The sequence below is a fragment of the Uloborus diversus genome, chromosome 7, assembly GCF_026930045.1.
Source record: "Uloborus diversus isolate 005 chromosome 7, Udiv.v.3.1, whole genome shotgun sequence".
In the NCBI taxonomy this organism is placed as follows: domain Eukaryota; kingdom Metazoa; phylum Arthropoda; class Arachnida; order Araneae; family Uloboridae; genus Uloborus; species Uloborus diversus.
In genome coordinates this window covers 55,879,960-55,952,048 of record NC_072737.1, presented here as the reverse complement: position 1 = coordinate 55,952,048, position 72,089 = coordinate 55,879,960, and positions in this window count along the sequence as shown.

Genomic DNA, 72,089 nt, shown 5'->3' with positions numbered 1-72,089 from the left:
TGGGAAAAACACGATGGCAGTTCGATCAAACACTCTATAAACGGAAAAGAAATGGGGATTTAGGAAACATGTTTCTTTTTCTGGATGATCAAATGCGATTGCAAGCGAACTTTTCGGAAGAAAGAATATTAAAAGAAACACGAAATATATATATATATATATATATATATATATATATATATATATATAATATCATAGAATAAAAGCAGCATAAAATCGTAGGCTCCCAAATAAAAAATAGCACTGCGTAAAAAATAAAACTACGTTAAACAGTTTTCAGTTTAGATCAACACGTATAGTAAAAAAATGTAAATTATACATAACAGATCAAAACTTTCATAGATATGGTCAGACATTAATGATACCTAAAAACATAGCAGATGACAAACAATAATACATAAAGATCAAATTGCCCCCCCCCCTCCCACACTTGACATTTTTCACATTTTAAAAAACTCATAACTTAGTTTAACTACGCGCATATCAGTATTGAATCGGCAATTAAAAAAAAAAAAAAACTGAAAAGGCGTCTGAATGAATTTATATGTAAAACACGATATTTCATTTATTTATGTTTTTTAAATCTTAAGACGCAAAAATTTCGTCAACACCACTAGACGAGTGAAGTTCGTAACTAATGAATTCGCCTTTGAAAAATTACGTAATTAGAGCTGCAGCGAAGTCTCCATGACATAAACGCATTAATGTTCAACCCTTTTATTTAAGACCCCCACTGCAACCATATGATTTTCACTCTACAATTTTTCAAGGTATTAGTAATGAAATAAGATGTATTAATTTCCTCTTCTTGCAATTTTTCATGTTTAATGACAGTTTAAAAAACATTTTTTTTTTTTGCTGAACACAGTAATTTAGGGTACCCTTCAGCCATATTTTTTGCATTTTATACTACCCTGCTCATACTTTAATGGTAATTACGTATTTTTTTTGGTATAAAAGGAAAGAAACAGTACTAAACTATTGTATAGGTACTTGAAATCCTCATATATATATATATATATATATATATATATATATATATATATATATATATATATATATATATATATATATATATATATATAATAGCGAATGATCGAGTAACGCTCCTGACGTCATCAGCGATGACACTCGCTCCACGACATGATAATTTGATAATATTTTTTGGTATTTATTGTGAACTGGACAAGAAGGCTGAACTTGATCCGGTATCTTAACTGTTTTACTGGCAACACTGTCATGTTCGGAGAATGAAGAAACGAAAATATGATCAACAATGAACGCTATCTACTCGAGTTTAAGGTTTAGGGATAATCCACTGGAGTTAGGGTTAACATTTCAACTACCAAAATATTACCAAACAGGCAATTGCTTAAAATGTCGAAGGAATTTTCACCCGTTATATCTTGACGGGTGGTTTGCTAGTTAATAAATAAAAAGTACTAAATCCATTTTAAATAAAATATTAGCCTGGTTTATAAGTTTTCTTATTCCGCCCCCCCCCCCTTTAGAGTCACTTTGAGCCCCGTCAAAAATGGGATGCAAAATTAATTTCTTTACTAATAATACAGCTGAAAGTCTCTCTGTCTGGATCTCTGTGACGCGCATAGCGCCTAGACCGTTCGGCCGATTTTCATGAAATTTGGCACAAAGTTAGTTTGTAGCATGGGGGTGTGCACCTCGAAGCGATTTTTCGAAAATTCGATTTTGCTCTTTTTTTATTCCAGTTTTAAGAAATTTTTCCCGAGCAAAATTATTATAAAATGAACGAGTAAATTACCGAGTTATTAAGACGTGGAACCGTAACCTGGGCAAGCCAATTGGTGAGAAATTCACCATGCATTACTTGTAAATATACAGGCGAACCAAAAGATCTTTTAATTTTCTACTACGAGCAAAGCCGTGCGGGTAACACTAGTACTTTAATAAAAGTAGTGCAACGATAAAAGATGAAAGGATCTAAATGTTGAAAATCCACCTCCCTCTAAAACAGCACAACATCACAAGATTTCAATCACTTTACTTATAATATTGTATAGAATATTTGAAAATGAAAATTGAGTCAAAACTGAATGAAGTTTCGTTGAAAATGAAAATGGAGCGAAAAATATCTTGAGTGCGAAAGGTTAATTTCCGCTGAGTCATTTTATTCCTCTTATTTTAGGACATTTTTCGATTATCCTAAGCAGTGGCGGATACAAGGGGAGAGTCATAGGGGTCGTGACCCCCTCCTAAACCGTCTACAATAATACCCGTCCCCACTATGTTCAAAACTTTTTGAATAAAATTTAAACTATTTCAGTACTCTTTCAATCCGTTAATTATTTTTGAAAACAAGTATTTGAAATACTGCTTCTTTTCATTGCCTGTGAAATTAATTTGTATCGTTTATAAACGTTAATAAGGAGCTATAAAGCAAAAATGTCTTATTCTTAGCCGATTTGATGCTTTTTATAAATATCTAAGCAATTTCAGAAGTTTCCCATGCTCAAAACTATACGTTCGTTCATGGGGGGTTATGGGGGGTATTCGTCAGCATGACCCCCCGTAAAATAGTATTCTGTATCTGTCCCTGATCCTAAGACGTTGTAGGTTTATTTTCTTCTGAAAGCAGAGAGAGATTATTCAGCAACTAATCATATTCTAAGAGTAAAATCTATTAGAAAAAAAGTACATGCAGGAAAAACAAAGAGGCTTTTAAATTAGCCTGGAAAACCTGTATAGCTTTTAAAGTTTGTTAAGTTTTTCAAAAGCCCATTGGAACAGTTCTATGCTTGCTTAAGATCAGCTAAGAAACTAGTCTGTTAGCTTCAATAACAATGCACTGTATATTTGCTATTATTCAATTTCCGATATTGATTAAATGGCGTTGATTAAACAGCTTGTCTCAGAAACCAAATAAACCATAGAGTAAAGAAACTTAAAAGAGAGGTCAAGTCTACGGTAAAAAGGAGATGAAATTGAAGCTGGATTTATGGGACACATCGGTGTGAAAATGGGCTAGGGGGGGGGGGGGGGCTGACGAATTGGTTTCCGTTCTAATTAAATTTTATAAACGAGCATCATAAACTCAGAATAATACCTAAGTTTAAATTAACTACTGAATGAGATTCAATAATTCAATGTTTTAAATCAAAATGTATCTCAAGATCTTTAGCTAGAAGCTAAGGATCTTGGGATACATCGGTGCAACTTCCGGCTTCGATTTCCTAGTATAGCGCGTCCTTTCTATCTAACTCTATGAAATCAACTGGCCAAGACATCGCACGAAAAATGCGTACGAAAAATATTGTAATAAAAGCATTAAAATAAAAACTAGCAATTCAAAATGAGAAAGAAAAAGTTAGCGTTTTAGCAAGTAAAATATTTTAAAAACTTTTGACAAAATATGATAACACTAAACAGAGAAAGCTTTTACGAATCAATTCTATACCGCATTATTAACATTTATGACAAAGTTCTCTCGATGACATGGCAAGACAGCGAGAGGACAGCAATAAATAAATACTTGACCGATCCAATAACGCATTGGTAAAAATTCCCCCGATCGAAGATCACCCCCATCATCGACAATGCATTCTCGATTCAGTCGCGAAATATAATACATATATATCATTGTTGATCCAAGGAATGTTGACTCGCCCTCAGCACTCCTAATATATAAGGAAAAGTAACCCGGTTCTTTCCAAAGATGAACAGGGAAATACGGGCGGCAAACATATATTCTGCGAACAAATATCGCCAAAATGGCAAAGATGGAACATATGTTCGTTCATGCAGGAAGAGACCTAAAGCGATCGAGAGTGGATTGGATTTGTGATCAAACAAAGCCGGAAGCTATTCTAGGTGAAGAGGACACCACAGAATCAATAAGACTTAACATAGGGCTTTTAATCACTTAGGACAGGATGAGTGTGCAGGTTAAAGTCTCGTTAGGAGAATTTTGGGTCCTTTTTACAAAATGCATTATTTTGTGAAACATGTAGCTTTAATAACAAAATTTAGGGTAATTCCGTTACGAAGTTTTCAAAATAATAATTAGTGTGAAAAAACAGAAAATATAACGAAACATGTGTCCAGGAAAGAAAAGTGCTGAATTATCACTGTCTCAGTATTGTAATCATATCATAAGATATTAACTAGTTAACATTATCGGTTTTTACAGAAGAACAATTTCAATTGCTTACATGAAATTCCCTGGATATGTTAAATATTAATGCTTTAGTATACTGCCGTGGGTAGGTAAATGACAGTATTTGCAGAAATGAGTTTTCAAAATATTTGAAGAAAAGCGTTTTGGATTCAATACTAACAATAGGGGAATGTTGGAATTAGACGTATTTTTGTGGGTTTTTTTTTCAGCGTAAATCAAATAAACAAGCTTGTACAATAAAGCTAACGTACAATAAATAAAAAAAAAATGCAGTTATTACTCTTTACCTTCCCATGCCATTATACAGTCAAAACGTTGAAGTTTAATCAAGCTTAGTTGACTCTTAAAAGTAAATCAAATCGCTTAAGATTTGGCACCATTATTTTCTAAAATTTACTCACATATTTATCTATTTTCTTTTTAAACAATAGATTTTTTGTTGCCTCAAAATTCACAAAGTTTAGAAATTCTGAAAAAATTACATGACTACATAACAAATAATTTCCTTACGAAATTAAATAGGCACAATTCTGAAAACTTTTATAATTCCACTTCGAAGGCAAATGCAAATACTCTTCTATGTGCATTATGTGTACAAAAATACAGGGTGTTCCCATTTAACCTGCAAGACCAGAATCGCAACCATTAGTCCTAGATGCATACTTCCAATTGCAAAAATGTTCAAAATCAGATGCAGGGTTAAGGTATTGAAAGTTTGAAGCAAAAATAAAAATGAGTCAAAAAACACAAAATTTAACATTTTATACTCGCCATAGGGTCCCCAAACTTATATTCAGGGAAATAATATCCATTGAAAAATTATTCCAACACAAGAAGTTTGACATTAATACGACCAATATTCACCGAGATACGAAACGAAGCGTTTTGTGACTTACACCACTTTACACTCGCCGTCAATAGCACCTTTTGTGGGAAAATATAGCAATTAACAAGAGTTTATAAAATTATATGTGTGCATAGAGTGTGGTTTCACATATTGTTCGAGGTTTTGTAGTGTTTTTTTTCTTTTTTGTGCTTATCATGGCATAACATTTGCATTTATTTTTGAATAGCAATGAAAAATATGAATACTTTGTTTTTTTACTTCGACAAACTGTCATTCTTCTGAAAGGGCGATATGTTCCAATTTCATTTGTTGTATGCTCCCTTAAAACTTTGAACTCGAATATCTTTTAGAGTTTTGGTCGCACAAATGTGAAGTTTTTTGTGTTAGTAATATTTTTCAATTAGGATTATTTCCATAAACATTAGTTGGGGGACCTAGAGCCGTATAAAACATTTAGTGCAAATATCACACCAAACCAAAATTTAAGAAAAAATCTATTTAATAGGCCTACTTAAAATGTAATAAACATTTTATTTAAATTAAACACAAATTATTTATTGCTTCTCTTGATAACCATGATATTTTCAAATTTAATAATTTTGTTTTATTCCGTTCTAAAATATTTATTTAGGAAATTAATTATTGTTAAAAACATTTGTGGGCAAATTTTATGTTTTATGCAATAATTCTTACTTTTTTTTACATTCTTTTCGTACAGAATAATTTCAAACCCAAGGGAATTTTGTAATAACTATTTATTTCTAACTTCATTTTACACATCAGATTCAGAAAGCAAACATATTTCTTACATATTGTTATTTGGAAGTTTTTGCCTGTTTTTACCACTTTTCTCAGCGTGATGGGAAAAGCAAGTTTTGAACGGAAAAAGCCAACCCTGCTTATATTCCTTTACACCTTGCCAAATATCATATGTGCATTGTGCAGGTCATTTTCAAATCCCCATTTTAATAAAGCTTGCTGTTGTAATTTGCTTTTATATTTTTTCAAAGGAAATTCAAACCTCTTCGTTTGACGCGCTGATTCATGTTTATTCTTGCGATGTTACAGTGATAACGTGTATCAGTGGAAGTAAACAATTGAAAAAGGAGATTGATGATGGCCAAATGGCCTCTAGTGACAATGGCCTCTCTAAACAAGAAAATCAAAGTTTTTGCACATTTATTGAACCAAATGGAAAGAAAAATACATAAACTTGATGTTTCCCATTTGAGAATATTACGATAAGTGAAGCTCGTTCAATTTCTTTGTATACAACGTACTCCATGAAGACATGAAAAATACACTTTGGTAAGATTTATTTCAATAAAACGGAACTTTTTTCGAAAAAAAAAAATCGATAAAGGATATTTTTTTAAACATACTACTTTCAAATAAAACAAATGTAACTAAATTGTCTGCAATTTAATATACCGGGATAGGAAAACAAGATTTTCCTTCTATTGCAAAAAAAAAAAAAAAAAAGAAAGAAAGAAAAAGAAAGAAGAAGAAGAAGAAAGAAAGAAAACGGCACAATGGTTTTCAAAGACCCCATAGTTTGTGTAAGTCATAATAATAAAAAAAAAATAAATAAATGAAATTCAACAGCGTTGTAATTCGATATAAGACCAAAAAGTATTTTTTAGTGATGCATCGAATTTTTGTTTGTTTATTTATTTTTTCATTTTATTTTATATCATTTCCATTTCCGAATATGGTATACATAAAAATTAATTCTTTATTAGAAAACAGTTCGTAACACTTTGTGAAAAACATGCCATTACATGCCAATGAAAAATTTCCAACTAAACTTACCACCATGCATCTTCAAAATAACAAAAGGTTTGATTTACCTGCAAAAAGGAAAGAAAACTTAGTAAAGTTAACATATGTATAATGCTGTAAAACTTATTAAAAAAACATATTACACGCAAATGTATCAAATTTATAAAAGTAGATTTATGTTTTTTTTTTTTTTTTTTTAAAGGCCTTATTCAAGTCAGCAATCACATATTTCGTAAATTCCGCAATGTATGTTACCATAAAAGTTCAAAATATGGAAAAAGTCGACACTCTCCGGTGAATATCAACATTCACATACCAAGAACATCGGAGAAAGACAGAATATTTTCGGTGTGTCATCGGCGGAAGTAAACATTCAAGTTCGGTCTTTAACGGTAAAAAATACACATAGGAAGCCTATAACTTTTGTGGCAAAAGTAAAGACAGGATTTAAAAAAGTTGAATTGTGGTCTCGTAAAAAAGCAATGCTTGATAAAATGTTTTGTTTGAATGAATGTCTGGGTCAAACCAATAGGGTAAAACAGACCTATTGACCTACAGACAGTTTTTCCAATCTCATAACCCTAATTTCCTACTCTTGATTTTTCAATACTCATTAAACTAAATTTTTAAGGCACATTAAGCCTTCTACTTCCTTTAAGCTTTTTCTTTTCTTTTTTTTCTCCTTTACTTTTGCAAAAAACAAATTAAAAAAAAAAATTGACTTAAATTTTTATGGTTTGAAACAAATGTGAAGTTATTTAAAAGCTAAAACACGACTTCAGGGTTGTTAGTGCCGACAGATTATTAAAATTAATCCAAGACTTCAAATTCCTTTTGACGAAAGACAAAGAACAAAGGCAGTTTCTATTACAAGTTGAATTCTGAGTGTAGGCATTTTCTGAATTCGTAAAGCTACGATATCTAAGCTATTACCACCTTAATTTGAAATTTTAAAGATCAATAATGTATAATTTGGTAGAAAAACAAAATGCATTCGAACTTTTATTCGTCTTTTAACACTTAACTTCTTCCTTTCAATTCCTTATTCCTTTCAGTTTGAATCAGAAAATTGTAGCATTAACTTAAAAAAAAAAAAAAAAAAAAAAAAAAAAAATCCTTAGATCTAAGATAAGCTAAAATCTTTTTAATGTATAAAATGATAAAGACAAGGAAAAGCAAATGTAATTGAATATTATAATGCTTTTCGGCTTTTGAGTGATAACTCATTTTCGAAGATATCCACTACAACCAGACTCAAGCAATATCATATAACACAGTAAATTTTAGTAGAAAAAAAAATCCTATGAAATGAGACCAGAAAAGTTTTTAGGATAAATAGTTTTGGTGTAAAAGAAAGAGATTACGATTTTTCGTTAAAAATCGCCGTTTTACCCTCATTGAAGCAAGGGTTAATATCACCCAGTTGAGCTAAAAACTTCATAAAGCACATTTTATACCTTATTGGAGAATTTTAGGGGGGGGGGGGAGGCGGTTGAAACTCGTAAATTGGTGACCACCCCAAGTACCAGTCATCACTGAAAATGGTATTCTCACTCAAACTTTAAATAGGTACAGAAAAAACTAGCACTGATAACAAAGCAATAAATTCGTGACGTTTTCTTAACAAAAGACTTAAATATTTCTTAAACTAAAAAAACAAATAAAATGGGTGAGCAGAAGATAAGAGTATTTTCCATGGGAAAAATGCCTTCTTTCCCATTTTGGTTCGAATACAAAGCATTGCGATGAAAAATATCAGGCTTTCAAAAGCCATATTTACTCAGTTTATAAACTTCTACATCTATTGCTCTCAACTGTCAATTTGAAATACGGAAATTGAAAAATGTTTTTGCTCAAGTAAACAGGGCAAAGACGATGTAAAGTCCTAGGAGACTATAAACCACATTATACATTGATTGCTTTTGTTTTTGGTGAATCTACAAATAACACAGAATTTATTTTTCAATGCTAGACGACTATTTATGTTTTCACTATAAACAAGAAATAAAAAGTAAAATGATAAAATTTCGAAAAGGGGTTGTACGTTATAAGCATAAAACTGTAAATAGCAATTAATATAACCGAATAAATAAATTAAATGTATTAGTCTTCTTTCAGGCTGAAAATTACATTCAAGTTGTATTTTTCTTTTGAATTCTTTAACTTTTGCTAAAAAAGTTGTGGTTTTATGCAAAAGAACAACAATTGATTTTTTGATAAACTAATATCAAATGTACGTGTGCGTGCGCAACAGCAGCAAATAGGCTTCGGAAAATTTATAAAACAAATAAAAAAAATAAAGCTCTCGTTTGTTTTATTCATACATTTATTTTACAATTAATGATTTGCTACATTTGGATCAATTCAACCCCATGTGCATTTAAAAGATCAACCACAAATTGAAGAAGTTTTGATTGATAATCAGGCGTCGTAAAATTTCAGAAAATATAGTTCACACTGTGTACGATTTTCCCACGCATTTTTATTTTCTACGCAAAATAACAGAGGAAAATGAAAGCTTTTTTTTTTCCAGCTAGCGTAAACATTACCAATACTTTACGATGATTGAGTTACATTTATATACGTATACTTTGAATATATTATATAAATGGATAGTTAGATACCTTCAATTTTGAAAATGCTCAATAGAAACAATCGCAAGATGTCACTAATCACATATGTGCAATAGCCCATCGATTAGTGCAAATAATTTCCACCTAAATGTTATGATTTTGGTTGGCAACTTCAATTAATTTCTTCTTAAATTTAACGTGTAACACAGTTTTAATTTTTTTTTTTTTTTTTTGAATATCTTAAGCGGCCTCCGAGGCTCTGTGGTAGAAACTTCGTCTTCTAAGACGGATGTCGTGGTTTCAATTCTCACTGGTGCCGTATTGTGATTTCCTCTCTTTAGCCGCGTTCACAACACACATTTCAGCCCGGTAAATTCCCGCTCTGGCTCCTCAAAAAACCGATTGAAAAATTCCCCGTTTCCATGTAAAAAGAGGTTTCCCATTGTGCCACAGAAAGCGGTTTTTACCCAGAATCTTTAGCGGCTTGTAGACAAACTTGTTTCGCGTAATGCATTCTGGGTAAAATTCCGCTTTGCTCTTAGAAGCAAGCAGGAGGAGAAAAAATCCACATATACCCTGCAAATAACCGGAATGCGGCGAAAAGCAGGTTTTTTCCGGGGTCGAAAGTGTCCATGGAAACGGCTTTTTTGTGTCATGAATCTTTCTTGTGTTTTCTTATATAAATGTCAATAAACTTCGAAAAACTTGTTGCATTATTACTGCCAGGATATAGCCCCTATGCGAGGTTAGACACAAATCATCAGTCGGCATTTAATACCCCAATTTAAATGGATATTTAGTTCTTAAATGTGTTTTTAAAAGCACTTTGAAATGGTTTCCTTGGCTTTAAACTTCCGCTTAAATCACAAGAAAAATACTTTAAAATATCATGATTTAATATAAGTATGATTTATGATTAAACAACCACTTGGCAACATTGGGCTTTAACTGGAAAAAATAATTTAACATCAAGTGTTCAAAAACATTGATAAAAAGTGTAAAAATGCTTTACTACTGTCCAACCACGGATTGCATGGAATTTTCAAACGTCCAGCTAAGACGAATCTATGTGAATAAGGGAGAAAAGTAAAAATTTGATACCCGTATTCCGCTCATTTGAAAGAGACCCTGCTTCTGCAAAAGCTGACATCGGTAAAAAATAATAGATTCGTCCATTTCCGGCTGTAAAACGGATGTGTGTCTTTCCATACAATCCGTGGTCAGACAGTATCTAAGTAGTAGTAAACTTTAATCGTCATAGAATTAAAAAAAAAAAAAAAGTAGACACTTTCAACCGCACTAAACTTAAAAAGAAGCCCATAATTCGCGAATGCTGAAAAATAAATTATCCTCCCCCCCCCCCCTCCTACTACTTTACTGATTTTAGGATTTACTATAGTTTTTAGAACTTTCTAGCTTAAAATTGATTTAATAGCATCTTCAGTGAGTATTTTCTTGGTTATTGGCAACTACAGAGTTTTTACTTGTCCTTATAGTATTTTAGGAGACTAAATTGGATGTGATGTCAGATAGCAACACGATACATTTAGGGTTAAAGCTTTTTTAAAGCAGCAAGGTAATTTTCATTTTGGTGATTTCTTGGCTGTTACGATGGAATTGTCCTTTACATAAACTGCAGTCACAACTTGACAAAAATAACTTCAGGATGATCCGAAGATTTTTTTTTTCATAAAAAATTCAAATTTAACCTAATGACATTTTACAATGTCATACTTTAACTGAATCCATTAAAATGCGCCATTTCTCTTCTACAAACTATCGTTTCATTTGTCGCCAGTCTTATCAGTAACGATGAAGACAGAAAATTTTCCACCCTGGTTATTTTCGTTTTCGTTTGTGCAGAACGACTCCTTTTACCGATCGACTCACAAGAGTCATTCATCAAGCCTGGCGATGACATTTTGGCGATTTTCTTCCATCCATCGACCCTTTTACGTCGTTAGTCTTTTCCGTAGCGTTGTTTTTTCCTTCTACTACGGACTTCATTAACTGCAAGTCGATTCTTTGATTTGATTTTTTTTCCAGAAAAAACGCGGCGTTCTTAGGAGCGGAAAAACTGAATTACTTTCAATAGATTTTTTTTTGATTTCTAAGGCGTAATTTTTGAACCCTCGGGATCCAACGTTGTTATTCGCCAAGATTTTTTTTTTTAACTTTTAGTAAACGATAGATGCAAAGAAAGTGTTTTATAAAAAGCAATGGATTTTTTCCTTGTTATTTTAGGGATTTATCAATAATGAGGTCCCGCTTACTGTAAGAAAGTAATATTTTTAAAATGTTTTTTTTTTTATCATTCTAACAAGAATATGGGACCTTATTTTCGCGCAAAAGGTGAAGATAAAATTAATATTCTATTGGTATTTTCTCATGAATGATTTATAACTTCATAACCTGGATAATAAATTTTAGCAAGCATACGTTGAAATGTTGCTCCGTTGGTCAGTTTGCTACATGAAATTTTCAGAAGCAACACTAGTAATAGTACCCATTACTTTGAGAAATAACGATTATTAAAATAATGAATCTAACATTAGAATTATCATTTTAATACGAATATAGGGTCTTTTGTGCAAATGTTGAAGGTAAAATAAATATTTTACACAAATTCTATTCTTTCAAGAATGATTTATTTCATAACCTCATAACCTGGCTCTATTGTTTTGACAAACAAAATGTTGAAACGCTGTTTCGGTGATCAGGTTGCTACAGTGACTTACAATTTTTAAGCAGCAACACGCTAAACAGCGATGGAAACAATTAATTTAAGAGCTGATGATTGTTAAAATGATGAATGAAACATTAAATTTATCATTTTAATTGGAGCACGAAAATATATAGAACTTTGTTGTCTGCTATTCTCATGAAAAAAATATAGAGAAAATTGATAATTTATACTGATATTTTTTCATTAATGATTTATGACCTTTTAATTGATTCAAAGTTTTGATATAAATATGCTGAAACGTTGCTCGGTTGGTCAGATTGCTACTTAAAATTTTCAAGAAGCAACACTAGTAATGGAACCACTTATTTTAAGAAATGACGATTAGTAAAGTAATGGATGGAACTTTTCGTCTAGAAGGGATATAAAACAATGAATGAATGAACAACACACAGACCGTATATCCCACGGCAGTAATGATTTTTTGAAATCTACTAAAACACTCTAAGAAAGTTTGCTAAAGTGTATAAATGTAACATCATCTTAAGCCAATCTCAACTACTAATTACCATCCGATTGGTAGGATACAAACGGTATGCAGCTTTAATCTTCAAATCAGTAACATTATGGTTCCAACAATCCACATTCAAATTGCATGTCTCGTTCAAAGACAATAAAAAGTTTGAATAAGCACTACTAAATTTTATGTTATTCACTTATTCATTGTTTTCTTTCTTTCGTTCATTATTTTTTATTTTATTTATTTTTTTATTTGACTCCCTATTGAACGTTTTTCAACAATAGTTTTATAAACTACTTATTGAGAATTATTAACACAAAAAATTTTAACCACAAAATGAAATATAGTATATTCTAATAAACAAGAAAAAATATTGGAAGGCAATGCAAAATTTTCCCATGCAGAATAAATGTCTGATTGGAATATTTCTCACATAGGATATTTCCTGTCTGCAGCGAAGTAACCCAAAATAGGTATTTCATCCGACAAACTTCTGTGAGATGCAGGAAAGTCCAACTAAAATAGTCTTAATTTATTAATGCTCTTCCACGTATTTTCTGACATAAAAAAGGATCATTAATTAAAACCGTTTAAACTTTCAGAAAATAAAATCAATTTTGAAGTAATTTAACCAATCTTCTTTTCAAACGGATTTTTCTACTATCACAAATAGTTTATCTCAAAAATGCTCTACAATATCATTATCATTAGCAGCAACGTGTTTCCCGATAAAGACAAATGATCGGAAAAACTCATCAATTACTACTAATCTAAACACTCATTTATTTCCAAGCCAATTTTTTAATTTCTTTATCACAAAAGAGGATGGATCATTAGGAAGCTGAGAAAAAAGGTTAAAAAGAATTTGATTAATCACGCTCTTAACCCCCGATCGAAATCCGTTTCTTTGAAGAGCAGCAACTTTAAACAGCAAAAGTTACCAAAGTAGGAGAAAAAATTTCAAGCGACAAGATTTCACTTGTTCAACTTTAGCATTCTGCTTTTGTGACATCTTGGTGACAAATGAAGACACGTCTTTGGAACGACGTTCCAACGTTGCAAAGAGCTAATTTGTCTAAACTTCAAAATCGATCTAGACACATGAGCGTTGGATTCTATTCTGGAATTGCTGCCTGGGCGGGTTAACACTTTGACTGGTCTTCCTACGTAAATGGAGTGACATTTTTTTCTTGAATCCGCCAATCTCAGTGGAATGATCAGTAAAAAGGAGTATTCAAATAAATAATAATAAAAAAAAACTACGCCAAGGCACATTTATCATAGAAACTATATGAAATACGATATAAGTTTTAAACAATTTGAAAGACTTTTAAAACATAAACAAAATGATCTGAAGTAATAGTTTTTCGGAATCAGGCTACTGTAGTTCTGAAAGCACACAACTAATTTCTCCTGGATCAAAATAATAATATTCGGCGTTTTAAGTGTTGTATCGATACCCGGATAGAAGAAAAGTACCAAGTATGATATCCAAATATTGAACTAAAATAAGTATACTAATTTTAATAACGTGAAAAGTCTGTGGCGTACATTCAAAGAGCACAAAACCACACTTTGCCCCCGAGTCTTAAAGTTCTTTTGGCTCAGAGGTAAAGTACTGGGTTACTATAACTAAGGTCCGTGGCTCAAACCCAGCCACGGACACCTCGTTCACCCTGTCGTCCACATACGTACGCCATAAAGTCCATTGAGGCACTTTGTACAAGACTATGTTGTAGTGTAAAAGCATCAAATGTTACTTTTTGTTTTTGTAACTTACAACTAACATGATTAAGGAGGAAAAATACTATTACTGAACCTAGAATGAAATTCAGGATTCTGGAACTACGATCATTTCAGTTTAAAAGCTTAAACCAAAAATTTTAGCTATGATTTTTTTTTTTTTTTTTCAAATATATTGGGAACAGTTGAAATTGGGATGCCTCTTATTATGGGGTAATACAATAAAAAAATAAATAAGTAAATAAATAAATAAATTTAAAAAAAAATTAGAAAACAACTGGTTACATTCATATCGGCATCTCTTGCTAATTATAAAAATTTAAAAACACGGATTCAATATTTTAAAGTGTTCTATCGATGTGCAAAGTCTTATTCCAATCGATGATTTACACTTAGGTAGGGTTACTTGTAAGTTATTCAGTGTAACTTTGCGCTACTTTAAATTCTTCAGTATATTTGTCTTAAAAAAAATACTATAAGGCTCAGGGCTGCACTAATATTAAAAACATATTATTTCGAATTTGATGAACTAAGAGTGAATTTGTTTTCACTTAGGTACTAAAATGTCCGACAATTTACTAAAATGATTCGAATCAAATTTTAGAACTATTAAAAATTGATTTCCGAATTTTATTTTTTCTAAATGTTCAATAAATAACAAGACTATATAGTATTACTACAGGTATTGAAGTATTAATTTTTTAGAGATAAATGATTGAAAATTGAAAAATTTTAACTGCAATTATAATATTAAATAAATTCTTTCTTGATGCAATAAATGCAGTACCGTAGCAAGGTATTCTGTTCAAAATTTCTTCAATTGAAAAGTTTTGACAATGAATGCAATAAATGTAGACAGGACAAATTTATTCTGAGAAATAATAAAGATTATAGGGCTTTTGTAAAAAAAAAATGTTTACATTCAGAACTGAATCAAAATAAATCAGAAGAGACAAATACACGAACTTAGTATTTTGTCAATTAAGATTTTCCGAAAGAAACAAAAAAGAGCAATCTCAAGCAGAGATACAACTTAAAAAGTTCAAGATACTTTGATGCATTACTTTCTTTCTATGGAATTTTCAAAGTAATCTTACTTTATAATTATTGATTCTTAATTCATTTTGTTACTTTTATCATTAAAATATCCAGTTTTCAAAAGTAGCTCATGTTAAGTAAAAAATCGATTAATTGAATGTGACTCTGAGTTAGCTACATAAATAATAAGTGCATGAAATGAATATGAAGTCAGCCCTTCAAATAAATTTAAATATAAAATGAAACAATTTTTACAAACACGGTGAAGGAAAAAAGTTTCATTTTTACTTTAGCGATGAAACATGTTTCTGACATTTAATATTTTCATTTATAAGCATAATTTTTTCTTTTAACTTGAACGAAGTACAAAAAGTTTAAATTAAAAAAATAAATACATAACACATTTGCACGCCGTAAGAGTACACGATTGTACAAATATTTTTGACTGATTAAAATATTACAAGTTTTGGGGAATTACTTATAACATGAACATTCAAGCGCAAGACTGGAGCATTACTTAGAAAGCTACAAAAATCACTTTACAGAAATCACAACCACTGAAACTGAGCCATCACAGAAATTACTTAACTATTTTATTGCTTAGCTTCTTTATAATAGCAAATTTATGATCATTTATAAAAATTCAGGGAAACATAAATTTCCAAATGCAAAATAAATCAAAATGTCAAAAGGGGTTAGTGTTTTACGGATCTCGGGAAAGGTTGCGTGTTTTTGGGACCTTCACACATGCATTACAGAAAGAGCCTTGTGAAATGGAGACTAACCTCCCCCCCCCCCAATGACGTATTGGTCCACGCTTCACTTGATTTCTTTGGTATTATTTAATATTTGGTTTTACCCCGTACCATATTTTGATTTGTTTTTCATTTGGCATTTTTTTTTTTCATTTTTCAGTTTTTTGATAATTTGTGTTTTACTGAATATTTTTGAACTGTTTTTGTTGCTAGTAGCTTAGCGCTGACACTACACTACACGTCTAGCTGTTTTTACATAATTTGTTTCTTTTACTTTTGGGGAAATTTTTGAAATGTTTATATATATATATATATATAAAATATATATAAATAGAATATATATACAAATAGATTTTTTTTTTATATTTAAACATAAGAAATATTTTATATACATTTTCGACTTATTTGGTGTGGTTTCCGTATTCTTGCTTTTTGCAATTCTCATTTCATACTGCTTGTTTTTTCTTGGAATATATATATATATATATATATATATATATATATATATATACCAAAAAAAAATTTAAAAAAATGACGAAATTGCAGCGCAGGCAAAAAGTGCAGAAGAGATCCCAGAGTGCTAAAGCTTAAAAAATGTAATTTAAGCAAGACTTTAAAAAATTTCAGCGTCATTAGTTTTAGGAAGTAACTTTCCTCAGTTAAAAACTATCATCATCATTAGCACCATCTACATCCCGATTAAGACAAACTATCCCAAAAGATCATTAATTACTACTAATCTAAACAATACCATTTATTCCTAAGCAAAATTTTTCATTTCCTTATCAGAAGAGACGATTGATCATTAAGAAAGCCGAGAAAAAAAAAGAAGCAAAAACAATTTGATTAATCGCGATCTTCAGCTTCGATTGAAGCAATTTTCCTCCAAGAACAGAAAAGACAATGGGAGCTGCGGAATGGACGAGAAAAATCTGTGCGACATTCCTTTTTCTTATTACTTCTTGGAGTTCTTTGGTGATATCCAATGGCAAATGAGGTTGATTGATTTCATTGAGAATACATTCATTAAGGAGCTAATTGGTGCGTTTCAAAACTTGTGAGTCGTACAAAGAAATAAATCACCCTTATTAAGCAAAATGAAAGCATAATTATAAGTAAAATATTAGAAAACTTTTTTGATTTCATTAGGTGGAGTGTCTCTATAAGAAAAGAAAAAAAGAAGTTACTGGAAAGGGGGGGGGGAGATTACAAAGAAAAAGTAAGGAAAATCGATTTTAAAACTAGAAATTTTATATTTTTCCAATAATGAGATTTTAACAGCACCTCTACTACAAATGAAGTACTGGATTGTTTGCACAGCAGAGGCAAATCTTGTGAGCTTCAATGAATATCTGCACATGTAAACATTGAAGGTAACTTAAGTGCAGATGCTCTGGCTAATGCACTGGTAAATGAAGTACTGGATTGTTTGCGAAGCAGAGGCAAATCTTGTGAGCTTCAATGAATATCTGCACATGTAAACATTGAAGGTAACTTAAGTGCAGATGCTCTGGCTAATGCACTGGCAAATGAAGTACTGGATTGTTTGCACAGCAGAGGCGAATCTTGTGAGCTTCAATGAATATCTGCACATGTAAACATTGAAAGTAACATAAGTGCTGATGCTCTGGTCAAAGAAGCCCGAAGCTGTCGAAACCTGGACCAATCTTTCACTTTCAGATTCAAATGCAATTTCCAGGTGTAGACTCATGAACCCAACCCTACGAGAATCCCTTAATCATTGATTTGGACTGTACCAGAAATGTAGCAAATAAGCTGGCTAGATTAAGATCAGATCATGAGGTATGACTATTCTTCCTAACATATAGTCGAACTCCGATATAGTGAACCCGGGATATAGGGTGTTCCCTATACTTCTCGCCCACACGAAATTTCCTTCCTTCCTGTTTTTCAGATTCAACCTTTGATGTTGTTAAGGGAGGGGGGGGGGGAGATGATATTGTTGGCGAAAGGAAGAGTAAACCGGATCAAGTTAACGCTCTGTTGTAGTGAACTTTTTATTGGTTCTGACCAAATTCCCATTTGAGTAGTACAGTTTTATATGCTTATAGTGGACAGCGAAGAAATTGTAGTTCGTTTATAATGAACTCAAATTTCATTTCCATAGATTTTCTTTTCAGTCATCCAACATTAAACGCCACTGTAAGGGGCAAAAACGATGGAGCAGAAATATCAATACCTCTGACTGCAAAAACAAGGTCGTGTGAACAATTTTCCACGAGACGTTACTGAGCACTTCCAATCTCTCAATGATGAATTGAGCTCGTCAGGTACTTCTACGGATGAAGAGAATATATATCTGAAGTTGATCAAAAAACGACGCTGAAGAGAAAGACTTCGAGATGATATTACAAAAGAATATAATATCTTTAATATTTTTAATACAGAAAATATTGGAATTGACTACGAACTGTTGATTAGAAAATAGATGACCTCTAATTAAAATCGAACGGCATTCAATCGAAGATTACTCATTTTTCTACAGAATGCAAAAACAAATCAAATTTTAGTAAATAGCTATTTTGATTTTCTAATCGCTTTTCTATTTCATTAGTTAATAATTCACAAGAAATTAATTTGCTATCATGATCAATATTGCCACATGTGGAGGAAATAGTTTTTCAAAACAGTTGTATATAGTGAACCATCGGTTATAGTAAACTTATTGCTGGGTATGCAGACAGTTCCCTATAGCGTGGTTCGACTGTACACTAGAGATGAGTTCGGGCTCATTCTTGAGAGCCCGGGCCCGCCCGAGCCCGAAAATTTGTAACCGAGCCCGCCCCGAGCCCGAAGGAAACTTTCTTGTATCAAAAACCGAGCCTTCCACAGTCTGACATGATCTCTCTGTTAATGAAAAATGTAACATCAAATGTTCTTCATTAACAGAGAGAACTTTCTAAATTTTCTGAAAATGCTCCACTTCAAATGCATTACTGTATGACATATTGCAATAGTAATTGCAAAAAACACTATACATAAGCGTTAATTAATTAATTAATTTTTTTTGGGAGGGGGGGTAAATTTGACATTGATTGAACTGATTTAAATGTTCCTTTCATTTTCTCACAGTAGGAAAATGTTTATTTGTTTTGAATTTGTATGGAGATTGGTGATTGAATATCTGTGTTTGAGCCCGAGTCCGCCCGACTCTGAAACCTATTTTCGGTTCTAAAGCCCGAGTCCGCTTCGGGCTCGGGCTGTCGGGCCCGGGCTGAGCCCGTCTCATCTCTACTGTACACTACGAAAAGTGCCCTGGAGTTCAGCTTACTCCAAGACGTATCTTCAAATGTCCATGAAACATTTTAAGACTTTATGGCCGCTTATTTTTACAGCAATAAAGCACCAAGCTGACGGCTGTAGTTATCCGCTCCTAAGATTGCGTTTGCTATGTTTCTCTCTGTACTTGCATAGCCCATTGACAAAACAACAACAACGAGCTTTAAGGGATGTCTATGTTTTCTAAACATTAACTCATGCACAAGCCAAATATTTATAACAAGAAAAATATTACATTATAATATTTTTAAAAACTAACTTACCCAATTTATCCTTTCAAGGACTTGCCATTATACAGAAACAATAAATGAGAAAACTAACATTTTGATGTCCCAACTTATAAAACTGTAGCATACACGTATTTCGGGTTACAAGTTAAAAAAAAAAAAGAGAGACTCCTGATGTAAAGCAGCAGTCCTCCAAATGAAACGTTACGAAACGGAATCAGAGCTACTTATGAAAAATCAAAAAGTTTAGATGACCGAGAAAGGTAGACGAGAGAGCAGAACAGATTGACAAAGAAAAATGATTAGAGGCGAAGAAAAATCCTGTCATAAACTCTGAGTCAAGGACAATAGAAAAGGATGAAAAAAAAAATATTCGAATTACCAAAATGAAAACATTATTTATCATTTTTTCTAACATAGACTCAATTCGGTTACACCGAAAATGTTATGAGCAATGTCAAAATTGCACAAATAACAAAGCATGCTATAGACATGGACGTAGTTCAACTCAAGATTTTATGGATGAAAAGACCCCCCCCCCCATCCGAACAACATCAATTTAATTTGGATACTGAATATCTTGTGAAGCGTACAATTAAAACCTCGAAACATCGGCAAAAAACAGTCCTTTTTTTCCTGAGATGGCGATTGAGTAATCGTTTTGACATGAAAAGCCTTTCAAGAAGTTCGCCAAAAGAATAATTATTTTACATCACCCATGAAAACGTTCTACATCCAGGGTCAAAGAAACCGGAAGGAGGAAAAAGTAATTTATACAGACAACAGACTGGCATGTTAAAAGGATTTTCAGGAAAATTTAATCAATGTCATTTGCCTGAAAACTGGGTCCTATAATAAGAGAAAACAAAGTGAAAAAGGTTCGCATGTCAAGACACTTTGGAGCCTTAGGAAAAGCGGTTGACGTTTTATTGAATTAAACCGTACATTAGCCTGGATCGAAACCGCTGTGTTTCTCTTAGCTAAAATTCAACGCTCCGAGTTTCTTCCGCATAAAAAACAGCAAGGACGCCCTAAAATATAATCAATCCTCCTATAACAGGTTTAAATTCGTTGACCGGAAGCTACGCCAAGTTGAATTCACATAAACAATCTATTGGTCGCAGCATAAAAATTGCAGCGAGAATGAAGCTTTGATGCTCCAGCAATGGGATACATTTTCTATCAGTCAACCCTTATTATATTCAGAGTTTAAAATTATTTTTGGAGTCAAATTTTAAAGATATTAAAAGACTAAGGATGCAAATAAATAGTGAGATAAACAAAATAAATATAAAATAAATAAATAAATAATAATGATGAAGGTCCATTTTAGATAAATTTTCGAAATTAATTGTATGGAGCAAAATAGTTTTTCCTTCATTTTTTTTCAATTTTTTTTTAAAATTACATCATAGTATGCTAGTATGCACTTAATTTTGCTTAATAGTACGTAATTTTGCTCTTCAATTTAAGATATTTATGTAGTACTAGCTGCGACGCCCGACGTAACACGGTCTACCTCGAAAATAAAAGTTTTGTCAAGTAACGCAAGTTCAACAATCAGGCTTAAAATAAAATTTAAAAAAAAAGTGTACATTTTCCCCTCAACATGTAGAATAGAGAATTTTTATGACTTAAAATTGAAATTGAGACCTCTTTGGATTTTTTTTATTAAATTCCAAAAACTCACCATGTGAATTCCTGTTTTCAACGGATCTTTTTCGCCAAATTTTACAAAGATCCGTCGTAAACTATTTATTAGTATAAGAAACATGCGAACACACCCACATACATTCATTTTTATATATTATATAGATACTTTATTCATAAAATGTTTATACCAGAACAATCCGGTTAATATTATTCCACCCGTGACTAAATTTATAACTATGGTTTCAAAAATACTCTCTAATATTTTTTAATTATGTGAACTATATGAAAATACTAAAAACTACAATAGTGATCAATTGCGAAGAAAAAAATAAATAAATCCTTTCAAAGTATAAAATAGAAAATGGCAAGGAAAACGATTAAAAAAAATATTTCTAACATTTAGAATGTGTAACATCTTAAATTAAAAAAAAAATAAAATAATAATAATATAAATTTTACAAAAATCGAATGCAATATTTTTAACACTCCAACTGCTTACCCCACCCCCTTTCTTCACGATGTTGATTTTTTTCTTCAAAATACAAAGCGTAAAAATACGCTTGACTTAAGTGTTGAGTCGTATTACCGATTTTCAATGCATGAAATACGCTTGTTCCAAATATTCCTCAACTTGAAACACATATTTTATTCATGTAATTTAGAAATAGCAACTATTTTATGGAATTTAGTTCAAACAATCATATAATTTAAACAGAACTCTCCTTTCCATGTAACAATTCAATTTTAATGCTCAATATTTTCATATTTTCAGGTCTTTTTTTTTTATCCAACATGTATTATTTTCATATAGAAACTAAAAAACGAGCCTCCTAATACTATGTTTATTATACATTCTGTTTGAAAACAATTCTCAGCACTTAAATCCCGATGGATTTATTTTGTCTTATCATCGAGTGATTATAGTCCGCTTCGCTACTGATGTTTTTTTTTTTTTTTTTAAATATGCACAAACCTATTGCAGCAATACATAATTTTCTCTCCATATGTATATATTATAACAAGTAGCTTTATAAAAAAGATAATAAGTTTATTTACAAGTACATATTTAAGTATCAGAAAATCTTCCTTTTCAACAGCCTTTGAAAATGACGCTCTGATTATAAAGACAATAATGTCATTAGTATATGCGGTTGAAAATGTTGCTAGTATTTCATTTCATGGCACGATGACGCAAATGCATTGAAATTTCCCGGATCTGCAACGTAAAATTTGTTTCTTTTATGGAAGAAAACTCGACTAAAACTTCAACCAAGATCAAAGGTGGTAATAAAGCGCTCCTACAGAATGTACCTACGTTGTACGCATCAAGCTGTTACAAGAACTAAAGTTGCATGGCAAAAAATACATGTAGTTAATTATGTGCTCAATTATATCAGCAAAAATTTCCCAAAATATTTTGTGTGAGGGCAAAAAAAAAAAACCCACACACAAGGGAAAAATAATTATAGTAACCGTAAGTAAATAATCTACCTACTTCAAAGTTATATTGCCGCTTAGGGTTGAGAGATCTTTACCTATATGCTCCAGGTATATCTAGCCTAGTATAGGTAAAGGTTTTCTGCACACGCAACTTTGAATTCGCATCAGCTGTCCAGCAACGTCAAAATTAAAGAAAACGAGGTGAGAATTTAGGGGTACCTTATTAACGGTTTTACCTTAGAAGTTCTCTCTAATAGCTAAATGCTCGACAAGTAATGTTAGACAAGTAATGTGCTACTGTAAAAAATTCTGATACTGGTAGAGAACGTTTTGCAAATTTGGGAAGATATCTTTGCAGTTAATCTTCCAAACATAAACATACACAAAAACATTAGTGATCTCGGTGAAATGTTTTCCTAAAATTTTTAGGACTACGATTACAACCTTTATCTTATCTGCTTTCAGGATGTGTTAAATGTTCTTAAGTCTTAACGGGACAAATCACAAAGATAGGACATCCTGCATAGAGTGTAGTTGTGGTGTAAAGTCCTCTTTACACCACAATTACCCTATGTAGGATAATAAATGACAAGAACAACAGTTACGAGTATAGCTTAAAATAACATTATCCTGCAATGCATCTGTGACAGTACCCACTTATATTTTGAGCAATCACATTGCTTATTGTTCTCATTTGACTGTTTTGATGTGCTATGATTTTATTCCCCCCCCCCCCCGTCACCCTCTGCAGCATCACCGTCGACCGGCTCTTCATCATACTGCTCCTCTGGCGAAAACCGTCTCCAGGTTGCATCCATATGCTACACACACGCGTATACATACACAACTACATACACACACACACATACACACACTACCACATACACACACACGCATTACATACAGACACCTACACATTCACACACAACTACCCACACACTCATGCCTGCACACAGACACAAACACATATGCCTACACACACATACACATTCCCCCCCTACCACAAACACTCATACACACAACTACCCACACACTCATACCTGCATACAGGCACAAACACACTTGTGATTGCGAAAAACATAATTTGAATTCCAAATGTCAAAATTCAAATTAATTTTTAATCGACTTCAAAAAGGAGGCGGTTATCAGTTTATAACGTATGTATGTTTTTTTTTTGTTTGTCCACTCACAGCGTCTCACCTAGTGAACCGATTTTGATGATTATTTTTTTAATGGATAGAGGATGGCTCAACTTAGGTCCCATTACTTTGTTTGACCATATTTGTTCTTTAGAAAAAAGGTTATGCGCAAAAAACAGTAAATTTCCCTATTAAATGATTAAAATGATATTGTAGCGAAGTTCGCACTTTTCATCCGTGGATAACGGTGGCTCAGTGGTAGAATTCTCGTTTCCCACACGAGCGACCCGGGTTCAAATCCCGAGTAGGACAAAGTGAATTTTACTAAAATTTCGTTTCTACTGTTTCCCGTATTTTCTCGAATGTTCTATTAATTTCTGTATCTTTTCAAGTCTGGAAAGTTCCAGCACTTTTTCAAGTTGTATATAAGGAGATGTAACGTTCATTCGTCGTTCTGAATAAAGATCTCGAGTTGAGACTAACGAGTATTCGCTTCATTTGGCTTTCACATTGTCTTCGCTATCTTCTTCTACGCGACAATATGAAACTCATTGTTATAAAAGTTTGGTGCCATATAACTGTAACATTAATAGTAATTGTAATGATAATTTTGAATAAAGGCTTTTCTAAAGCAATACAGTGATATAGAGCCGCATTTCTTACTAGGTAACTTCTTACTTTTACTGCAATATCTACATTTACACTAAAAAGAATGAAATAAAAAAAATTTTGAAAAAAAAAATAGAACCGACTTCAAAATTGCTCTAAAAAGTGAAAACAAATTTCATTCTTTAAACACCATCGATAATACTTTTAAACATGATTTTTGAAGTTGGCGCAAAAACAAAAAGTAAAATCCATTGTAACCATGCTTCGTTCATATTTTTATCAAAAAATCATCCAAACTTAGGAACGAAACATTTATATCGTTACTCAAATATGTTGTCATCAATGCGTAATGCATGTGGTAGTGAAGAAACTGGACGTGGTTAAATTTATACTTGTAGTTGAGTTATGGCTGTGAATGATTTTATCGATCGTTTTTGCGCCAACTTCAAAAAATATGTTTAAAAGTATTATCGATGGTGTTTAAAGAATAAAATTATTTTTCACTTTTTAGAGCAATTTTGAAGTCGGTTCTATTTTTTTTTCAAAAATTTTTTTTTAAATTTATTTTATGTCATTATGTATTAATTGATAGATGCTTTTACGTAAATTTTCAGGTGTAAATATGATTTTCGTAACCTATTTAGCTGGTATTGTTTTTTAAGGATTCTAATAAAATGTGTTCTAGTCACTGAATATTCTAACAGATCTTTCAACATTTGTCCGAAATCCATCTAAGAGTCAGCCAGCTGTAAGAAATATCTCGTAAAGCTTCGATGCTCTAAAATCGCACCATTGCACCTATTTCAATGCAAATGACTTTTCTACAGCGTGGAATTTGGAATTCTTCATCCTGCAGCAAATTTGAATATTTCATACCAAAAACATGATGATGATCTCAGCGGTAGACTTTACTTCAGTTTTGCTCTTAGACGGCACTGTTAAAGACGCAAAAAACGAGAGAAGAATCTCTATATTTCCGTCCTTTTTATTTTCTCTTCGGGCAGAAAAACGACGTTTATAACCTCTCCCCCACCTTTCTCGCGCCACCTTTCCTGCTTTACTTCTATTCTCTTTATTCGGTGTATCTTTTTCGGTTATTTTTACTTTTTTTTTCATCAGCGTCTTTCTCTTTTTTTCAGGAGCAGATTTTTCGGAACAAAGCTTCTCTTCAGGCATCGAATTTTTTTTTTTCAAAGAAACTCTGCGCTCAAGGAATACTCTTATACCTTCTTTTTTTCGATTCGAATTTTTTATTCTTTTAAAGCTCTCTTTTGAAACTAGTATCTTTAAGAAGGTAAATACAACTGACATGGTTTGTTGGGTTTTTTTCGGAGAAAATTTTCAAGTCATTTGTTCAGGAACGAAAGTTTTGACCATTGTTAAAAAAAAGTTCTTTTTTTAAAGGGGAAAATTGTCCTTCAGCTAAAGCTTGTTATCGCAGCCGACAAACACATCAAGTTTTGGCAATTGGAAAAACTTTCTAGTCAAGATCTTTTACTACAACAAAGTCACGCATGCTGCACGTAGTAAATTTCTGTGTCTCCGCTCACTTTTATAGCCTACTTTCTATTATTCAAAAGAAGGAAAAAAAAATCACTTTTCGCATAACGTAACAGTTGTTTTTGTTTTTAATAAATTAAGAATTTCTTTCTCTCATGCTGTAAAGTTTTAGATGACTTTCAGAAAAGTTTTGCGTAAGATATTGTTTTGTGTTGACTTTCTTAGCGTAGATGCTATAGCTAAAAGTATCACGCTATGCAATACTCAAGCATTGATATCCGCTTAGCTTTAATAACAAAAGTGATACTTAGAGATTTTTATTTATGTTTCTTTTTGCAGAAATGTATACAAACTATTATATCTTAACGAGTATATGAAATCACCGCGTTTTTTTTTCTCCCGTTACGAAATAAAGTAAAGTACAAAATAGGCCCACTGCTCTAAGTTGCAACCTAAGCAGTGTGCTTAATTATGTATTTCAAAATTGCGTTTATTAGCGCCCTTTCAAAGAAAACCTTTACCTATCTACTAGGCTAGATATACCACTAGATATATAGGCAAAGTTAACTCAACGAAGTTTTCCTAAGCGGCAAGATAACTTTGAAGTAGGTTAACTATATACTTAAGTTTATTATAATAAAAATCCCCCCCCTTTTTTTTTGCTCTCACACTTTGTTACACTACTTTGGGAGATATTTGCTGATATAATGCAATTAGATACAGGCAAATTCGACTGTACCCATTGTAGCTGAATGCTTGAAGCGTACCATTTCAGGGATATGAAACATACAATGCAAGCACAATAATCCTCATATATGTAGAAGCTAATTCACTGATCGAGTAACGCTCCTGACGTCACCAACAACGAAACTCGCGCCATAGCATGATAATTTGATAACATTTTTTTTGGCAATGTTTGCTATGCACGGAAATGCTTTATGTTGACAAAGCTGAACTGGATCCTCACTTAACTGTTTTACTGGAAAGACTATCAGTTAGGAGAATGAAGAAACGAAAAAGTGGTCACCAATGAACGCTATGTACCGGAGTTTAGGGTTCATCCAATGAAATTTGGGTTAACATTTCAACTTATCAAAATATCACCAAACAAGCAATGGCTTCGTTCACGTTAGATGCGATTTTCACCAGTCATACCTTGAAAAGCGATTTTCTAGTTTACTAATAATTGGCTTGCTATGTCCGAGTCTTTTGATTTCAATGTCATTATTTTGTCTGACGGTAAAACAATTTTAATGGCAATCATATAAAAATAAAAAGATACAGAGAAATAAGTATTTTTTAGCATATCTTTTATGAGCTTATTAGCATATCTATATATGAGCTTATGTTTTAACTCTATGGGAGTTGTTTAATCTTTTGTATCTTACGTGTTTTTATTTGAGGATCCGCAATACAGGGTGAGGACAAATGATGGACCCCAATTCAAAAAATCATATTTTCGAAACTACTGGACATATTACTATAAATGACACATGAATTTATCGAGAAACATACCAAGATATTTTAGTAATGCTGTACAAATGCCTTAAGTTTTTGTAGTGTTTCCTCGCATAAGGGGTGGATAAACAGTGTCATCATAAAAAGAAATCACGCGTTTTATGGCACGAGCCGCATTACAGACTAGACGTTTGTCGTGTAACAAAAGGCTCACCCGGCGAACATCTGTAACTGAAAAAAAAAAACTTGGTATATTTCTGTTTAAAGTCATGTAATCATTTATTGTAACAAGCGCAGCAAGAGCGAAAATATGATTTTTTAAAATCGAGTCCACCATTTATGAACAAGGGTTTGAATTAAATTATACAAAAAACACATCAAAATTTAATCAAAGATACTAAAAGCAACTGAGGTCTAATCACTCTCAGAAGTTAGTACTACAAAATTTAAAATACATTTCACCACCATTTCTCTGCAACATATTACTTTTCCCAGCTGATACACAAGAGATAAGATTCTAAACCTGAACGAATAACAAGAACGCAGAGAAAGAATAGAACAAGGATCAAAAGAACGAATCGGTGCTCTAAAGAAACAAAATCCTGTAAAAAAGGGAAGAGAAAAAAAGGAAAAAGATCCAAGAATCTTTTTAAAGAGTGGTAAACATCTGATTGGCGGAGCAAACGGCTTGTTTTTCAGCCAATTACGAAGGCACTCGAAACACACAGACCTGCTACGCATGCTAATAGCTGGGAAACACAGACTTGGCGAATAAAATAGAGAGACTTTAACGATTTTTATCAACGATTGTGTTCTTTGCAATTTCGTCTCTTCCCATACGGTAAATTTCTGTTTGTTTAAAAAGAAAATTAAATCAAACGAAAAAAAAAAGAAGTAGTTGATAAAAGAATGAATTCTTTGAAAACACGTAGTCGGTCTGCGACTGACGAGTAGGGCTGTTTTTTGGGTTAAAATACAGATCTTTTGCATAGAGAAATCAAAGTGAGTAGGTTCAAGAAGTGATTAGAAAACACAGAAGCCTTTCTGTTATAAAAAGGAACCCTTCACAAAATTTAGTATTTTAAAAACAAATAAAAAATGACCACAATTACGAACCATAGAAATTTTCAGCACACGAGAACTTCATTCAGAATTCTACATAGCAACAGATTGAAAACTCAAAAAAAAAAAAAAAAATCCCCCAATTAACTCTAATTTGAATTTTGAAACTTTGAATTCAAATTATGTTTTTCGCAATCACAAGTTGCGACAAGACCCTACTAATTAGAGTTATTGTTTCTAGAAATGGCTCCTCCCCCCCTCCAAGCATGTCCCTTCTCCTGGGTGGTTACGTGTGTATAGTTGTGTGTGTGTGTGTAGGCTAACGTGTGTGCACGTAGGCATATGTATGTGTGTAAAGGCGTGCGCGCGTAGGCGAGTGTGAGCATGCGTGTGTAGGACATGGACGCCACCGCCAAGCAAAAGTGGATTCCGGGTTGCAGTGCTCAGGACCAGCCGCGCCGGAGGACGGTGGTGCTGCAGCCCTGGTCCAAGCTGAAAAAGGAACCACAACGTCAAGGACTGTCAAGTGAGAACAATAAGCAATCGTGATTGCTCAAAAAAAAAAAAAAAAAACTTCCAGAAAAAGTTTTTTTTCTAAATTGAGCGGCATAGATGGGACCGGACAAGGAAAAACTGGTGCCGTCGAAAGCTATGTTCCGAAAATGCAATTCATGCTACATTGCTACATTTAAGAAAACAAACTCGTTAAGGACTTTTTTTCTTTAATTCGACAGATTAGTAATCACTTATTTCAAATGTTTAAAAAAGATTCAAAACAATAATAATAATAATATTAAATGTCAAGAGCTCAATGACAGACAGTCACAAAAATATTTCTTTCTCAAACAGGAATTATTTCAGAGAAGAAAAAAAAATAAGTCAAAAAAACAAAGGTAAACTTTTTGGCAAAAATTCTTGCAGATACATTGACTGACGTTTTGAAAAAAAAAAAAAAAAAACAATATAATCAAACTTTATGTACATGCTAAAATATTCCGCGGAAACAAACTTACGACAAACGTAAATTAATTTCGCAGTTCAATGAGCTAAAATCTTTTACGGCAAAAAATTTATTATTCTGTCATTTAATTATTTCAGACCACAAGAAACTTACACGCCGAAGCACTCGTTCTTAGCACACATTTGTATCAAGAGATAAAAAATCCGGTAAGAAATCAAACAAACGGAATCTTGTTTTTGTGCATTTCGTCAAACAATACATAGAAAGAAAATTCAATGCAGATTAAAAAAAAAAGTTAAACATGTCATTCATTAAGAAAGAGGAAGAAAAAGACTCTTTAACCCAAGATATCAACATATTCTAAAAGGAGATCCAGAAAATTCATCTTTTTCCTGAATGTCGATAAGGGGGGAAAAAGGAAAAACTATCTGCACTCATTAAAAAAGGTGTTTCTTTTCCACGCAGTTATACCAAAAAAAAAAAAAAACTTCTTCACGAAAAAGTAGAAAACAAATTTTTATTATATATCACTTTTCTTTAAATTTATTTGCTTACTCGTTTCACCAATAGCTCATACACAAAGCTTACACAAACCCTATTTAAAATTTAAATTTGAATAAAATCTTAATTGTTCAGTTGAGTACTTCAATGACAGTAATGAGGCAAAATAATTGTAATTGCTACTTTACCAAGCAAAGTACATTTCCATGGAAAAAAACATGAATTTTTATATTTGAGCCTTAAATATTATGCTGAAAAATTAAAATTATATCAAAGCACATAATTTATGTAGTAAGCCTTTTTCACTGCATCGCACATCTCTACGAAATTTACAACCATTAGCAATCACAGTAAAATCTTCATTTCAGAAATATCTACTACGAACATTAAACTTATCTTTCATCTCTTAATCTACAGATTTTCCGAAATATAATCAAAACGGAATTTCTGTTTGAGCAATTTTTACAACAAAGTAATTATTTAATGCATATGCTTACCAAGCGTGTTATTTATCAAATTACACTTTTTCCCCCTTATCAATCCAACGTCATTGTTTTACTTTAAAAAATCCCTCATTTTAATAACTAGATTTTCATTTAATCTCTACCGTCTCTTGGGAGGAAGAGGAACGAAGAAGTATCTGAAGAATTTTCTCTCAGTATTCTTTTTTATGTACGGCGTTCTGATATAATTTAATTTCTTTCTCATAATCTTTTCCAATATTGATTTAGGTGGCGGAATAAATGAAAAAATAAATGATTAAAAATACAATATCGGGCGAACCGCATTCTCAAAGGTGAGGCGTGACAGCGCCATTTCTCAATGCGTCAAGTTTTCCATTAGAACGCCATCATTTCGAGACTGCGATTTTGACAATGCTTTCATTTCCTCATCTTCTATTCATGGAAAGACATTTTTCATACGAGAATTATTATTTCGAGATCGACGTATTTACTGTACATGAATACAGGGGAAAAATCATTTGTTTTTCTGAGCAAAAATATAAATAACACATATTACATGATTCATACACTAACTATTGTTAACATTCACAAATATTTTAACTTGCAACTCTTACAGCCACCCCTCTCCTCGGATTATGCATTCCCTGATATGATCCCCTCCACCCGATTTCTATTCATAGAAAGAATTTTTTCATACGAGAATTATAATTTCAAGATCAGTGTATTTATTGTACATGGATACAGGCAAAATATCACAATTTGTGTTTCGGAGGAAAAAGATAAATATCACATGATTCACAGACAAAATATTTTCAACATTCAAACATTTCTAAACTTGCAACTCTACAACCCCTCCCCTCCTATGATAATGGATCCTCTATTACGCCCTTCCCCATTTCTATCCATGGAAAGACATTTTTCATACGAGAATTATTGTTTCGCGATCGACGTATTTATTGTACATAAATACAGGCAAAATATCATTTGTATTCCTGAGGAAAAAGATAGATATCACATGATTCATACATTAACAATCGTTAACGTTCACAAGTTTCTTAACTTGCAATTCTTACAGTCCCCCCCCCCCCCCAGATTATGCATTCCATGAATGTGGTCTCCCTCTCCCCCCTGATTTCTATTCATAGAACTAATTTTTTCATGCGAGAATTAGTTTCCAGATCGAAGTTTATTGTACATGAAAACAGGCAAAATTTCAATTTTTGAGGAAAAAGATAAATATCACATGATTCATGCACAAACTATTGCTAAAGTTCAGAATTTTCTTCACTTGCCCCTCTTACAGTCCCCCCCCCCCCGATTATGTCCCATCCCATTTCTTTTTATCAATGGAAAGACATTTTTCATACGAGAGTCATTGTTCTGAGATTGGAGTATTTATTGTACACGAATACAGGCAAAATATCATCGTTTGTATTTCTGAGGAAAAGATAAGTACGACATGATTCTCACACAAACAATTGTTAATATTCAAAACTTTTTTAATTTGCAACTGTTACCCCTCCTCCCTTTTGAATATTCATTCCCTGATTATGTCCCTCCACCCCCTCGCTAATCTCTATTCATGGAAAGACATTTTTTATACGAGAATTATTGTTAGAGGTTGGCGTATTTATTGTACACGAATACAGGCAAACTATCACTAAATTGTATTTCTTTCCGAAGAAAAAGTTAAAAGTGATTTAATTCCATCTCTTTTTAGACAAAGAATTTCTTTGATTTCTGTCATCTTAAGTGTTAGGTTAGGTTAAGTTTAACTTTTTACAATTGAGCAACAAATTTTCTATTGAGCTAGTTTAGTGCTCTTTTACATTTGTTCATTATTGTCAGATTTTCAAATAAGTAAGTTACAATTTTATAATGAAACCCTTGAAGCTTACAACATCATCTTCCATCTGTGGTTTAAAATAATCCAACTTGGACTCGATCCAAATGACATATATCTTGAGAAAGATTGTTAGTTTGTTACATAACTCTTAATTATGGAGTAAAGCAATGTACTTCATTTTATAAAAACTGTCCTGAATCCTTTAATCACCCAACTTCAGTATTTTCGACCATTCTCAAAGATAACATAATTTGTTTCTTGTATATTTGTTCTGTCTGCATACCATTTTTACTGACCTACAATGCATTATTTTATTAATGAACTAGACAGTACTTAAATAAAAGAAATAATTATAACTTTGTTTGCAAATGAAAAATTAGTACAGTAGTAAACAATTTTATTTAATGAACAAGACAAATATTATTTTATAAACGAATTCTGTCATTAAAAAACAGCAGACTGAATTCAAGGGTGAAGAGCAAATAGCTGCGCATGTACATTTGCTTTTACTGCAAATGAACTACAAGCAAGGAGAAAACAGAATTACAAAAAGAAGCGGATCGATGTTTGAGAATTCAAGGAATTCAAGTTCGTATGGAAAAAATTTGCAATTTGTTCTTTAAAGATAGTGTCGCATCCAGGTATATTGGTAAATACTCGGTACTCAGCCTACTAGGCCTATACCGAGTAGTTGTAAAATTTGAATATCGTTTAAGACAACGGAAGTATTTATTAATAAGAAATGTGCAAGTGCAATTGCTTTAGTCAAAAAATACGACTGTATTCTACGTATATAAGGTTTTTTTTCTTTTAGAAAAGAAAACTTGTATACGTATACATACCACTAAACTCCACCAACAGAATCAATATAGAGTAAAATTTAGCTGTGGTCTGCGTCATTTTTTACCATGCCAAAAGCCATGAATGTGTATTTGTGTGTAACTGCCATTTCCATATCACCCCGACCAATTGAAAACTTAGATCGCGAATTTTTAAAACCATGGTGTTGCCGATTCAAATTTCTGGCATTCAGGCTACATTACATAGAAGAAAACGATTGTGACTTTGTGTAAAGAAATACTTAGGGAAAAAATGCTATGAAAATATTTTTATGATCAAAGTCATTGTATTTTAAATTCTGGGGCAAAAACACTAATAGCTAGACATTTTCTGAGGACAGATTGCTTCTTCGATTGCTATACATGTCCTGCGTTAGAAAAAATTCTTTCGCTACACCGATTGACGGTGCATAAAAGAAACTTTTAAGCTAAGTTTCACAACATGGGAAATTTTTTGGTGTTTTCTCTGCCATTCAACAGGGGTTTTTATTTTATTTAACAATGCTCCTGCATAGAAACCCTTCACCTCTTGTGTATTCTTAAATGGATTTTTGTTACAAAACAAACATTATTATAAATGGCAGACTAGAACTGTGATTGATTGATATAATTGGTTTCAATTTCCTCTCAATTAATCATACTTTTTATGTATTTATTTATTTTTTCCATTTAAAAAAAAAAGAGTTTTTCGTAAAATTTTTGACTAAAACAAAATCTTTTAAATGATCCATAATTTTATTTCAGCTGCAATGTACTATTGAATGACCAATAATTACAAATTCAACATAATACGGAGTAGATATGTCATTACGAAGTATATTTATTGCAATGTGAATAATATATTTTACTTTAAAAAGTAAATAATACCGTGCATACACTTGACATAAATTTTATATGAATAAATGAAATGTAATTTAAAAATAAAATAAAAAGGCATATGTTTTGATTGCTTATGGCATTGTCGAAAACTCTTTAATGTCCATACGTTGTCACTTGGCAACTGGAAGATTCTTTAGGCATTTTTAAAACTACGGCAAATCGCTTATTGTTCCGCACTTTGCAATAAAGCAATAAATATCCATGAAAATTTAGGCGAAAGAAATGCTTCGTGTGTTAATAATGGCTCTCATCAAACTACTAAAAGTGCAGCAGCTTAGTATATATAAAAAATTGTGAAAAATATCGTCTGCGACAGAACAAAACAAATGGAATAGAATCGTTCTGTTGTTACACGTTTATTTATCGTCTGCCAAGCATTACTTGTGTTTACTCGTATGTTATCTTCAATAACTCTACATTAGCAAAAAATAATTTTGTTTTATTGTGTTTAGAACACGGATATGAAGAATCAAAGATTTTTTTAAAAATGTTTGAATACTGTGAAATTACAAATCGTTTTCTTCGACTTTATTTGAAATAAAGTATGATTATTTTCCCCCAAGTATCTCCCCCTTTTAAGTATCTCTTTCGCTCAAGGACGAGAGACGGTAATTCCCAAATTTTGCCGAAAGATAAAATACGACCTGGCACGCATACCTACATCTAATGAGAAGCGACTAGGAATCATTTTAAAAAATGCAATATTTTCCCTAAACTTGCCAAATCAAGGAAATTTTTGAGAGGTCACACAATGACCTCCCATCGGGGCGTTACTGCTTGCCCTTAGTTGAGCTAAAAAGAAATCGCAAAAACCGTTTATGCGTCTTGGTTCAAGTTTTGGCGGCGATTCATTTATGTTCCATTCTCCAGACAATGGTTATGGGCAGGTATAGAGCAGTAAGTACATACTGCTGATTACCTGCATAATGTAGCGATAATATCAGTTACTGCTAATCACCACTGATAAAAAAAAATGCTTTTATTTAGCGCTAACCAAATAAACATGTTTGCACCATAAAACTAAAGAAGCATAGATTTGAAAAATTCCAAAAAAAAAAAAGGAAAGAAAATGGAAAAAATTGCAGTTACTGTCATTTACCCTCCCACGGCAGAACGATCATGGGCAAAAAATTTCATGAAAATCAAAAAATTTGCAGTTACTGCCGTTTGCCTGCCCACGGGAGAAAGTTTTCGTTCTTCCGTGGGCAGGTAAAGAGCAGTATGCACATACTGCCGACTTCCCGCAAAATGTTGCTAAAAAAGCAGTTACTGCTAATTACCACTAATTAAAAAAAAATGCTTTTTTTTCTGCGGCAGCCAAATAAAAATGTTTGTACCATAAAACTATAGTAATAAAGATTTCAAAAATGCAAAAAAATGAAAATCGAAAAATCTGCAGTTACTGCCGTTTACCTGCACACGGCAGAATAGTTATCTGAAACTAATATTTTTATAGCTTAGTTATAGAATTCAATTATCTATTAAAAAACCCCTTTTAAACCCAAATTCTTAATGTATTTTATCACATTATTTTTTTCTAAGTTATGATTTTGCAAATACACTTGTATCAAGGTGAATGGATAAATTTCAGCGGAAAGGGATTTGCACTCCATTTTAAACCAAGACTATATACGAATATTATATCTTTCAGACCACTAAAACGATTTTAAGAAAGAAGTAGAATTTCTGAAGTTTTGTTAATTAAGGAAATATATGGTGGGATAATACGCTGAATTTGCACACGAATATTTAAAACTGACAAACTTTTGTCATTAAAACTTTTTTGCTGGTATTTTTCGAAAAGAAAGAAATACTCCCAAGCATAGCATTAAAATTAGAAGCTGGATGGAAAAGCACAACATTTTACACAAACTTTCGTTTAATACAACCATTTCTTCATCTTAAATAATAGAAAAACAAAGAAATGTTTAAATGGTTTGATTTTCCTGAAAATTTTTTAAACAACACTAATTTCAAAGATTTTAAATCCATCAATTTAACTTTCATTTACAATCCTTAATAATAGAATTTGCAGATAGAAATGCTCCTCTACTGGTCTATCTTTTGCTTTACCAAAAACAAAAAGTAACAAAGGATAAAAGATTGATAAATTGATGTGTGCAATGATTGAATCATACATTAAGCCTCAAATACTTCTTTATGCACAGAACGGCAAATTCTTTTCAACAATTCCAAAAAAGAGTTCAATCTTCCAATTGCTGTCAATAATTCCCAAAAGCTAACTTTTAAAATAGGAGCGAGCGAAGAAAAAAAAATTACTCCCCTCCACATCCCCTCGGTCGAGATCAGAGCTTAAAGTACTCGTGACGCGAGTATCGATATAAAAACGGCAAAACAAAACAAGAGTAAAAGGAAAAGAATAAAAGAACATCAAACTACGTTCGAATCTCCAACTTGCGAGAAAGAACGCAACGAAGCGTGGTCCTCAGATATCGGAGAAGGAAAAGAGACGGCAAAGGAAAATGCTGCCACGACGAATAATAATAACGGAAAAAGGAACAGAGAAAAAAGGAGGGGGGGGGGGGTTGAGGCGAATCCAATACTCGAGGTTGCAATCAAAGCTGGAACGTGCGTTCATTCACGTGCGAAACTAACACCGAACAACAGTTGGATGAGAATTATAAGGAGAAAGGTACCAAGTTTGTTCAGAACCGAGAATAAGTAGAATCGAAAGAGTTTGAACAAGAAACTCTGAAATTTTTTAAGAGATACGAAGTTTATTCAGAACCTACAGCAAGTATGAGCGGAAGAATTTAAACAAGAAAATATGAAAAGTTTGAAAGGAACCAAGTTTGTTCAGAACGAGAAGAGCAAGAAGAAACAAAAATAAATACATAAATAAATATATAAACAAAAAATGAACAAATAAATAAAGATAAAAAATAAACAAAATATAAAATTAACAAAAGACATTAAAAATAAACAAGAAAATATTTAAATTTTGAAAAGGTACCAAGTTTACAAGTTTATTCAGAGCCCAGAGTATATGTGGAAACAAAATAGCAAAAAAAAAAAAAAAATCGGAACAGTTTGATAAGGTACCAAGTTTGTTCAGAACAAAAAAATCAAAAAAGGTAAGAAGAAACACGCACACCGACACACACAAAAGGGGGGGGGGGGAACAAGAAAATATTTAAATTTGAAAAAGGTACCAAGTTTATTCCGAGTCAAAAGAAAGCAATAACAAAAGAGATTAAACAAAACAAAAAAAAAAAAAAAAAAAAAGGAAAAACTGAACATTCTGAAAGGGTACTAAGTTTGTTCTGAACCAAGAACAGTAAGTAGATTCGAAAAACTTTAAACAACAAAATCTGAAAATTTAATCAAATTACCAACTTAATTCAGAACAAAGATGAAACGAAAGACTTGGAACGTAAAAAATGGAAGAGTTCGAAAAAAAAAAAAAAAGTTTGTTCTGTTTGTTTTAGGGGTAAGTGAAATTGAAGTACAGTATCACCTCGATTTAACGATTGTCATGGGACTGCAAAAAAATATCGTTAAATCAAGGATGTCGTTAAATCGAGGAGCGTAGACATTCAATGAAGTCAGGTCCAGACCAGTGAAATGTATCATTAAATTGAGGAAATCGTTAAATTGGGTATTGGTAAATTGAAAGTATACTGTAGATAAGAAAATCAGAAGAAAATTTCGCACAAACGATAGATGCTTATTATATTAACAAAAACTTAGGCATTCCCAGTAAGTTTAAGCAGTAAAATATATCTATACGTTGCGCTACGATTCTACCATAAAATTTGTAGTTGTTACTTCAATATCGGTGATAAAAGTTAAAAAGCTTTTATGTAAGAGAATTTAATGCACAATTAAGAAGATGCCTATACTTAAAACCCGATGCCTTAAAAACAACATAAATGCCGTTTCATTGTCTTTACAAACACATCAATAAGACCATCGAGAAAAGAAAGAAAGAAAAAAAAATATTAAAGCGTTAGTAATTTAAGGCATAAATTTGTCGACCTCAGGTTCCGATACGTCAGTACACAGTTTCTATACTGTTGAAAATTCATGAAACTTTTATGGTAAATATTACTGTAAAATAAAGTGTTTACAGAACAGAAAAACATTACAGTAAGTTGTACCGAAAAAAATAAACGATTGCAGCGCAAATTGATACACCACGTGACTTTCACTGCGAAGCAGAGAAAACTACTTCCCCTCACTCGCTGTGTCTCAACTAGTTACTAGTATAATGGTCAGCATGGCCGGCTTTCAAAACGAAGGTCCCGAGTTCGAACCAGGTGCTCGAATTTTTCGTTTTTTAATTCTCGTTTATTCTACCGTAAAGTTTTACAGAAAATAGGATTTTAAAGTAAAAGTTACTAGCAACATAGATGGCAGTAACTTTTACCTTAAAATTTCAGATTTTTTATTAACAGTGTAGGAATCAAATAGTTGAAATTTACTGTTTTAAATACTAATAGCCCACAACGCTACAGTTCTTACATTTAAAACGTGACGAATTAAGTTTTATAACAAATGAAAATTACTCTTCGATCCTACTCGTAAGCCGCTATGGAAAATTGGATAATTCAAACATTTCATAAATAATTTCAACACGAGATAGCCAAATTTGTTAGGCTCAGGGTTCTAACATTTTGTACTATGTCTGTTGAGAACTTTTCGAACATGTTTTAATCAACGCGTTTGTTTTGAAGCTAATACAACAATTACAACACAGGTGAAGCTTTCTTTAAAAAAAAAAAAAAAAAAAAAAAAAAAATTTGAAACAAGTTGAAAAATAAAGCCTCTATAAGAGGAGAACTTAAAGAAAAAAGTCTGGAAAGTATAAAATCAAAGATGTACCAAGTTTGTTCAGCAAAAAGTATAAGAGGAACAATGTAAGGTAAGTTAGCAAACTTTATGAGTCACTATAAACTTGCATACTCAGGAGATTGCAAAACTAAACATAAATCCACAAAGCAGCATTTATTTCCTGCTTGCAGCAGCCGCAGAAAATTTAATCTGAAAAAACATCACAAAACTTTCGGACACAAGAAACTAACGCAAAACGGACAATTGAAAGAAAGGCAGAAAGTTGGAAATTTGTTCCACGAAACAGTGAAAGAAATGTCAGACTTTTTAGGCATTAGTACTACAATAAAAATTGTGATAGCTTGAAACTTCCATATTGCTAATAAAAGTTAAGCAATATTACAAGTCGTATTAATTTCGTCCCAAATTATTAGCTACAGTTGAATATTTTTTATAATGATGATTTTTCAGGTTGCTATGCAGATTACAACAATTACGTAACAAGCATTCCCTCCTTAATTTAGTACCAAATTAGTTTTAACAAGCCAGAGTAGGTCACGCCCCATTCTGTAAGGACTCTACCACCAGTATACTGCCCCGGACAGGTAAACAGCAGTGTATCAGCAAATTTTCTGGTTTTTTTTTTGGATTTTTTGTCATTTGCTTTTCTTATAGAGTAAGAGCCAATGAGTGCCAGACCTACGTCATAGTATAAAGATCGAAAATTTTTCTGCCTAAGGACATCATAGCAGAAAAAAAAGGTTCGCTATTATTTAAGCTAAGTCACACTGGTTTTGGCAGGAAACAGGCAGCAAAGTTGCGTCAAAAACTGAGTCATTCCACGTCAAGTCCTCTCATCGTCTCTACCCGACCATCTTCGATTTGAACGAAATTTTATAGAGATGTTGGTGCACAGACATACCTTTGAAACTCCCCTGTACAAATTTTCAGCTTCCAAGACCCAAATCCTGAGGATCTAGAGTCGAAAAAAAAGAGAAAATAGAGGGGGGGGGGGGGGCTCCAAAATGACGGATCAGTTTTGTGAAACGAACTGTCATGTTTAGAATGGTTTTCCTCATTGGAGGCCATTTCGGAGCTCACTTTTTCTTTTCGTTTTGAGTTATCCTAGATCCTCATGATTTGTGTCTTGGAAGCTGAAAATTTGCATAGCTTAGTTTCAAAGGCGTGTATGTTTGCACCTTTGTAGAACATTCTCCGAATCGTAGATGGTTGGATGAGGACCACCAGGTCAAGTGACATAGAATGAATCTATGATGTTTAGCTTTTTACAGCAATTTTACGCATCTTTGCTACCTGTTTCCTGCCAAAGGCAGCGAGACTCAGCTTAATTAATAGCGAACCTTTCTTATCTGCTGTGATGTCCTTATGCAAAAAAATTTTGGGCCTTTATACTATGACGTAGGTCTGGCACTCATGGGCACTTGGATTATTAAGCTTCATTGTGCAATCTTACTAATTTCGTTTCACTGAAAATAAAGCACAAAGATAACGTGAAATTCCAAGATTTTACTAATATGCGTGGGCGTCGGACGCGTTGACGTCTAAGCATCTTTATACGCACGTTCTTACTGTTTCTTACTTCAAAACGTGCATTGATACTTTTTTCGCTCCGTATTGTCTCAAAGCTTTTTAGTATTTTCAGGCTATTTAATTTTGAAAATCACCATTTAATTTTTAATTGAGTTACCAGTTCGTATCTTATAGCTTACAATCATGTAATGCTGTCTTCATGCCCCATCAGCTTTTACTTTATACACTATTTAGTCTCTAATAAATTTGCTTTATTTTAACGATGGTAAGATATTATGTTCAAAACACTAACAGAACCAGGTTAGGTGTTAAAATAAATATGCGTAAACGTGTCCCGTGTCCGGGGCAAGTTTACGCAACCGACTTGAACTCAAAAATTATTTTTTTTTAACGATTAAAAACAAACTGAGCAACAACTGAATATGACAATTTAGACTCTATTAACTGCTTCATGAAATCGCAATGTCTAAATTTTCCTAGTTAAAACATAAAATTTAGAAAATTCATTGAAAAAAATCCACGTAAACGTGCCCCCGATCTACCCTACTGTTTATAACTTAGCAACTAATTATTATTGATGAATAGCAATGAAACCAAAACTGATTAAATACAGTGGGTGGGTAGGCAAAAAATATCAATCATTTTATTCAGCGGAGTAAAAAAACAAAAAACGGAGAAGTAATCGAAGAAAACAGAAAATCTTTTGCAAAAGAGGAAACTAAATTATGTAGTCCTTATTGCATTAGTGGGAACATTTACGTACAAAATTCGACCTACATTGTAGCGTTATTTTAACCTCCGAATTCAGATCATAGTGAATAATACCAAAGTAGGAAAAAAATCAAATTTTGTAAAGCACATTAATTTTTTTCATCAGTCGAAAAGCCCCAATTATACCAATATAAAAATGCCAATTTCAGCAGCATTAAAGCTTGCGAACGGACTTCGGGTCAGCGGCTTAAATATTAGCGGCTCTACTATTCGAAAATATAGTAAAATTAAGCACTATTATTTGTAACTAGCAAAAAAAAAAAAAAAAAAAAAAACCACTTCGTTATTCAAAACATATTGAAATGAAACCTAATACAGTGAAACCTGTATAAGTTGACCACCTGCGGTGCACTACTTTAGTGGTCAACTTAAACAGGTGGTCAACTTACAGAGGTTGCTTTATATGATAAGGGCTAATTCTATGCCTGAAAAAAGCGGTCAACTTAGATAGATGGTCAACTTCACAGGTTTTAGTGTACAGTAAAAACAGAACAAACTGTTAAGTAGACTTTAGCAAAAATTTATTCAGAGATAAACTTTAACTTAATAAAAATTAAACACAGTGTAGCATTAAACGTTTAGGTGCATTGTTTGGTTGAAAAGCTAATATTCACTTCGTACATAGATCAGACAGCCATGCGTATATTAGAACAGTGCCGGACGTGATAATACTTCATTAAATCGATTGTAACGAATGGTAGAATGCATATTGTTTGAATAATAACTTGCTGAAGGCATCTCTCTCAAAAATAAGCGATGGTAAGAATGTTGAAGATTTCAATTTCATTTAAAATACACTATGTCTACTCCCTATTTGAAGAGTTCAACGAGATGTACATCACCAATTGCATATGAAAAAGAAACCTTTAGCACATCGTAGCTTTATATTTCACTAGCTGCGTTGTCCGGCGTTGCACGGTCTACCTCAAAGTTGCGTCAAGTGACTCATGTTTAACAATCAGACTTAAATAAAAGAACAAAAATGCAACCTTTTCTCGTCAACGTGTAGAAAAGAGAAATTTTATGACTTAACTTATGTTTAGACTTCTTTGGATTTTTTTAAAATAAAAAAAAAAAAAAAAAAATTCTACGTTAATTTTTGAGCATCAAAGAGCCTCCACGCCAGTTTGGAGAATATCCGACCTAAACGGGATTTGTATATAGAACACACACACACACACCACACACACATTTTTGAGCATACATAGATTAAAAGTAATAAGGACATTCCTAGCGAGAAATACTACGTAGTTAAAAATGGAGGCAACGTGATTTTGAATGAGGATCTGAAATAAATCTTTTCACAATAGTGTTGAGATTTCCGTTTGATATTTCTGAGCACTTAAAATTAGCAAAATTTCAGCCAACATTTGGCTGACACGTTTTTATTTTGCGTAATTAAAAAGGGTTTTGTAATATTGATTGACCATATATAATTAAATATGCACATTGCACATTAATATCATTTATTATACAGGAAACTAATGTGCAGGTTTAAGTCTTAAACACAAACCTGTTAAAAAACAAAATAAAGTATTACCTTTAAATACCATAACATCACAAAGTAAAATAACTAAACAAAGCAGTTTCTCTGACGGGATCTTTTTTGCAGGAAGGCACTCAGGCACCGATGGAAATTCGATAACTCGGTATGATGGAGACGCCCCCCCCCCCCCTTCCTCTTCAACTAATACACTACTAGAGAAAGCTTGGCTGCTAGAAAACGCCCCGAACCTTTGATTTTCGGAAAGAATAAAGAAATGCGCTATAGATTATTAAATTTCTAGGTGAGAGGGGGTAAGATCAGACGGTAAAAAAGCGCAATTGGGATTGTAAAAGCGTTGAAAGCTGACAGATTGCGTACACGCCCACTTCTGCTCGAGACATCGACTAAAAGCATAGGGTTGATGCTCAAAATGGGTAAAGAAAGATAATGGGGGTAGGATGTACAAATTTCTTAAATTTAGAAGCTTAAAAGAGGTTTGTCCATAATAAGAAAATTACTTCTGTGTTTTCAAGGAACTATGTTGCCTGATGATAACTTTGAAGAAAGACTAACAAGTTTAAAAACCGGCATTTTTAACTTTTAAAGTAAAGTCATAAATAAACAAAAGCATAGTATTAGCTAAAATAAACCAGAATTAGAGCACACAGCGTTAGGTTTTATAATTACGGACAGTAATGTCACTACGCAAAAGAAACAAATAAATAAATTAAGGGTTAATAAATTTAACAAATTAATGTCAATGCTGAAGATAAGCAAGCATGGATTTGTGGCCTTCGTACTTTTAAAAATGTTTCCTTGATTCAAGCCATCAGCTCCAAAAAGCGCTAAAAGTAACTTTTTTTCACTATACCTTTGATACATTTTAGTATAATACATTGAACTAATATGAATTAGCTGGAAATGTTTCGGTTGTTTGAAGCAGCCCAAAATAAGTGCTTTCTAAATTTTGACCCCAATCGACAATAACCGAATTTTATATTTCAATGAGCTTATAGGGTACTGTTAAATTCAAATTCTTATTCACATATTTAGTTTTAAACTACTGGTCGTTCCCTTCTTCTTCTTCGCTGGTACTACAGCCTGTTGCTGGCAAAGACCGTCTCTTCAAGTTTTTCCAACCTAGTAGTATCCTGTGCAATGGCCCTCCATCGGTTCACTCCTATAGCTTTTAAGTCCTTTTCTACCCCATTCAGCAATCTGACTGGGGGTCTTCCTCTTCGGCGTTTTTCTTCAATGTTGGAGGTTAGGAGGGGGTGATTCTTTTTGTGGGGAACACATCTTCATATCGAAATATCTGGCCCAGCCACCTAATTCGAGACGCTTTTATGACCTTTAAGAAGTTAGGCTTACCATACTTTGCGTAAATTTCATGGTTATAAGCTACTCTATAACAGTTGTCTTGTTTTATTGGTCCAAAAAATTTTCTTAAAATTTTTCTCCCAAAAATCAAAAATCTGAACTAGTAACATTTCACTCTATATTTTAACCGGATTTTAAATTTCAATGAGCTTATAGGGCACTGTTGAATTCAAAATCTCATTTCTTCATTCGTAAACTACTGGTTGATCCCTACTCAGAGAAAAATTAACTATGCTCTTTACAATTAAAAATTTACAAAGAGTAGTGAACTAACATAGACTGCTATATATGCTAAACTTTTTTTTAAGCGTTGAAATAAAAGTCTTTGGAACAGTTTGTAAATACGCTCTTCAGATGAAATCCCCCCATGTTAAAAGCTAAAGCAATTTTCGATCAAATTTAAGCATTTTAAAACCGACTCATAAAATACTTTTTAAGGCCGTATATTGATTTTCCCTCAAATTAAGGACATTAGAAGGGTTAAAAGATCCCGAGAAAAGAACTTTATTGTAAATGCTTCTTATACAGTTAGTGTGTCTTGTTACTTTCGCGGTTTAATTTTTTTTTTTTTTTGCCACGTATTATTTATTTTCTGCAACTGATATACAATCGCTAAAAGTACTATTTTGTTTTGAATTGCAATGAAAACTTTTCTTGTTTCTTGTTTTCCTAATTCTAATTGGGATCTGTTGAAGGACAGCTAACGTTATTTTTTAAAACATGTCGGGGAATGTGGGGCAAAGTGAAAAAGTTAAGATGACTCAGCTTTTTCAAAATGAACAAATTGGAAATTTGTTTCCAAAATTGCAGTACATAAAGATTTATATATATATATATATATATATATCTATATATATAAAAATCTCGTGTCACGATGTTTGTTCGGGGTAAACTCCGAAACTACTCAACCGATTTTTCTCAAACTTCATATCTATGTGTCATTTGGTTCAACTTAAAAGATAGGATAGTTTTTATAATTTTTATTGCAAATTTCATATTAATTATGCAATAATAGTGTGAACTAATTGTTTAGTTCTAAAAATTCTTAATAGATGGCGGTGTAAGTTAATTAATCGATATAACTCTAACATCGTATGACTTACTGCTAAAAACACCATGATAAAAAAACTCAGAAATGTTGCATAGAATTTCCATATAACGTTTCGGGATATTACAGGTTATTATTCACTTCCTGAGAAAATCAACTATATTTTTCAAAACGTTTCCTTGAATTGCTACAAATTGCAGATTTCACATCGTTGTGAAAAATATTTTTCTCCACCAGTATCAAGATTAACTAAACGTATTTAATAGGTGTATCGGTTTCAGAGCGATTACGGTTCGTCCAGATTGACTCAACACCCAATGAGTGCGGAGAGATATCTAGATCACGAAGCTTTGCAAGAGTTGCAGAGGAGTTACATTCGAGCTGCTTGCATGAGATTATCTTCGCGTTGGCAATGCGTGCATTAATGTTTTGAGAGCTTTCTTAGAAAAGCAGGAAGGTTCCAGGCTATTATACAAAACCTGCGTTAGGCTTCTCTGAAGGTGCCAGAATCATAACTGCCTTTAACCAAGAAGATTACTGATTTATTCAAAAATATTCCAGGTTAATTTCAGGAAGGTTAATGAATTTAAGCGGAAAACAATTATTTTCTTTATTTTGTTACCCAAGAGATTTTTAATATCATTAATTCTTGCAAAGATACGTTCGCAACAGAAAATTGCAGTGACAATTGCATCGTCAGGCATTGCTGCTACTTATTTAGATGGTAGACGAACAGCACATTCAGCTTTAAAGTTGCCTATTAGATATTCATAACAAACAAAACGCAATGTGTAACATTAAAGAAAAAAAAAAAACGTGGAATGGCTGTAGTGTTGCAAGAGAGTGAAATAATAATTTGGGATAAGTGTACTATGGCTCATGAGTAAAAGCATTCATTCGAAGCACATCATAGGATTGTGCAAGATTTGAACGGCAACGATAAACTTTTAGGAGAAATTGTCTGAATACTGTCTGGGGACTTCCGGCAGACATTACCAGTTATTCCGATGAAATCAACGCATATTTAAAACAATCGTTTTTTTAGCGTAATGTCGAGATAATGCGATTGGCCATGAACATGCGAGAATAAACGCAAAATAATTTAATCGTATAAGTATTATCTAAGCAATTGCTGGGTATTGGAAACGGTGAAATTGAACTGTATCAAAATATACATTACAACAGACAGCCAGACAATTTCTACACTGCCGTTGAGACGAAAAGTGAACTAATTGAGAGTCTATTCCCAGATAAATTTAATTTTTTAAAAATCATAATTGCCTCTGTAATCGCGCTGGTATTGTAGCAGTTTTGTTTTCGGTAAACATTCCCGAACAGATAGAAATATTTGTGGATCGTCAATTGTCGACTGTCAAATACATATCCCGACGCATGTCGCAAATGTATTTATTGGTCGCACAAAGTCATTGGGAGTTGACACTTTCTAATGCAGGTTTGACAAAAGGAGAAACAGTATTCGTCAACTGTTTAAAACAATTTTGACGACATACTATCCAACACAATCATCATTTTTTTAGGATAAACTATATAACTTTCACGTTTGAAGACGTATTTCATCAAGTTTAACAAACACACAAATGTCCAAATCCAGATTTTACACCAGAGATGAATACGAAGCTTTAGTTTTAACTGAAGATTTTTGCGTCTAAATTTCAAATTTGCCACTTATTTTTTATGATAAGCCGTCTCTTGATAGTTGGGCCACCGACTTAGTTAACACTGATTTGCAACGTATAACAACAGAGCAATGACGCTGTCTTAGCTACAATTATTGCGAATAATTAGCCATTACTGACGGCTTGAAAAAAAAAGCTCCCCATTGATGCTGAACAAGCCTATACAGTTGTCGATGAAAACAAAGCAGTAAATATTCCAACTGAATATTTAAATTCCCTGGATACACCAGGAATGCGACTACACGATTTCCGGTTGAAAATTGGCTCAACAATTTATTCTTTGTCGCGATTTAAACCCACCTAAATTACGCAACGGTACACGTTTCTTCATCAAAAGTCAACAATTTTGACGGGAAAGTTTAAAGGAGAAATATTTGTGTTGCCACGTAATCCATTAATAGCGTCATAATTTTCAAACACATTTAAAAGGCTGCAATTTTGATTCGTTTAGCTTTTGCAAAGACCATAAATAGATCTCAAGAACAAACAATGTCTTCTTTCGGTTTGGACTTGAAACATAAATATTTCTCTCATGGGCAACCAGATATGTATCGTTTTTGTATCGTTCCTAAGTTTACACTAAATTTCCAGAATCACGACTAGCTTCGAACGGGAAGATCTTCGAATTTTTCAAGAGGCTTTCGAGATAATTTCAGGAAGGTTATTAACTTTTATCGGAAAACTTTCCGGGTTTTAGCATGACATGTTACTGGCAGAAATTGGCCACATCAGCTGCCCATAATTTTCCAGGAACATTTATGAATCGTTTTTACATTGAATCACGCCCATTATCAATCTCTTATGTTTTAAAATCGGCTATACTATTTTAAACTCTATTAAAAAAATTATATTATCCTATCAAAATAATGAGTAAAAGTTTATTTTAATCCAACTTCTTTGCCACAGCAACGCGTGGCTGGGTCAGCTAGTATATATATATATATATATATATATATATATATATATATATATATATATATATATATATATATATATAAAACTTGCATTGAAACATTATTTTTTTATTTTTTGTTATGGCAGTCAATTTTGTTCTTTCAAAAAGAAGAGGAAATTTTCTCCCTTTTTCTTCCTTAGGAAAAAGTGAAAAATGAAATATTTTTCGAAAGAAATATTTTCTTTCAGATTGTGAAAAATATTTTTGAACAAATTAATGAGCAAATAAAAGGACAATTGAATAAATGAAAAGATAATGAAACAATAAACTAATAAATAAATAAACTAATTTATGCATGAGGAAAATAAATGAGTGAATAAAATAGTAAATGAATAAGAAAATAAGTGAATAAAGGAATTAATAAGGGAACTTTTAAATGAAGCAAAGTAAATGAGTTAATAAGTGAATAAGCAAAGAATTTAGTAAATGATTGAATGAGTAAAGAAAATGAACAAATTTCACTTTGCCTCGCATGCACTTGACTAATTGTGAAAAGTATTAAAAATACAAATCTGCAAAATATTAAATTAATAAATACTGCACCAAATATTAGAAGGTCTCAATTAATATTTAAAATGTTAATAACAAGAACTTTATCATTTGATAATATCAAAATAGTTTTGACATACAACAAAACATTACAATTGAAGTATCAATTTTTGAAAATTGCTTGTACAATCACATGCTTTGATTTTCATAGGTAATTATTTCTTGACTGGAATAGACTACACTGCCGTGGGCAGGTAAAAAGCAGTAACTGCAATTTTTTCCTTTTTTTTTTTTTTTTTTTTGCATTTTTGTCATGTATTCTACGTTAGCTTTATTGTACAAGCTTGCTTATTTGGTTGCCGCTAAAAAAAAGGGGGGGGGGGGGCGATAAATGCATCTAATTTCAATATTTCCCTATTGTTAGTATTGAATCCAAAAGGCGTTTCTTCAAATATTTCGAACACTCATTTCTGCAGATACTGCCGTCTATCTGCCCGCGGCAGTACATATCTTATGGGCCATTCTAGCGTTACGTGTGTGACTTTTTGACACCATTTCTTAACAAAAAACAATAAAAACCAAAAAGAATTTTTTTAAATATCTCTTAATAGTTTATATTGGAGTTGCAGAACATATGTAAGTGTTTTTAGGTGGCAGTTTTTTTTTTCTCCCTAGGATAATGGGGTCGTTTCCGAAATTTTAAAAGTATTTTTTTTTTTTCTGAAAGAGCATGCTTAAAAACATAGGATCTTACCATTTTTTAAATAATTTGTTCAAGTTTAATATTTTTAAAAGATAACTTAAATCAGTGCCCTTTCATTGTTTACATTTCTGTCGTGTGACATCAAAAATGATGAAATGCCATTCAGTGTTGCCATTCACGGAGAAAAATATTTAATTCGCATCTTTACTCACGTGTATTCTGCCGTGTGCAGGTAAACGGCAGTATCTGCAGAAATGAGTTTTCGAGATATTTGAAGAAACGCGTTTTGGATTCAATACTAACGATGGGGAAATGTTGGAATTAGACGTCTTTTTCGCGTCTTTTTTTTTTCAGCGGACACCAAATACGCGAGCTGGTACAGTAAAGATAACATACAATAGATGACAAAAATGCAAAAAAATGAAAAATGAAAAATTTGCAGTTACGACCCTTTACCTGCACACGGCAGTATTGGCAACGATAATGTTCATAGCAAGCGTAGAGAGCAATTTTAATTCGCTGCTTGATTATCGTAACGTGGAAACGTGGTAGAAAGGTGCGCCAAAGTGCATCATTTGTGACGTTATAAAGACCACGCCTTGTTTTCAAAATCGGACATTTAAAAAATTAATTAAAAAATAACTGTTGGGAAAATGAAAGTATTTTCTGGGTCCATGTTATTTTTTTTACTCATTCTATCAATTTCAGAGACTAAAAGAAGTACTTTTGACTGAAGGAAACAACCCCATTCAATTTTTTTTAAATAGAATTTTAAATGCAGCGTTACGTGTGTGACTCAGAAAACCTGAAAATAAGCTGTATCTCATATTATTTTGTAATTTCCTGTGAAGTCTAGAAAGGTAAATGAACAGTATTTTTTGTGCATATGCCTAAATATACCAAGTAAATACTCCATAAATATTTTTTTCTAAAGCTCGTACAATAGTAATAAAAAATACATTACAGCGTTACGTATGTGACCGCGTGCAGAAATGGAATAGGATTTTCAAATGAAAATCCACAGTTTATGTCGGATCTTTGCCAAATTGCGCACAGAAGTTCTTTGGTGCTCAGGAGCTCACATGGAGATTTTTGTCCCTCTGGGGATAAGGAGGCTTTGACTCCCCCCCCCCCACGGGGGTTTTCTTAATTCAAATTTAGTGAACATCGGATCTTTGCTTAATTTGGCACAGAGGTTCTTCGATGCTCAAGAATTCATGTAGGGGAATTTTTGCCCCCTATGGGGGGTTCGAACACCCCTTAGGGTTTTTGCCTGAAAATCCGTGAAAATGGATAGTTAAGCCTATTATTAACAATGATATCATTTTTTGAAAAAAAAAAAAAAGCCTAAGACGTCTGAATTTAAATTTTGAGGCATAAAATTGCTCTTTTCTACACATTGAAGCGAAGTTTTACATCATTTTTTTTCTTTTATTAAAGCCTGATTGTTGAAAACGCGTCACTTGACACAAGTCTTGTTCTCGAGGTGGACCGTGGAACGCTGGGCAACGGCGCCAGTAAATACTTAAACTGAAAGGATATATTCTCAAAACAAAGAATGAAATGAAATTAATTTTTATTTTTATACGAATTAAACAGTAATGTCAAGCTCATAAACTATCACGAACTTCTAAACAAAGAATGAAATGAAATTAATTTTTATTTTTATACGAATTAAACAGTAATGTCAAGCTCATAAACTATCACGAACTTCTAACACTTACTTATGTGGTTTAAAACTATTTGGAATGTTTTAAATCATCTGTAGAGTTGATTCACTTTTCTTCTCAAAAACTAAAAATTAAATACAATGTAAGGTAAATAGAACATTGTACGTTTGATCTTAAAGTATGTATATTGCGAATACTTAGATTAAATTGCTCTTTGGGTATGAAATAAGCAATTCTTACTTATTTATTTATTATTATTATTAATTATTTTTTTTAAACTCATTGAGGGCTTGTTTCAGTGCTAACACACAATATTTTTAGTTGAATAGGGGAGTTGCAACCTATTAAATGTTTATATTTTGACTATTGGATATTGTTAATTGACTCTCAAAACTAAAAAATTCACCATCGCCGAATTTTAAAACACCGTGATTGATTTTTAATGAATTTTTAAAAATCCACGCGCAAAAGTGAGCTCTTCTGAAACGTCACGAGCTTACGTCACAGGGCACTAATGGGCAGCCTTCCGCCGATCCCTTGTTTTCGTACGGACATTTTGAGCGCGCTGATATTTTTATGTTTTAGATATTCAATAATCCTTTTGAACACACTATGGAGGCCGGATTCGTTAAAGCACAATCTAAATAATCTTCCTCAAGTAACATCAATGACGATATTCGAATATTTCCGAGATGATGAGAGATTTATTGTTCCAGAAACGCGAGGAGTTAAATGCGAGGAGATAAGCCTTTTACGTTTCGTCTTCGAAGTAGTGATGTGGATCGGGTAAATACCCAGTGGGTAGGTAAATATTTTTTGGGTATTTACCCGGGTATTTACCCAAGGCCTGGGTAAATACCCAAAAACTGAGCGTTTTACAAAAAAATGCAAAACGTAAATGATAATTTTTTTTTTAAATCTAAATATGTGAAATAATTGGTAAAACTGATACATATGTATTACGCAGTTTATAATATTTTTAATTGAAAGACTTGATGAAATTATGAAAGAAACATATCGTGAACCAAAGAATCTTTCTTTTCAATGTCATGATTGGAGAAGTATAAGCAATTCAATGATAAACTTCAGGATTTCAAAATCACAATCTAGGTTACTCATATCCAAAATGAAAAAATAAAAAAAGAAGCATGAGGTATATTTGGAAGAATAAACTGAGAAGTTATTAAAACTATGATGTTATTTATTTATATTGCTAGAAAGCCCCCGCCATGGTATGTCAGGTTAAAATTTGCTTCTATGTACATTTGAACGCAGCGATTGCCTGTTTGGTGATATTTTGGTAATTTAAGTTAAATTTGGCAGTTTAACCCTGATTCCAGTGGATTAAACATTAACTCCAGTAGATTGCGGTCATTGTTGACTATTTTTACGTTTCTTTATTCTCCTAAAATGACAGTCTTGCCACTAAAACAGTTCAGTCACCGGATCGAGTTCAGCCTTGTTAGGATAAAGCATTTCCCTGGCATGTTAAATATTACCAAAACATATTATCAAATTATCATGCCGTGGCGCGAATTTCATTGTTGAAACACGCGGGTTACTTCCTCACCAGCTATTATTTATATGAGGATTGCTGTTTAAGTGATAACGGAGCAAATATAGAAACAGTTTTTACATTAATAAGCGAAAAAAAAAAAAAATTATAATAAATCAAAATATTGTTTTCTGTTGTCTTGCTCATTTGCATTTGCTCCCCAGTACTTCATGATGAAAATTTATTCAAATTGTTTTTATTGACATTTTGATGTCATGCAGGGACATATTACTGGATTATAAAAGACTAAGATCTTTTTTTTTTTTTTTTTTTTTTGTAACCAGTTAAGCTTTTGGCTTTTTATACCTGAAATTTGGCTATCACATTGATTAGGCATATCCAACACATTTAATGTGAATATCATATTAGATTGCTAAGTTGTTTCACACAATAATTCTTTAAATATGTGATCAAAATACAATTTTTGGGCAAAAATTTATTGTTTTGTATATGGTTGGTTATACATAGTGGAATACATACAGAAAAGTGTTTTAGTTGAATATAAATTTTTGAAATAAATACCCGGGTAAATACCCATTTTGGGTATTTACCCGGGTATATACCCTGGGTATTTACCCCTAAAAATAAATACCCGGGTATTTTACATCACTACTTCGAAGTCAACTGCATGTCCTTCGGCTTCTCCCCTATCGGAAGAGCGCATGACGTCACTTCGTATGCCATTTGACGTCACAAGCGCTTGAACTTTAAAAATTAATTTAAAAAAAACTACTTATCATATCGCAAAAATTTTTTCACCTATGATGTTCATACATGTTACTCTATCATATAAAAATAAAACTGAAAAATCGAAAACTTCCCTATTATCTAAAGTACATTTTTTCGTAAAAATGGTACGAAAAATGGTTTTATAATGAAAACCATTCAGGAGCGTTACGTGTGTGACATATTTCAAAAAGCCTCGTTAAAAATTCCCCGTCGAATGTTTGAAGTTGAAAGTTTGGTATTATGTATCAAGTTAATTTATGATACGATATATTTTTCTTCTAGTCTCAATTTGACCTTGAAGGAAAACTTTTGTTCCTTTTGCGTTACGTGTGTGACCAACAAACAGTGATTTGCATATTTTTTGGGGGGGGGGGGGGTGTAAAACTTATCAAAAGTATTTATTAATAAAAAATTAGACATAATTACAATAAAGCATCTGTGTTCATGATATTTGATAGTTTTTCACAAAAAAAAATGAATGATGAAGTAAAAAAAAAAGGGGGCTCTTACATTTATTTCACTAATAATGCGTTTTTTTTTATTTCGTATAAATGTTATCAAATAAGGCAAAAATCTGATATAAAAATATTTTAAACTCAAAATTGACGCTAGAATTGAAAAGTATAGATATTTTTTGTCAAAAAATAAGTTTTGTTTCTATATTATGTCAAAAAAAAAAAAAAAAAAAAAATTGGTGAGGCAGGACCACTTTTCGTGGAATTGCCCTACTACATAATTAAAATATTAGTAGGTAAGTGGCGTTAAAAGAGGAATAAATATTTCACCATTTCACTTTGCCGCTCTCTTTCACTTTGTACCACATTCCCCTACTTAAATTTTGTCCTCTTCTTTTTTCTCAGGATAGTTGTTTTTTCGGTACCTTTGAATCAACTTCTAAAATAATTACGTAATAAGCATAATACGCGAGGCAACCTTCAAATGGATTTTATTTTCTCATGCAGGTGATAAACTCTACAATTAACTAATCAAAAACAATTTGCTTGGGGTCAAGTCCAGAAAGATAGTTAAGGTAAGAAACAGCCATGCTTTAAACATCAGTGACACATAATTGGTGCCCCCCTCCTTGAAGCTCGCGGATATATAATATTCCTATCAGATGCACTTGATGGAAAACCCCCGAGACCGCCCCATTCGAAGGGATGTAACATCCATCAGCCCCAGGCCTTTGTACCAGAATCGAAACGTTCCACACATTCGCAGAATACAGAACAGGAGCGGCATATGCACAGGTGCGATGGAATCACACGCCACGATCAAAAGACACCCAATTCCAATTATATCTCCGCAGAATATTCGACATTCGATCTGTGGGGGAATCGCCTCAAAGGGAATCGGTCGAAGAAGTCATGAATAGGGCAGTTAATGGATTTTTGGAATGCAATGGAACATAGAATCGTACAAGGAATGCTACACAACACCGTCTATAATATTTTTAAAAAAGAAAAAAAATAAAAAAATCCAGAAACTCTTACATTTTTTCCAGTATTTGATCAAGTAACTTTTCATAAGAATAACAGGAAAAAGCTTCTCTATTGATATATGAAAAAATATGGATAGATAGATCAAAACGAAAAAGAGATTGATGGGAATATAATGTAATTAAATTAAGAATATCACAGTGAGATAAATTGACAAGCTTATATGCAAAGGGAGGTGAATGATTAAATAGATAAATTTAAATGTACCAAAAGGGTACTGACAGGGGCGTGCACACGGTTTTGGGATCCGTCACAAATGACTTTTCCGAGCCCTCCGACACATTGTTTACCCCCATATGTCACCCGCTAGTTTTAAAAATATTGGGCCCCCTTCAGGCTCGGGCCAACAGGTGTCCCTTCTCCACCCCCCTCCTGAGTACGCCCCTGGGTACAGAGTAGAGTTCGAAAAATGAAAAATTATAAAAAATACATGTGCTGGTAGAGCAGGGGTAGTCAACTTGTAGCGTCGAGAATCGTATGTGGCTCAGTAGAATTATACTTGTGGCTCTTGAGCTCTCAGTTAAATAGTTATCGAAAAATTAGCTGCAATATTGTCATTGGAAAAAATAATTTTGATAATCCTGGGCACATACTGAACTGTGCAACAAATCGCATGCATGTTCACGTTGATGCACTGTTTGACTACGAACTCGAGATACCTAAACACTTTTGCGAATGGCAGAAAAAGACGAATCCATGTATACATTTGATATTTTGACAATATCCAGATTTATTTAACTGCGAACAATTATTTTTTTAATATGATCAACTTTAAAAACAAATGTTGGAGATTGCTTAGTCATAAAAACTTCGAAATTTGCATGAAGTCAAACGTTAGAATATTTGTCAAGGTCGGAAAGACCTCTTTTCAATCCCAATAATCTGACTATTATTGTTGGAACACGAGTAGAGGATCTTAGTTTGATAAATTCTGTGAGGAACCAAACATAGTCTTGAGAAGTCTTTATTAAGTACAGCACAAGAACAAGAGGACAGTAAAAACACACAAGATGAATGACTAAAGAGAAAGTAGAAGTACATTCTTCCCGAACGCTAATAGCACCACTTCTTACGAAATGGGAGGGATGCAATAAATATTGCACATTTGCATTTTTTACATTTAACTTGCATTTTAACCAATGTTCTATAACTTACTGAAATAAGGTTTTTACAAATATTTGGGGAACAAATTGAATTATTAAGAGTTTTCGTCGTCTTAAATAGGTTAATTTGTATGTTCTGATTATTACACAAAATAAAATGTTTTGGCTTCACAATAAATACACGTTTCTTAGAAGATAACCGTTATATTACTTTTTTAATGTGTAGTTACATTTGGCTCTTAAAAAAAATAATTTACCACACCGGTAAAAATGGCTCTCAACTCTAGAAAGATAGTCGAAAACTAAACTGGAGTCATATATAAATAAATAATTGAATAGACATTAATCAAAACGAAAATGTGAAGACAAGTATTATCTTGAAGTATAACGATACACAAATAAATGAATTACGAACATAATTCGGTGTCAAAAACTTCTAAATTTATTGAAATTATTTCAAGTACGAAAAATATCAGGATTTGGATTACTACACTTATTCCAGCCTTTGACTGCGAACTAATACTTAACATTTTTTTAAATAACTTAAATCAAATTATATTAAAAAAGTTAGTGCCTAATGGTAGGAAAGAGATCCAGCAGAAACCTCTATCAGTGTCATTTATAGTTGAGGCAAATCTAACTCGCAACCTATAATCAGCTTAACTTTTAATACTCAAGAATGATTAGACAGCATATCAGACATATTATTTTGTAGACTATCAAATATTGTGTCTCCTGTTATATAAGTTGATAGTAATCTCACCCAAAAATGAAACTTAACATTTAAAAAAGTTTCCTTCGGATGGGGCAATGAACAGCAAGAAGTTTTCCATACCTTTAACTGCTTTTTATAAGTCATGCGTTAAACAACTCGTAGACTAATTTAAATGTTAACTAATTATAAACTAAAAACCTATCATAATGTTCGTTGCCTTAGTTTAATTCCTTAGGAGAAAAAACATTTCATTACTATTTCATCGAAAAAAAAGGCGGAATGTTCAAGAAGGTGTAAAAGGGCAAATGCCCCCTAAGATTTCTCGCCGACACCTTACTTGGTGTATCAGAAATAAAAGCCATTGGAACAAGCACCTTTTTTTAAGCGAGAAAACTAATACCTTTTGATCATTTCAAATTTCAATAATTGAACAAAATGAATAAACATAATAACAGGGGTAACATTAGTTCACTCATGAATTGTTCTGAGTCTTACACGAGCAAACGGATGAATATTCCTCAACAATAAATTTTAATTAATTTTCGTCAAAAGGCTTAGCTATAATCCCAATGAAGGTGCAATGACATTCACTTAAAGCCCATAAAAGATGACTCAAAGCCTGTTCCAAGGGCGAATAATTCAAACTTAATATCGACTTAAGTAAAATAAATCAGTCATACTAAGTGGCAAATAAATATGAATTAAGGGGGTCCGGGACACAAAAATCCTCAAATTTTGCAATTTTCTTTTTATAATTTGAAAAATTGCTTCGTTTTTTTCTGCTTAAGAGGACGTTTGAATCTTGTTTCTACCTTAAATAGAACGAAAGTTATAGTTATTTTTGTTGCATGCATCTAACGAATGTGTACATAACTTTAAAACTTTAAACGCGTTTTTCTCCATGATGCAATTTTTCCCGATTTCTTGCATTCAAACTCTTATAAGTCAGGAACCGATAGAGATAAAGTAATGAAACTTGGAGCATATCTTTTTCAAGCAATTTACTTTAATTTTTATTCGGCGAATTTGAAAAAAACGTTTACTTCAAAAATTATGATTTTTTTTAAAAAAAGTATCTTCGAATTTTTCGAAATTTTTCTTCAAATATTTTTTATTTTTTATTGAATCAATATTTTTAAAATCGCCGAGTAAAAATTAAAGCTTAGATATTTGTGCATACTTTTTTGAAAAAAATTGAAAATTGACCAACAATATTTTGAGTTATAGCAATTTAAAGCAACCCCATTTTTTTAAAAAAACTAATTAAATTTAAATTTAAAAAAAAATTTTTTTTCATATTTATGTTATGATTTTGCTTATTAAATAAATGATGAATCAGTTCAAAAAATTTCAAAACTCTAAAGTACATAATAAAAAAAATTTCAAAATGTGTCCCGGACCCCCTTAAGCCAGTAAATTAATCAATGGCACTGATAGGCCATATAACGCTTTGGAAACAAATTATGCAGACAATACTCTCGTTTATATGATCAATACCGAAGAAGAGGTAAACAATAATTCGCAATTAAAAAAACTGTAGGAGGCGCAGCAGTCTCTGGCTAATGGCAGCTGAAAGGAGTAAAATCAAGACCGATACATTTAGGTTGGATGTGACGTGTTTAATGAGACATCTCTGCCTTGACTGAGCAAGATTGAAATGTTTTACCACTTAGTTTAACTTCTTTGAATCACCACAAAGAGGCAGATTCAAGCTTTTGAACTGCAAAAAATAATTTTTACTTTCTTCAGTATCTAGAAAAAAGTATTGGATTCGAGAACAGTTTCAAATTTCGACGGATTTGTACGTTTTAGTGTGTATTGAGTTTTTGACCATTTTTGGGAAACGTCCGTCTGTCCGTCTATTTGTGTGTGACCGGTTTCTTGTGACCGCTCTAGCGCAAAAGCTACTGCATGAAATCGAACGAAATTTGGTACACATATGTGCCCCCATGTGAACAACCGCTTAGGCTTGAATAACTTCAAAATGATTTATTCTTATTCTAGTCATTTTATTTTAATTTGAAATATTATGTTCACATGAAGAAAGTTCTCATTTTAAAAGCTTAATTTCAAATCATATGAATAAAGAACACCCTTCCTTTTTGCAAAACGAATTTATTTCGGTTCACCTTCACAACTGATGAGGCAAACCTAACCTGTCACCGGCGTAATGCTATGGATTAGGATATGTTTAGCCTGCACAATGCTTCTAGGTTAGTTTTGCTCCAACTATAATATTTTGCCAGTTTTTCACGCGATATGTAGTCGGACAGTACTTGATAATATTTTTGACAGAAACTTTCAGTGGAGCTCCATTTAAAATAATAAACATCTTGTAACATATCCTTAGCATAATAACATATTACTAATGCTTCAGATGTACATAAGGTGCCCTGTACTTCATGTTAGTGGAACAAGATGAAAACAGCTGGTGTACAACATCAAAAAGTCATTTAAATTTAAATCGCTCAACTGTTTTCAAAACTACATCATTCGCCACTCAGATTCGAATTGCCATTGAATGATTCTATATTGTGACGGTTATACTAAATAAAAGGAAATTAAACTTATGGACTCAGAAACATTTACTCTGTGGAAGCTCGCTAGGGAGTTAGTTTCCTAATTGTTCGTTCTCCCTATGCAATGATTTCAATTATCGGTTCCGTTTTCCATTAGTGCTGCAGAAGTCACAGGGGGACTCTCTAACAGAAATTTGTTGGGGCTCTTTGAAGTCAGTTCAACCACTACGCCTTTGAAAGGTCGCAGTGCCTTTGAAGCTGCACAAAGCAGGAACTTAAATTTTAGTTTCACATTGAAATGCGGGAAAGAAACTTAGTGCCGAAAAATGTTTAATCAAACTGGAAGATTAGAAATGGGGAGACACTATTATAAGTGATATTACTACCAAGAAAATTACCATAAAATAACAGGGTACATCGTAAGATAATAGGGTCAGTTGGAATAAACGGAACCAGACTTTCAATATTTCAACTTTCGATTCTTCCCTTCTCCTTTTGGATGAATTGAAAGACAACATTTTGTGCATTCGTAGGGCTGGGATATGTAGGAATTTCTACATCGTGATGCATCGCCAACCTCACATCGCGATGTAGCGATGCATCACGATGCAAAAGTTTCTTTTTTTTTTTTTTTTGTAACGCCAGCAAGTGGTTTTTTTTTTTTAAACAGAAAATAGTACATTTTTGTGACTAACGTAGCGCAAATATTTTCAGTGAAATAACCAAACTAATTAAAATACTTACCTTATAATATAAGTAAAAAGAACAGTCAATTTTATTCGGCCAACATCGAATCTTTTACAATAAACATAGTTCTTTTGAAAGTTTGAAAAAAATTTTACAATGTGCAAGAAGACTTAGAGCGTATGTTTTTGCGTATGCTTTTGCGTATGCTAAGCCTTTTCTACAACCTTCCACGTTCAGAGCCAGAAGAAAAACATTGAAACTGTTACTGGATTTATATACTAGAAAATATGCTGAATGAAATGATTGGTCACAAATAGGGTTTTGTGAAAAAAAAAAAAAAAATCTGAGGTTGAGGTTGAAATTTCTATGGGATGACCCTCACCAATAGTTTAGTTTTAAAAATCATCACAAGTGTGGCAATACAGTTTGTTTCCCCCCTTTCCTCTCATGTTTCTTTTCACCCCAACAGATTCAACATAACATTAGAACTAAAACGAAACAGAAGAAATAATAATAAAAGAAAAATAAAAAACGATTTCCTTTAGGGCAGTTCACAAACGATGTCACGCGCTGAGGTGGGAGGAGGGTTCGTGAAATTGGGACAGTTTGTGACAAGGGGAAAGGAAGGAGTAAGAAGAAGTGTGATATCAAGCATTTTTTACAAAAATGTTTATAAAAAATAGTACGACAGGTAATATGGAGGGGGGGGGGGAGGCGACAAGGAGGAGTGTGAACTTCGGGACAAAGGGGGGAAAGGAGGGTCAAAAGTATTGTGACGTCATTTATATATGAACAGCCCCTTACTATTAAAAAATACCTAATAAACATCTTAAACAAATCATTTATCACTTAGAGTATAAACTAGTTGTACACGCATTTTATGATCGGATTTACATTGCTACATAAAAACCCTGTTGCCATAAGCATCAGGACACCCTGCTAATGAATCATTAGAAAGTAATTTTGAGGGAAAAACACCTAAAGAAACAGAAAAACAAATTACTTTATAAATAAAAGCCTAGCCATGTACGAACAGCAAAACCTTCTTAAGGAAATCCGCAGTGGGAGGCAGAGTAGAAATTAGTCAAGCAGATGTATAGATCGTATTTGCAAAGCAGTAAGGGGCCATTAGCGTGGCCTCTGCTAACTACTTGTACTCCCTCTAATGATCCTAATTATCTGCCCTGAGTTCACATATAGATGCAACTGTTTCAAAGCTTTTCAGCTAAGCTTGCATATGCATTCAACCACTACTATCGCCGAAACTGGAAGGTGATGTTTCAAATGGTCAGTAAACGCGGTAAGCCTGCGGTGCTATCAGTTCAATTTGCGTGTTGAAATCGATTACACATTGGTAATTACAGAAGAAAAGTAATTAACAACACAATGAAAGGATAGATATATTTAACCTGAAGTTCTTGTATTTGATTAAAACTAAGGTGTTTAAATTACAATGCTTAGTTACAATAAAATACTTCTCCTTTTTACTAGAAAGTTAACTTTTTCCCCAAAAGCAAATATGTAATACTTTCACCTTTTTAAAACTTTATTAAACATTATGATTAATTTCTATACACCCTTGACGGATCACTAGTATCAGCAGTTCAAATCCTTTATTACGAAAATTTTATGAAAACGTATTAAGGACATAGTCAATAATTTTAAGGACTTAAAAGTTAATATTAATGGAATCAAAAAGAAACTTAACAAAAAGAAAGAGCAGGGCTGCGGAGTGGGAAGACTAAACTGACCGACACTGGGAACTTTAAAGAGCCTTCGACTCCGACTTTGCAAGCACTGGTAAAGTTACGGACTATGAAAGAAAATGACCGACTCCGACTATTGAAATTTTAAACTTTCGACTACAGACTCCAACTACTTAACCCCAAAATCAGTTCGACGCCGACTCCGTAGCCCAGCGGAAGAGAATGTCCATATAAATAAGAACCATTACTGCACATTTGGCAACCAATAAGGTGGTCAATTTACTCGATTGAAATACACTCGTCAGGCGTAGGTACTCTTCTTTTTAAAAACATTCAGAAATCCCCAAATCATCCTATGTTCTTAAAATGAATTAACTTTTCATTTCTGGACATAATAAACCGAAAAAGGAAATATTTTCAAAAAGGAAAAACACACTTGAAAATAAGCAGCCGTAGTATACAAGATTAAAATGAGAAACTGAGCGGTGTAAGAATTTTTTGCCAATAACCTGCTGTGATGTTAACCTAATTCTGCAAACGTGGCCAAGGGCACCTCGAAATTAAAATTTTGAGAGGGGGCAGGGGGGACATTTTCCATTAGCCGAATGAAACCCCGAATTTAACGAATGATAAAATATGAGAATAGCATACATATGATTTTTTTTTAAATTGCAATTTTGCAATGCAGTCTCTAAATTTGCCTAGTCGCCGGACAAATGTTGTCGAATACTGGAAATGTTCACAGTGACCTTCCTTTGGGAGCCCTTGAACGTAGTAGTTCTCTATTGGCCTCCATGAAGAAAGGGCTTTCTCAAAGTCAGGCTTTAGAGCCAAACAATACTCGACGTACATAAAAAAGTAGTCGAAAACTTTGTACTGCATAGTGAATAAAATATGACAACGTATATAAAGTACAAATTGAGAATGAAAAAAGGTTAAAAACCAGCAAACAGCTGTTTCGGCACTCTAAAATACAAGTGCCATCATCAGTGCATTAAAAACGAAGACAGGTTCACCCGACTAAAACACAGTCGAGGCGAACAATGGAATGAGAGACGAGTTGTAAAAGATATGAGAGCAGTACCGGAAACGATGACGTCAAGGTTACGTCAGAACTCCAAAGGACAGTTGCACTCAGGAGAAAACGTCACGGACAAAAAATAAATCAAATAACAGACTTCCAAACATTAGGAAAAGGGGGGGGGGGGGTGCTAGACAAATCATTGACGATTAAATTAGCATTTTTCCATATGTAATATGACTCCCAAAAATCTAAATCATGAATGGACGAACACTCGTGAATAACTTTGGCGGAAGAAAAAATAAAATTATGACCGCAGGACCAACAGTGTTGAGCAATAAAGGAGCGTTTGAGATCCTGTTTCTTGACGTAATTTTCGTGTTCTTTTATCCGGAATTTGAGAGATCGTCGAGTCTGCCCAATGTAGGCCAATTTGCACTGGCAGGAAACACTGTAAATGCCCCATCTGTCAAGGTTCTGAACAGGGTGTTGAAGTTGTGAAAATTTTAATTTATTAACAGGAGAAAAAGTGACGGAAAAATGAAACTTTTTTAAGATTTTGGCAATTTGTAGACTGATTTTAGGAAAAAAGGGTAAGACAACGGAACTCGAATAGTTCACAGGAGCAAGTGTTTGATTTTTGTTAGTTGAGCTACATAGCTTCTTATAAATGGTATCAATAATATCTAATGTGAATCCCCGATCCACCGCAATACTTCGTAGGTAATTCAGTTCTGATGAAAGTAAATTGGAATTTGAACAAATGGCTAAAGCACGGTAAATAAAAGATCTAAAAGCAGCCAATTTTTGTTTAGGAGGATGAACGGATAACTTGTGGGGGGGAGGGGGGAGAGAAACAGCAAAGGGTTTACGGAAAACCACTACTGTTTTTTACAACTACTGTTTTCCGTAAACCCTTTGCTGTTTCTCTCCCCCCCCCCCCCCCACAAGTTATCCGTTCATCCTCCTAAACAAAAATTGGCTGCTTTCAGATCTTTTATTTACCGTGCTTTAGCCATTTGTTCAAATTCCAATTTACTTTCATCAGAACTGAATTACCTACGAAGTATTGCGGTGGATCGGGGATTCACATTAGATATTATTGATACCATTTATAAGAAGCTATGTAGCTCAACTAACAAAAATCAAACACTTGCTCCTGTGAACTATTCGAGTTCCGTTGTCTTACCCTTTTTTCCTAAAATCAGTCTACAAATTGCCAAAATCTTAAAAAAGTTTCATTTTTCCGTCACTTTTTCTCCTGTTAATAAATTAAAATTTTCACAGCTTAAACACCCTGTTCAGAACCTTGACAGATGGGGCATTTACAGTGTTTCCTGCCAGTGCAAATTGGCCTACATTTGGCAGACTCGACGATCCCTCAAATTCCGGATAAAAGAACACGAAAATTACGTCAAAAAACAGGATCTCAAACGCTCCTCTATTGCTCAACATTGTTGGTCCTGCGGTCATAATTTTATTTTTTCTTCCGCCAAAGTTATTCACGAGTGTTCGTCCATTCATGATTTAGATTTTTGGGAGTCATATTACATATGGAAAAATGCTAATTTAATCGTCAATGATTTGTCTAGCACCCCCCCCCCCCTTTTCCTAATGTTTGGAAGTCTGTTATTTGATTTATTTTTTGTCCGTGACGTTTTCTCCTGAGTGCAACTGTCCTTTGGAGTTCTGACGTAACCTTGACGTCATCGTTTCCGGTACTGCTCTCATATCTTTTACAACTCGTCTCTCATTCCATTGTTCGCCTCGACTGTGTTTTAGTCGGGTGAACCTGTCTTCGTTTTTAATGCACTGATGATGGCACTTGTATTTTAGAGTGCCGAAACAGCTGTTTGCTGGTTTTTTAACCTTTTTTCATTCTCAATTTGTACTTTATATACGTTGTCATATTTTATTCAATACTCGACGTATTAACACAGGGTGTTCGGTATTAGCGTCGGTTTTCCACGCTCTACAGGAAGTTGATATACCGAATGGTTCGACCATGTAGTCAGTAGCGTGTGGAAAGGAAAGTACAAAGTTAAACTTTCGAACAATAAAACATTTACAAGACTAAACTTACAGGGCGCCAAAAATCAATACACCGGTAAAGAACTTAACCGGCAATGAGAAAACAAAACAAACTCGACAAAAGCAACTGTTAAAGAAGGTGTAACAGACAAGTTTTCTGATCAAAGTACACACAATCTGACCGCAACCAAACAGATAGTGCATTAAGGCGGTTCGGCCCAAATTGCTGGCCCTTTCTCTTCAATGATTTCAATTACCAACGAAGTTTCCAGGTAATGATCCCAAAGAGTAGAAAGGGAAGAATGCGATTCGAGGGATTTTTAGTTACATCAGGAAACTTTCAAACCATCATTGACCCGTTCGCTAAGGTAAAGCTTAATATGGTCCGGTGATCCCGGAAAATTTAAAGTATTTGAGTAGAGTAAAAGTTAAATGGACTTCAAGGAATCTTCCAAAATTTAAATACCCATCCGATTAATTTTAAATACATAGAGCCAACTAAGCAAAAGCGATATAAGTTACGATGGTTTTAAATTGTAACAAAACTTACATTCAGAAACATAAACGCAAAATACTATAATGCTTAATGTTTGTACAATTTGCCAAAATGTATGTATGCAGTTTCAAAAAAAAAAGTTTCATTCTCTTAATTTTTATTCTCTTAATTATCTTCTTCGAATACTTAGAAATTATAAATGTTTAAAGATAGTAAAGGGATTTTTTTAAATTATTATTATATTATTTTATAATTACGTATCATCTGACTCATAACATGACATGAAAGTCCATAAAGCTAAGCCTCTCCCCCCTTCCCCCCAAAATAATAATTACATTTTAAATATGTAATCAAAACAACTTTAGGTTATTTTTTGACATTATTTCGGCTGACTGGCCTTCCAGTCTATTTTGGTACTGAAAAATCAACCGTCAAAGTGGATCTGCTTCTCCGCCCCCCCCCCCGAATATTTTTTGAAAATATATCAAGTTAAATTTATTTTTCTGACAGAAGGCATTAAAGCTTTCTGTAGAATTTGTCGATGAATAGCTGAGTACAATTATTTTCTTCAAAACATTCTACTATGTTAAGTCAGCACTACATGCGACAAGTTTTAAATTGTAAAATACGCAGACTATGTAGTGTCATCAAACACTACATAGTACAATAATACAGTATTGATTCATATTAATAATTTCCCTCAGAAGTATCATTGATAGAATATGAAGAAGGTAAGACAGATATTTAGGACATCAAACTCTATCGATATTTCACGCAACAATTGTTTTCAATTGATTTTGGGCTTGAAAAATACATTGCAAGATGAAACAAGAAAGCTTCTGGTGGAAGCAGGATTGCTGAAAGCAATCATAATGTGAGAAATTTCACAAAATGCACATTTTCATTCCAAAAATTGGAAAACATATCCAGTTAGAGAGACATGAGACACGAAATTGATTAAGAAACTAAGGGGGAAAAAAAAAAGACAACAGAGATGTTCTTTTTCCAGCGTATATAACTTACCCCTATACTTTGTTCAGAAAGATTATGATTTTAGAAAGTAATAGATGTAGTCAAGGGAAGAGCCTCAACATGAAAGTAAGGAACAAAGGATTTCAGTTTTATGATGTTGATAAACTGAGGATGGATTTGAAACTACAAGAATATCTAACGTGTTTCAAAAAAAGTTTTCACACAAAAAACACTGCATCCGTGTAGCTGCCTTGAGATGTCTAAAATGCATTAATCCGTCGGTTTCTTGAGGTGCCTCAATTTTAAAACTTAATTCATCATCATATTAAGAGTATCATTAAGTTTAAAAATTTAACAACCGAAAGAGCTTTTACTAAGTTATATTTCTAGTGCGAGTTCCTGTAGTAAAACTAGTAATGATTTAAAAACATATTCAACAACATTAAAGATGCATAATTAAAAAAAAAAATGCAGACAAATGATTCGGGATCCACAGCTTACTTTTTTTTTGCACTGAAAAAGAGGGGGCCTTGTGTTCCCTGAAACAAACCCTGTTTACCTTCTTTCTTCTTCTTCTTTTTGTTGAAAATTTGTACTTCTTAAATGATGTTGTTGTACACATTTTTGCTCTTAACACAAAGTTGTTTATTTTTCAGTCATGACCTATTTAAATCTGCTTATAGTCAACTGTGTGAAATGAGCTAAAGCAGTTATTGGTTACTCGACTCAGAGTGTGCAGAGTTTTGCTTTTCCACAGAAAAACTTTCTACATTTTATCGTGGAAGAATATAAGATTATAAATAAAAAAGGAATTTTTCATGTGACCTAGCGCATTGAACAAAGATTCGCTTATAATCATGAATTTTCCTTTTTTCCCAACTACGATTTTCGTGCAGGATCCACTTTAAGAATTTTTCACCAAACATACTCTGAATTAAACCTGCTTAACATTATCAACAGTTTCAATACCAACTCAAATGTCATTGCTTTGATCTTCTCGAGGACTGAACAGAAGAGAGAAAAAATCCCTACAAAAGGGCGAAAGAAAAACGCAAAAGAAACTTAGAAGAGAATAGAAAAAGCACTTTTACCAGTTAGTTTATGTTCCATGGTAAGGAACTCTTCAACTCGTTAGAGAGATCCATATAAGTAGGGAGCAGAGACTCAAAGATTAGCGCGGGAGTTATACATCTTGGTCTCAGCACAAAGGGGTCTTGTTTCCAGGAGACCATTAGGGTGGTCTCTTCCAAATGACTCCTCTTCCCCGCCACTGATTCCAATTACTGGTCATGTACAGTGTCGCCTGTGCCGGAAGACTCGAGGGGAAGATTGCAACAGGACTTTTCCATGTGTATTACAAGAACGAATTGGGTTTGATATTGCCTAGTACCATGTTAAAAGGAACTCATTTTTCAGTTAATGTACATAGTGCGAATTTATTGTATAAAAAGGTCTGATTTGCAAATCTCTTCACATTGGAGTGTTCGCTTCTAGTGCATGTGCATGCTGAAAAATTTCAACAACCATCTAATATTTGAGTAGTTGAGAACAAAAGTGGAGTAAGTCAATCTTTTTTATAATTTCTGCTTAAGCCATCAGAAACTAGTTTTAACCACATCGTACTTCATGCGAAGGTGGTGTGAATTTCGGTTCAACCATCTGCTGATAGACAGGCAGTAATCGTAAATCGGAACAGCAATGATGTTTTGTGAAAAAGTAACTACTAAAACACTTAATTACTCAAAAACTTGTTCAATTTACGTGGGCCACTTTTGCTCTCAACGGCTACAACCATCTAATGTTTGAGTAGTTGAGAACAAAATTGGTGTAAATCTTTTTATTTTTTATTTTTAAATAGTATGTATTTACACCATCAGAAATTAGTTTTAACCACATTCTACTTCATGCGAAGGTGGAGTAAATCTAGGTTCAATCATTTGCTGATAGACGGACCGTACTCGTACATCGGAACAGCAGTAGTGTTTTGTTGAAAAGTAGCTACTAAATCAGTTAATCACTCAAAATGTTATTAGCTAATGTACTCGTTTTTTCTCAAGTGATACAAATGTAAAACCCGATCTACTTTCTATTTATAATCAGCTGATTACTCGACTATTTTTGAACGAGTTATTAAGTAATCGTTTGCACAGGAGAGCTAAAATAATGATAAATCGCTGATCTAAAACAACTTTACAAAACTTCTTGAATAACTGTGTTAAATTCTACTGCTGTTTCTTGGACTTATTTTGGTGCAAAAATTGGATTACTTCGAAAACTCACTTTTCGACAGGCAACAATCGAGCAAAGCGAAAGATGAAAACATGATGGGATCTTAACATTATTTATCAGATCAGAAAAACTGCCCTCGATAATTGAATCGTTTATTTATAAGTTGTTTGATTTCAGAAAAAAATTATATCGTCACAAAATTGTTTAGCAGGGGTAACGACGCTTTTTACTGAAAGAAAGAAGCCTTTACATGTATTCACTGCAGTTTAAAATATTGTAATCCTAATGGAAAAACTTTACTTTTTCACAAAATGTTTTTATTTTTATTTATTTATTTTTTAATTTTAAACATTGCCGCTTGACCGATTTCTGACAAAAAAGGTTTAACTGCTGCGTATAATAAAAAAGTTCCCGTCTGAAGGTGAAAAAAGCTTTTTCAACAAAACAAAACAAAAAAGGCACTAGCACAAATAATTTAGTTTCCTCAGTTCCATCAATCAGGATTATAAACAACAAAAGTTGAACCAAATTTTGATAATTTCAGGAAATGAATTTTTTTTGCTCATATTTATTGCTCGAACAAGGATTTTATGTGCAGCAATGTCTCCTTTTAAAAATCTTAAAAACTTTGAAAACGGGAGGAGTTTTTTCAAAAATTTATGAACGAAATAATGCAAAAAAATTTTAATATTAAAATAAGATAGAAACAAAATTGAAGCAGAAATACTTCAAAACATAAAAAAGGGCAGTGAAATAGTGAAAGCTATGAAACAACGAATTTTCCATAAAAGTATGTAGAAAAGCGTAGTTGCACTCCTTCAACTTCGCTTTTGAAGCTGTCAGTGATATTATATTAGCTGCTAACTTTTAACCTTTTTTATACCACTGTTATGTGTTATTGATAAACTTTTTTCAAATATAATGTAATCGTCGGTAAGTCTGGTTTGAACTACTTGATGCTGAACTATATTTAAGGTCTTATTCATGAAAGTAATGTGACACACACTGCAACTTTCAAGGTTTCTTGTTATCAATTTGAAGAACTTTAGTTGAAATACACTATACTGATTTAAAATTATAATGTTCTCTTTGGTCTACAAAAAACACGAGCTGATGTGTGCATTACATGACTTCCTTTTACTCCAATTTAATGATGATAACAGTGTCTCGGAGTAAGCAAAGAAACACTTTAAATGTTTTCATTCCAAGTTTGTTGTGAATCGAAGCAAAGAAAACGTTTTATACAGATAAATTTTCCCAATGTTGGCAGTTTTGATGTGATTCAATGGTTAACTCTCAAAATATGGCCAAATTGAAACCAGATTAAAAAAAAAAAAAAAAAAAAACCCGCCAAATGTGTCGCCAAGTTGGCGACAAAAGTTGGCGACCAAAAGTTTGGCGATACATTGCCAAGTAATTGCCAAATTATATCAGCACTTCAGTTTGCATTGAAACTAGCAATGATTTTACCTCAAAAAAGGTGTAAAAGACCCCCTTTGGAACATCTGAATGCAACCAAAACGGAAGAAGCACAGCTAGACCCCACTAGGAGTCTATGTACCAAATTTCAACTTTCTAGGACATACCATTTTTGAGTTATGCGAGATACATACCCACATATGCACATACATACCGACGTCACGAGAAAACTCGTTGTAATTAACTCGGGGATCGCCAAAACGGATACTTCGGGAGTCTATATGTTCTTAGGCATATATCCACATGTGGTCGGGTTGAAAAAAAAAAAAAAACTCAATATTCATTCGGGGGCGAGCAAAATTTTTTCGCGAATACAATACTTCCTTTTTTCTTCCTTTTACAAAAAAGGAAGTATTGTATTCGCGAAAAAAATTTCACTCAAAAATCGGCCTTAATTTCCATTTTTCTCACCCCCGAATGAATGTTGAGTTTTTTTTTTTGACCCGACCACACGTGGATATATGCCTAGGACCCTACAGACACCCGAAATATCCATTTTGACGACCCCCGGATTAATTACAATGAATTTTCTCGTAACGTCCGTATGTAGGTATGTGTGTATGTATCTCGCATAACTCAAAAACGGTATGTCCTAGAAAGTTGAAATTTGGTACGTAGACTCCTAGTGGGGCCTAGTTGTGCACTTCCCTTTTGGTTGCATTCGGATGTTCCTAAGGGGGTCTTTTGCCTCTTTTTGGGGGAAATCATTGTTAATTTGGATTTAAACTGAAGTGGTGTTATAATTTGTCGGACACTTGGCATATATCGCCAGTCTTTTACTCGCCAAGTTTTGTCGCCAACTTAGCGATTAATTTGGCGATTTTTTTTAATTTAAATTTGGATTTAATTTGGCCACTGTTGGTGATATTTAGAGAGTAAGGAATTGAATCACATTAAAATTGCCAATAATGGGGAAATGACATTAAATTGGAGTAAAAGTCATGTGATGCACACATCAGCTCGTTTGTAAAAGGAAGTAAGAAAGGGAAACACGAAACTTTGCATGTTTTCTTAATGACAGTATTCAAGTTGCTTTTCATTGTTTTGACCACAGTTTTTTCAAGGAAATAATTTTTTTTTTGTGACATATCTAATTAGAAAATGATATTGATCCTTCAGAAACAAAATCAAATAACATAACGTTTAAAAAACTGAATAAAAATTACAAAATACTTCGGTTGAATAAAAACTTTAGAAGACATTTTTAACACAGTTTGAATATTCGAAATCACAACACAATCCTCAAGCACAAAGCGAAAAAATAAATACATTTTCGAAAAAAGACAAAAACTTTACTTCGTTAACGTGGGACTACAGTCTTCACTAGAGACAAATAAAATACGATCTTGACAAATGAAAATACCACAAACTCCGTCTTCTCCAATTTTCGCGAATTCGAAACGAAATATTTCTGCTCCAGAAAGCACATATCGCCATAAAAACGATCGCCTACTCCCCCCCTCCAAGGCTCCCCCCATTTCAAAGACACCAATTTAATCTTGGCGCATTATTTCTTCACGGGGCGGTGCGAATCGCGACATTCTTTTGTCGTAAACGCCATCACTTTTCTGAAGAACAAAGAACTAAAAAGCGGGGGGAAGGGGAGGGGGCACCCGAAGAAAAGACGGGAAATTGAAGGCAGATTCAAATCCTTTACAAGAAAATCCGGAAGAACAAAAAATCAAAAAGGGCCGACAGCGGCAGCAACAAAGAAGGAAAAGTTCTCCCGACCAATAAAAAAAGGCTGAAGTTTTCAATCCTTTTCTAAGAGACAGCTTAAGGCCGAACTATGGGCCCTCCAGTGTCACCGATTGGAAGAGGACATCACACGAGATGGCGTATTATCTATCCTCGGCACATATTGATTATGCAATTTACTACAGAGACGCCACTCAAATGTCCAATTCTGAATCACTAATGCCAGCGTGGAAGAAATTTCTCCTCGAAAACGGGAAAGGGGGGAGAGAGATCCTGATGTGGAGTGCTTCGATTAAAAGTTAGACGTTGAGTCTGATCCAAGAATACAAGTTTGAACTAAAAAAAAAATAAAGAAAAAAAAAACCGGACGTTAATCTTAAATGTTCCTGGATGAGCTGATTGTAATATCGACAATTGTAAGGTGAAAAAGATTCATAAAAAAGTGTTTTTTTTTTTTTAACTAAGGACAATTCAGAGTGAAGACTTATATTCAGTAATTAAAAAAATAATTCATATTAATTTATTAATTCATTATTAAATAGTTAATACTATTCATCATGATTCTGATGTGGAGTACTTCGATTAAAAGTTAGACGTTGATTCTGACCCAAGAATACAAGTTAGAACTTAAATAAAAAGGCAAGAAAAAAAAAATGGACGTTAATCTCAAATGTTCCTCGATGAACTATTGTAATACAGTAAAACCTGTAAAGTTGACCGCTACTTTCAGGCACAGAATTAGAGCTTATCATATAGTTCAACCTCTATAAGTTGACCACCTGCTTAAGTTGACCACTAAAGTAGTGCATCGCAAGTGGTCAACTTACACAGGTTTCACGGTATTGACAAAAGTCCTCATAAAAAAGTGGGATTGATTTTTTTTTAAACAAAGGACAGCTCAGAGTGAAGACTTATAAATTATAATCAGTAATTTATAATAATTTACATTAGTTTATTAATTCATTATTGAATGGTTAAAATTATAAACACTAAAAAAATCAATATAATAACGGGTATAACATAAATTAAAATACTTATTTATAATTAAAATAATTATATTCTACTACAAAAGCAATGACATCAGCGATGAATCGAAAGATTTTAAATTCAATTTAAGTCTTTTACTATTCTTTA